General features: G+C 34.2%; 3 protein-coding genes and 1 long non-coding RNA gene across 4 annotated transcripts; 1 reads left to right on the forward strand and 3 right to left on the reverse strand.

Annotated features, from left to right (window-relative positions):
• Positions 1 to 6,406: 6,406 nt before the first annotated feature.
• Positions 6,407 to 8,796, reverse strand: LOC129889322 (uncharacterized). Its single transcript, XR_008766880.1, has 2 exons — positions 8,576 to 8,796; positions 6,407 to 8,165 (listed from the first exon to the last, which is right to left on the reverse strand). It is a non-coding gene; the product is annotated as an uncharacterized LOC129889322 (long non-coding RNA).
• A 5,396-nt stretch (positions 8,797 to 14,192) lies between these two features.
• Positions 14,193 to 26,720, forward strand: LOC129889321 (phospholipase D alpha 1-like). The gene is made up of 4 exons (XM_055964576.1): positions 14,193 to 14,301; positions 14,463 to 14,570; positions 23,948 to 25,842; positions 25,930 to 26,720. Exons 2-4 carry the CDS (start codon positions 14,478 to 14,480, stop codon positions 26,363 to 26,365), a joined length of 2,424 nt encoding a protein of 807 aa, XP_055820551.1. The 5' UTR covers positions 14,193 to 14,301; positions 14,463 to 14,477; the 3' UTR covers positions 26,366 to 26,720.
• Positions 26,721 to 27,189: 469 nt separating this feature from the next.
• On the reverse strand, positions 27,190 to 30,565 carry LOC129889319 (glycosyl hydrolase 5 family protein-like). Its single transcript, XM_055964575.1, has 4 exons — positions 30,127 to 30,565; positions 28,583 to 28,830; positions 27,935 to 28,455; positions 27,190 to 27,739 (listed from the first exon to the last, which is right to left on the reverse strand). The coding sequence occupies exons 1-4, from the start codon at positions 30,538 to 30,540 to the stop codon at positions 27,243 to 27,245; spliced, it is 1,680 nt and encodes a 559-aa protein (XP_055820550.1). The 5' UTR covers positions 30,541 to 30,565; the 3' UTR covers positions 27,190 to 27,242.
• A 1,493-nt stretch (positions 30,566 to 32,058) lies between these two features.
• Positions 32,059 to 42,077, reverse strand: LOC129889323 (probable ethanolamine kinase). Its single transcript, XM_055964578.1, has 11 exons — positions 41,795 to 42,077; positions 40,677 to 40,768; positions 40,368 to 40,474; positions 39,178 to 39,283; positions 35,560 to 35,682; positions 35,295 to 35,386; positions 34,122 to 34,206; positions 33,364 to 33,469; positions 33,176 to 33,242; positions 32,471 to 32,563; positions 32,059 to 32,391 (listed from the first exon to the last, which is right to left on the reverse strand). The coding sequence occupies exons 1-11, from the start codon at positions 41,899 to 41,901 to the stop codon at positions 32,272 to 32,274; spliced, it is 1,098 nt and encodes a 365-aa protein (XP_055820553.1). The 5' UTR covers positions 41,902 to 42,077; the 3' UTR covers positions 32,059 to 32,271.
• Between the last annotated feature and the right edge of the window lie 30,012 nt (positions 42,078 to 72,089).

A 72,089-nucleotide genomic window follows, 5' to 3' on the forward strand; every position in this document is an offset into this window, starting at 1 on the left:
TATTGCCCCATCGAAGAGGGCCCAATATATCTTTTCAGGATATAAAGGCATTATTCTCATGAGAATCGGGTACTCACCTCTAGTCCTCGAGATTGGGTACTCCCCTCTAATCTCCTTGAGATTGGGTACTCGCCTCTAATCTTCTTTAATCCTATGGTGGCACATAGTTATGGGACATGAGAAATCACCACTAATCCACTCGATTCTAAGTACAAATCCCAACGTTATTTCATTTATCATGTAAATATATCATAAGAATAACTCATTCATCATCTTTAACATGAGTGTGTGAGAAACATTCATCAAAACCTTTTAACTTTGCTTATAGCATCTTTGAAACATCATTCATAACTTCTTATGTAAAGCATCTTTGAACATCATTCATAAAGCTTTCATTGAAATAACTTGAAAATCATGATCATAACTCATAAATCATGCTTGAAACTAGCATATAGCTAGGTCTTTGAAATTTATCTTGAAATCATACAATATAATGTGAATTATGCATAATTAGGCTAATAGCATTGAAATATATCATAATTAAGAAGACTTAATGCAGATCATGAAATTAGGACTTTTTAAAAGAAGAAATCATAAGAGATTTGAGAAGAAATCTTTGGAATTCCATGGGTGAAGGGCCCAAGAATGAATTCCCACATACCTTGATAATCAAGGCCTATAACAAGCTCTAGCAATGGAGGCTTGGTCTTGTATCCTTATAACCCTAACTTGTCTTGAAGGTAAAACCATTGGGAGAATGCTCTAGAGAGATAAATATTGCAATTGAGGATTGGAGAGTGAATGAGGTAAATTCAAAGGGTTTGGTAATTATATGTCTTTCAAAAATAGTTCAAAATGACGTAATTTGAGGTTTAATTGGATAGGAAAAAATTAAAATAACCCAAAAAAATAACTGATGAGTCAATTCGGTGAAGTCAGTCGAGTCCGGCAAAACCATTTGGCGGTTCACCAAATGGTACCTTCCATCGCAGATTTTTCCAATCCCTGAGGTCAAGTTCCTGATCTATTCAGTAGTCTCCATCGAGATCGCCGATCGGATCGGTGATCCGTCGAATCGCCCCTCCTTCGCCAAATAGGCATTTAGTCAAAACACAAAATTTCTATAACTTTCGACGGTCACCCTTGAGCTCGCTAAACCTATTCGGTGGTCCGTCGAATCTTCAGTGAACTGCGCTTTTTTTTGACTTGTTTCTATCCTTCCAAATTTCGGGATCTTATAAATTATTAGCTTGTTCATAAACACATGGGGTAATGAAGCCATATATACGAGATTTTTCAAATGATTAAAAGAATATGTAAGTGTGAAAGCTTATATATTGAATCAATAAGTATAATGTATTTATTATTCTAATATGTATATTTTTGAATAACAATATGTAGGTTTATGATGAATACTCAATTGTAAAACATTTGTCTTTAGTGAGAGAAGTTGCACCCGGACCTGAATCTAAAATTTAGACAGTGAATAAGTATTGTGTGAATGATTTTAAATTTCAAACTGAAGAAGTTTATAGGTATAAGAAAATCAATAATAGTGGTGTGTGTATTCCAGGTGATGGCGACTGTAATGGTTAAGCTATTGAATAATATGGTGTGATTCAAGATATTATTGAAGTAAGGTATTAAGGTTGACCTAAAAAAATAATATAGTTTCAGTGTAAGTGGTTTGACCCATCACATAGAGGCACAAGGGTGGACCAACAACATAATATAATTAAAGTTAAGCACACCAAACAATACGGAAGTTATGATCCTTTTATCATTGCCCAAAATATTGAGCAAATGTATTACTCTTCTTATCCATTGCATAGAGATAGTGGGATTTTATAAAGACTAAGCATGTGAGAAGGATTGAATTGAGAATGTGTTAGATATACCAAAATGATGTCGCGGTTGTTCAACAACAAGTTGATGTTGAATTGGAAACCACACTAGAACATCCTCAACACATATTAGAAGAAGTTTCTAATGATGAGTTAATGTCAAGTGTTGAAGAAAAAATAAATTAGAAAAATGAATCATTCGAAGAGGATGAATAGGAGGACGATGAATATGAAACAATTGAGAAAGAAGAACGAGAGGATGATGGAAATGAAACAACTAAAGAGGAAGAATAAGAGAATGATAGAATATAGCTAGTATGTAAGTTAATTTATTTTGCTCACACTAAATTTATTTAATTTATATTTTTTATATATTGTAATGTAAATTTGCATATAGATGTTATTAGGTGGTGATGGTGATAGATCTCATGATAATCTTGGGTTAGGCATTTTGGTAAGACAAAAGAAAAATGCTAGGATGCTTATCGATCCTGAAAATATTTCAAGACATATTTCTTCTGCGCCAGATTAACAGTGTCCTAATGCTACACATATTCATGTTGTTCCATTTGAGACTATGGATCTCTTAGTTTATCATAGTTAGTTTCATCGTCCACGTGGTACTTCTTCTACTTCACAATCCAGATCTTTACCTTGCCACACTTACCTACCAACAGAGGTTTACCCTCGACCACATGCCTTATCATCTGGTACTCTATCTTCCACAGTTTCATCTCCTACAGTCGTATCTTCTCACTTATCTAGACTGAGACTTAGAGATATCAGTATTGAATCGGATGTTATAGTTGGTACTCCTCTATTGACTCAACATTATGTACATCCTGGAGTATCACCATCACCTTCTCATTATGCTACATTCGATGCGGAATAGGATATGCTTGAGTTAGTACCTGGGCAAAAAGACAGGCTTGGTAGAGTCATGATTGAGCCCAATGGATCATTGTAAGTTTGTTTGTTATCTATTAATTTCTTTATTTTATTTATTTCTTCTACATTAATATATTATTTATGAACTAACATGTTTATTATGTGTCTTGCATGTGGAATCCTTCGAAGGATGCTATTAGGGCTACAGGAGAGTGTTAGAAGGCTTTATATGGAGGCCTATTACTCACGGCGCGAGGTTTCAAACAGGATACAGAAGGCAATGTTTAATGAATTTAAGGTGTGTGTGTGAAATAGAACATGAAACTGTAAGCTCTCAAGCAATGGGAGGAGCCAGGGCTCTGACCGCGTACCTGTTGAAGAATGAGTCAGTGACTCATAGGCAGTGGCTTAGTTAAGGGAATCCACCGGAGCCGGAGCGAAAGCGAGTCTTCATAGGGCAATTGTCACTGCTTATGGACCCAAACCTGGGTGATCTATCCATGACCAGGATGAAGCTTGGGTGAAACTAAGTGGAGGTCTAAATCGACTGATATTGAAGAATCAGCGGATGAGTTGTGGTTAGGGGTGAAATGCCACTCGAACCGAGAGCTAGCTGGTTTTCCCCGAAATGCGTTGAGGCGCAGCAGTTGACTGGACATCTAGGGGTAAAGCACTATTTTGGTGCGGGCCGCGAGATATATATATATATATTATTTTTTTAATATGCTTTAATTTATTAATTATCCAACGCTATTCATTTTTTTCCAACTTTGTGTACTTGGAAGCCAAAGTTCAATATGGTTATTGTGACCACTTTTGGGAGGAAAGCGAGCGCGAGACTGTCTAGCTGGCTAAAGAAAGCCCGGGATTCAAGGACACCTAGGATTTGGATGTTACCATATGCCTCTAAGGACTTGTGTTGGTATTGGGATACCTATAAATTCAAGGCTTTATCTGAACAAGCAAAAAAAGCGAGAGGCACTCTTAAGGGTGGCTCGTTGCACACTAGAGGTGCAAAGAGTGTTGGAACAATTACGATGGAGATGATAAATTTCTAAATTTTAACTTTTAATTCATATAAATTATTTGTTGGATAAATATTATTTAATTAATATCATCTAAAATTGTATTCTTATTTTTATGAAAAAGAATTAAGGCACGTCCCTTTTTGTAGTGAGGTTTTCAAGAGGACTCATGTGAAGAAGAAGATTAATAAATCAGATTTGGATGAGTGAGTGGAGGAAAGAGCCAGACGATCTTATGTAAGTTATTTAAGATAAATAGTTTATATATACATATATATATATATATATATATTGATGATAACTTTTATTTTTAATATGTAGAGAGAGTATGATTGCACGTGCGTGAGATGGGCTATTCGGTTCAGCTCATGCTTGAAGAGTCCACTCAAATTTGAACTAAAAAAGTGGTAGGGGGACTCATAAAGACATAAACTATGGGATGGGATTTCAAAATGACGTATGATGACTCAAATCAGGTCTAGAAGGTATTTGATTGTCACGCCAAGCCGAGGCAATTGATGGTGTTCAGATAGCTGCTATGTCGCAACAAATCTCAGAACTTACACATGCATTGGTAGTGTCTGAGACAAGAAGCATTGTTGAACAAAAAAGCATGAACGAAATCACCGAACAAATCAAAGAACAACTGCTCAATTTCGCCCGCCAGCCTAATTATGCGTCCCATTTTTCAAGAGGGTCCACTTCTATCGATGGTACAAAGAATGATGACAATGAAGAATATATAGAGTCCATCCCTTAGCTAGCATCCCTTTAATTACTGATCATTTTGGATTTTTTTTACTAACTTTATAAGTCTTTAAATTATGATTTTTGTGATTTTGAATGTTTAAACCTCGCCCGCCAGCCTAATTATGCGTCCCGTTTTTCAAGAGGGTCCACTTCTACTGATGGCACAAAGAATGATGACAATGAAGAATATATAGAGTCCATCCCTTAGCTAGCATCCCTTTAATTACTGATCATTTTGGAATTTTTTTTACTAACTTTGAAAGACTCTAAATTATAAGTTTTGTGATTTTGAATGTTTAAACCTCACCCGCCAGCCTAATTATGCGTCCCGTTTTTCAAGAGGATCCACTTCTACCGATGGCACAAAGAATGATGACAATGAAGAATATATAGAGTCCACCCCTTAGATAGCAACCCTTTAATTACTGATCATTTTAGATTTTTATTTACTAACTTTGAAAGACTTTATAATGTTTAATTAATTTTTTTATTATATATTTTGTGTATTGTCTTTCTTGTTTGAATGAACTGAATTCAATTGAATTGAATTTGATTAGAAGGTGGGCAGCACAAACTATAGTTTCTGCTGTAAAAAATCTTGTAGAAAAGCGATGGACTGTGTCGCATTGTCTATCGCTTTGCTCTTCATTGTTCTTTAATATGAAGAACAACATGACGGACATCGTCTCTTTTCTGGAAAAAATGAAAATGAAAAAAACGAAGCGTTCGTTGTTTTTGTCAATTTTAGAAAAACGATTAAAAGCAAACGGACTGCGTCGTTTTGGAGCAAAGTCCATCGCTTTTCGAAATGCGTCGAGGAAAAAATGACAGACATGAATGCATTGCTTTTTCGTCTATTTGACAAAAAAAATGATGCAGTCCGTTCCTTTTGGCCATGTTTTTCGACAGTTTTTTAGTAGTAGTAGTAGTATATATATATATATATATATATTATTATTATTATTATTATTATTTTGCTTAGTTAGGTAATTTTCTCTAAATAGGACGTAGTATCACCTATTTCTTCCTATATTCTCTCCATTTTATTTTGGGGATTACATTTAAATTCTTATTATTTGGTTCCTTTATTCTCTTATTCATAAATCATATCAAAAAAAAAAATCATTCAAGAACCTTAATTGTTTTCAAAGATATTAATTGATTGAAATGACATTAACTCAGAAGAAAAATAAATAAAAAGTTTTAAATAAAATAGAAAGCTCAAAGTGAAAGAAAATTGCAAGAAATTCAAAAAAAAAAGGATAAACGGGCTAAAACAAGATGAGTTAAAACTAGTGGGGTTAGTGTTAATTTTTTCATTCCCTCCCTGTCTCGTTTATTATATTTTAATTTTCATGCATAAACTTTTCTATATTTTAATATTTTTTAAAAAAAAATTCTAATTTCGCCGCTGTTATGTTGGAAAAGGACGGTTTAAAATTAATTTTAATTTTATAGAGAAAAAAAATTAATTTTAGAAAAGATGAGTCGTCACTTAATTTTTTAAAGAAATTAAGAAAACTTAATTTAAAAGACTCTAACAGATTTAAGTCTTAAAAATTCAAAGAAAAAGATACGAGATTCTTATTTCTACTTTGAGAAGGTGTTAAGCATTCAAAATGGCCGCTAACGTGCAGTTATCCGATGATTTGAAAAATTATTTGACTAACTTTGAGAAAAAAAAATAATCTTAAGTAAGAAAAAACAATCACGAGTCTAATTTAAAACATTTAAAGTAATTTTGAAAATGAATACAATTTTAGCCAAAATAAACTAAGTATCCTTTAATCCTTTAAAAAGAAAAATAAGGTTGATGTAGTTTAGCTAATTAAGAAAATTGATCAAATAAACAAATGAATAAAAAGTTGATAAAATCATTTAAACAAATAAACCAACATCAAAGAAATTAGTTCTTCTTTTGGAGAAATTAACTAAGTTAAAATAGAATAAAATTAGACAAGTAAATTACAATCAAAGAATATAAAAATAGAGGAAAGAATAAATTTGGGCTCCTGCCCAAGTTCAGATTATTGGGCTAATAGGCCCATTTTTATCCTTCCCAGTTTGCTGTTGTATACACCAACTGTATATCAATGTATATCGCCTGTTTTCCACATTATACTAGGTGTATACAACACTGTATACATCCCATTTTAGACTTCCGAGATCCCTTTTCAGCTTTCAAAATCTGTTCATCAGCTTCCATTGACGAGGTTGACTTGATATTTGGGTTTTTAAATAACCCGAGATGCGCAGGAGAAAAAAGAGAGTCCAACGGACTCAAACCGAGGGAGTCCATGCAAGAAAAAATAATAATAAGGATTAATACTCAATTCATATCATAGGTAATGAGATCAAGCGAAATATTACCATGAATTAAAGGAAACTTAATGCTCCGGATCATTAACAAACACGCATTAACACTAAAATGATGACTTTCAACTAGCACACATCATAACTGATATTTTTCTATATATATGTATATTAAAAAAATGAGTTTAGACTTATCAATTTTTTGTTTAAACATGGATAAATGTGAACTCACACGACAGATAGAGGCCAAAACAAAATTAACACTAAACTATATTCTCACAAATGATATAAATTGAAAGGCAAACCAAAAGAATAAGAAAAATCGTTTAACGAAGGCTTCAAAATGATAGTCATAGAGTGAACCCCATCAAACATCCTACTGGCCTACTATGAAAAAATAGGAATGGGAATGAGTTTATTTTGATGCAACTTTAGCAATGAAAGAGTTGAAACAGGAGCTACAGTACACATAAATTACACATGTATTCAATAGTTAATTTAGAGAAAGATCAAAACCAACACTCACATATATATAATGACAAGAAATCAATTTTTTTGAGATTCATTTTACAACAAAGAAGACCAACGGAAATTTCTAAAATATAGGAGGAGGAACAAGTCATTTTCCTTATACTTCAAATAAGAACAATAACTAAGATTTTAAAATGAGAAAAAGAAAATTTCTAGATAATTACTAATCTAACCCAGTTTATCATGCAAAATTTACCAATACAATACTAGACACACTTAAATAGAAGTCGTATAAATTTAAATTAACTTATATTCAAAAAGAAGATAATTGTTAAGATTCAAATGTGGTACACAACTAAAGCCATAAAGTTTAAAAAAAAAAAAAAAACGACAGAGGCATTCAATTTATTTAACTATTCTACAGATTATGAACATACTTTATACTAAAAAGAGACGTAAGCTGTTACAATCAAATAACTAACATACCCGTTTGAATGGGTTTAAAAAAAATAACTTTTATGTATAAAGTGATTTTAGAACTTTGAAGTGCTGAAAGTTATTTTTATAAATAAGCAATTGAGTGTTTGGATAAAAATGGTTAAATGAGGAAAATGATGTGAATTTTAGAATTAAAAGAATAGTTTGAAAATTTAGTTAAAAGGATAATTTGAGAATTTAGTTAAAATATAAGGAATGTAAAAGTAATTTTCATGTAAACAAAATGACCTTAAGCACGAAAAAAAAGTTAGGAATAAAAAGAAGGCTTTAAGTTTATTTTTAATATTGCCCTTTTTGATTGCAGCGGACTTCGAAGCGACTCCACCACCACCTATAAGCCGAATCCAGTGAAGTAGAACTCCGAATTCGAGAAGAACTGGAAAACTCAAGCTTTTTATGCTTCTAAGTTAAGGTTTCGTAGAGCTATTTGAGAGATTTTCGTTTTGAAATTCTCTTCTTTTAGATCAATTTTCTTAGAATGAACCCTCCTCTTTATGACTACTGAATACTCTATATTTTCAATGGTTCTTTTTTTTTTTTCAATGAAAACAAGCGTTGTATTTATAGCCAAAAATAATTGATTTGAATTTCAAAATGAGCCGCCTAAGACGGAAAAGATCAAATTTTACAAAAGTTAAAGAATATCAAAACATATCCCTGAAACTCTGAAATTGATCTAAACAGCTTCTGATTCGGATTGAATTTCGGACAAGAAAATATGACTCAAAGTCAATAATGAGGGTTCTATGAAATCTCAGAGATGGAGAGAGAATAGAAAGAAATTACCATTTGAGCGGTGAATTTGCGATGTTTGTCCGAAAAATTGAGGGAGAAGACGACGCGTATGTGCGTGTGTACGCGGGTTCACTGGTATAAATTGTATGGTGTATGTGCGTATCTGATAGCATATGCTGAGGTCTTTTGTTGGGAATGAATTAAGTGGGAATTGTGATAATGGGTTACTGTATTGGTGGGCCTTGGAATTATTGGATTTAGAATTGGGGTAATATGAGTGTGTTGGTTGTTGTTGTCGTGGGAATGATAATTGAATAAGCTATGGGGTTTTGTTGTATTACATAAATTGGGTTGGTTCAGATTTTTTACAAATTAAATTAAGTTATTTGTGTTGGGTTATTAAATTTATAAACCAAATCAAATCAAACTAATAAAAGTCGAGTTTTTCGATATCAATTTTTCTCGAGTTTTTCGAGTTTTTTCGGGTGTTTTGGATTTTTTCAGATTTCTCGGATTTTTCATAGTATCTAATAAAAAGCACATAGCAGTGCTTTTTAAAAAGAGTTCTATTACAAAATATCAACATATAAGATGGAGGCAAAACATTGTTTGAAGTTTTAACTTTATAATATAACTTTATAAGATGAGTTTTTTTGTATATTATTTAGATGGGCTTCTCAAGTCCAAAAATATAAGAAAGAAAACAAAAATTATGGAAAAAAAATTAAAAATATTTATAAATTATATTTTAATAATTTTTTTTATGTATAACATAATTTAAAAATAGTATATCTATAATCGGGTCGGTTTGGGTTCGGTTTGACTTTTTTTAGTTAAAACCAAACCAACCCTATAATGGTCGGGGGTTTTTTCCAAACACCAAACCAAACCAAACCACTAGTCGGATTTGTTTTTGGTTTGATTCAATTTATCGATTTAGTGCGTTTTATCGATTTGTTCTGTACAACCCTAATATACGTATAATGGTGGAAAATGGATTATGGTGTAATTGTGCTTTGGTTAGTGTGGTGTGCTGTTGGATTGTAGTATTGTATGGGTGTAGGATTGGTATATATTTGTAGGAAATTGTCTAGTTTAGTGCTATGTATTGATGTGTCGTAGTTTTGTAATTGGGTAGGTTAGGTGTTATTGGGTAGGAAGTTGTTTAGTTGTAGGTATTAATTAGGAAATTCTACTAAAAATTTAATGGGACGAATTAATATTAATTAATTAACGAGCTTCTTAATCTCGACAAAGTAAAATAATTAATTTAATTTTTAAACTAATTAGCCTGAATAAAATCTATTAATTAAGCCAAACTATTTAACAAAATATTTAACTAAAAAAAAATCTTTTTGAGATGAATCGCAAAAGTAGTCATTAAGGATTTGACTATAGATAAATATATATGTTCCAAAATTATAAAAATGACAAAATTAATTAAGAATAACAAAAAAAAAATTGAATTTTTGCAAGCAAATTATTTTAAAATTGTTTAAAATGAAGAAACTCAATTAATAATTTATGTTGTAAAGGGTCAAAATTGGGTGTCAACAGCCGCTATCGTTTATCATCGTAGAATCATATTCACTTCATTCTTATTTTGCTAATATTGAAAGAAAAAAATATCGCCAAAGGAATACCATTCCTCTGGCTAAGTAATACATCTTTCAAAAGGAAACGTTACCTTTAATTTTCCTTACCTTATTTTTTCAAAGTGAGTATTCAAGGCAGATAACGTAAAAAAGTAGGAAGAGAGAAAAATATTATTTCTCTTAAAAGATGAAATACCATAAATAAGAACCTCTTTATTTATGAAGAAAAGCTAAATTAGTTTAACTCTAACTTTTTTCTAAAAATAAATAAATAGACACTATAATATACAAAAATATGTTTATATAACAATTTAGAAATTTGTTGTATTCCCACAAATGATAAGACCTTTATTTTATTAGAAAAAATTCCTATTTTTAGAAAAAGAAGAAACAAATTTGTGTTTTTTGTAATGAAAGCAAGACAGAGGAATTAATGTTGTGGTGTTCAAAAAACATCTACGTCCAAACACCGTTGATTGAAATATGTCATTTACCTAAACACAAAGTGGAGGTCTTTCATTGGTAGGAAAAAGATAAGTAGTACTTAATCAATCCTTCCCATAATATTAAAAGATGAATGTTCCTTGATGTTTCCTACATGTTTGAAGATAAACAGTAATTAGCTATTTCTAGAATCTATTTATTTTGAAAGATAATTTTTAAAAGAAATACTTTGGTGGGAAATAACTTGTATTTGATCAATAAATTTTTAAAACACTTTTTGAGCAATAGTATTTTATAAAAGTGTTTTAGGTGTATTTTATACTTTTAGGGAAAAGTTTTTTTTTTTTAACTTCAATAAAAATCAGTTTGTGTCATTCTCTAAAAACACTAAAATTTTGTCAAAGATCTCATTCTTAAAAAATAAATACTTTTTTTAAAAAAAATAAACACTATTGAAAAAAAAAATAAGCTTGACCAAATATACTACTCCCTTTGTTCCTATTTACTTGTCAAATATTTTTTAATTTGATTTTTCTTTTTACTTGTCATTTTTGACAAATCAAAAAATATAATTTTTTTTCTTCCTATAATACCCTCAATTTATTAATATTGAGTTAATGTCTTTAAAAAATGTTGTGAGTAAATACGTTTAAAACTCTATCAATTAATAGAGGTAAAATAATAAACTCACTATACTAATTATTGTTTTCTTAATAAATGTGTCAAGTCAAAATTTGACAAATAAATAGAAATGAAGGGAGTATTAACTAAGAATTATGATTCATAAAGGAAAAATATTTAAATATATGCTTGAAATATTCGGTTTATTTTATGCCATTTGTTGCGTTTTAATTCAGGAGAGCCCACATCGTTCATATTTCTCCCTTTTCCTAGCAGTCTCAAATTTGGCTTGGACATTTGTCACGATTTATAAGCCATAGACAAACAAAATGCCAATTAATTCCAAACTATCAAATTGCTCCTGGTACACCATGCCATATCAAAAATAATTTTTAGTAATAATTAATTAATAATAATAATTTAATTATTATTAAATTTATATTTTTAGAGGCAATTCACGCTCTTTATAAATGTCCCTAAAATTTATAGCGATATTGAATTTAATGACAATTAACTAGTGTTGATAAAGGTTTTAACACTTTTTGTTAATGTGTATATTTATTACCATTAAAAGTTATTTTTTGTTGTAGTGTCATTTGCAATAATTTAATGCATGTCCTTGAATAATTGAAAAGTTCAAATATATCCCTTATATATTTTAAAATTAAAAGATCAAAATACCCCCTTAGTTATTTTCATTGAATTATTCAACCAAACCACCCCCTTAGTTATTTTCACTGAATTATTCAACCAAACCAATTGTTTCAGGATGTTATGTAAATAGAAAAAAAACTATTAATAAAAGGGATACATTAGAGGTTAAAGATAACGATTGATATTTCTATGCACTGAAAGGTAAATGGAGAACAAATATAAAGCAAATCACAAACATTAAAGTATATTTCAACCTTTTCTCATTCATAAACTATTCATTCAGTAAACAACGAGTCTTAGTTCAAAGTAGAAAATTTTGAATAACTTACGCTTAACCTGATATTTAAATAGAGAAAAGTAAAAAGACTAACGCATTATATTTCGAAGAATGCAATTGGTCCTATAAGCTGATCCCAAATAACAATCTAAGGATTATTATGTGTTAGGATTGCTTGCTTTAATGAATTTTTTTTATCTTTAATTCTTGTTACTCAGGGTATACATTGATTTGGTTTGATTTGGTTTGATTTTTTATTAAAATATAATTAAATTAATTATGTCAATTTATTAAATTTATAAATCAAATCAAACTAACCTAACGTTGATTTTTTTGATTCAATTTTAGTTGGTTCTTTTGATTTTCTCAGTTTTTTTATTTATAATTATATCATGATTGAAAAAAGATCAAATTGAAGAGATTGTTTTCTTGATTGTGCGATTATATTGCTTAATGACATCTCAAACACACATGAAAAAAATAATTAAAAAAAAAAGAAAGTAAGATGTACAATGGCATCTTCAACTTATCAAAAACTCGTGAAAAGACAATTCATGTTAATTTATTTAGTCATATTACAAGCCCAAATATAAAATAATATATGTATAACATTGAAAGTTATAAACTAATTTTTAAAATACTTACAAAGCATATTGTAATAAATATTTTTTTGTGTAAAAAAAATTAAAATTATATATGTACTATGTCTATTTGTTTGGATTCGGTTCAATCTTTTTTTTTTGTTAATACCAAACCAAATCAATAATGATAAATTTATTTTTTTCAACGCCAAATCAACCAAACCAAACTACAAGTAGAGTTTTTTTTTTCAATTTGACTTGATTCATTGGTTCGATTTGACTAACAGTTTGGAATAAATATTTTTAGTAATATGGATAAATAATATAAAACAGAAAAATATAAGAATACTGCGAAGCTTAATGACACAAGCTAATTAAGCATTGTGCTTTTTTTTTTTTTAATTCTAAATTGAGGGTAGGAAAAAAGAATTAAGAAATTTAACTCTTATCATGAAAATTCAGATAATTAATAAACTGGATTATTAAGATTCTTTTAACCATTGTGTTAAGATATGCTGTGATTTGTTTTTTCTGTTAAACAAACCAAACATGAATTTTTGCTTGGATTATTTTATCAACTTACCATATTACCACCGACATGATTTCCTTTACTTTTTTTCTTTAGTCATCATCATAGTTATATGTTGGAGTTCTTTTTTTTAAAAAAAGACTTATCTAGGTCATTTGTTAAAATTTTGACTTATTTATATTATTTTTATTTAAAAAAGGCTCATTCATGTCATTATTTATAAATTAAAAATATTTTTCATTTTGCAAAACTATTTTATATACGTGGTCAATTATGATTCGGCCACATTATTGACTAAATTATTATTTGAAATGGAAAAGATTCAAATATGTCATCAAACTTTGAAAAAATGTTTATTTATGTCATCCGTTAAAAGTTTAGCTCATCTATGATATTTTTGTTAACAAATAATCGTATGAATGAACCTTTTCTCAAACGAAAATGATATAAATAAGCTAAACTTTTAACCAATAGCATAAATAAACCCTTTTAAAAATCAATGACATATTTTAATTATTTTTTTTTATAATATTTATATTAGTGATGATGGATGTCAACATCTAGCATTTAATTATGGACGGAGCGTGAATGGTGGTTAAATGCATACCCTTCAAAATTATGTAGTATAGATAAATTAAATATTACTCTCTTCGTTTTAAAAAAATGATCTCCTTTTTTTAAAAATTGTTTCAAAAATAATGATCCTTTTTTTAGTAAAATTTTTACGTAATATATTTAAGCCATAAGATTAAATGATATTTTAATATATTTGATATAACTTTAATTTAGAATTAAAAAATTAAATTTTATTTTTATTTTTTAAAACTCCGTATTAAGTAAAACTAAGTCATTCTTTTTAAAACGAATGGAGTAATAATTATGAATATATATTTAATTTTATACGTAACACAATTAAAAAAAATCCACAATTTAAATCAAATTTCTACCTTCGCTGCTTCATTTAAATAGTTGATTCTCAAAGATACCTCTCTATATATACATACGGCTTCTATTGGTCTCCTCTCAACTTATTCTTATCTAAAGATTTTGTTTGTCAGCTCAAGTTTTAAAGTAAGGTAATTACTTTGATGAACTCCTCCTCCTCCTTTTCTTATGATGTAACGAATTAATAAAGCTTTGGCTCCTCTCTGAAAAAAGCGGATCAAAGATTTTTAGTTTATAAGTTTTGAATTTTCGTCTTAATTATACGATATGTTGTTTGGTTGACATTTGCCAGTGAAGTGGATTGGAGATGGCACAAATTTTGCTACATGGCACACTTCATGTTACTATATTTGAGGTTGATAAGCTCCCTACTAATTTTGGAAGAAGCATTTTCAATAAGGTGAAAAGTTTTATCCTTCCTTTAATTTCCACACTTCAATTTAGTATCCAAGAAAACATGTGTACTTTATTTTGGAGTGAATTTCTTGTCATATAATTAGTTCCATCAATGTAGCTACTAGCAACTGACAATTTTTCCATTAAATTATAACAAATCAACTGAAAGTATATGTGTGTAGAACACAAATATAGGAATGCAACCTTATTTCTTCTTAATTGGTTTGATTTAAATAATTTTTTCACTGAGTTTTTCTTAGGATTTTGGGAGATGGAATTGGTAAAGAAATAAATTTTGGGTTTAACTCAACCCAAAAAACGCGCTAACTCATCAATTTTTTTTATCTAAATTTATATATAAAGATCATTTATCTCATTAACCATTTCATTAACCATTTGCGTTTTAAGTATTTAGAATTGAAGAGAGAGAAGGGAAGCGTGCTTTATCTGCTTATTTGTGGACGGCAAGTAGGTGAGTTAGCGGTAGGGAATTTGTGGATGGCAAGAATTCAGTTAGTACAAATTTTGGGGTGATGGGGTTGTTGAAATTGAAAGTACACAATCTTTTTTTCTTCTTCTTTTACTTTTGATATTAACTATTAATTTCACAAATTATTTTCTAAGATTTTTTAAAAATACTAATAATCATGAGTATTATAATAAAATATGCACCTTTTTTTTATAAGAAAGCACAAAATTCATTATGAACAAATAAAAATTAATGAATGAGCCTATCGAGATTTTATGAAAACTTTTCTATCTCTATGGGATAGTGATAAAGTCTATGTGCATTTCATATCTTCGGATCGCACTTGTGAAAGTATGTTATTTGTTTTGTGTTAAAATTTTAAAATACTTAAAATAGGTTGGGGGAGTAGGCCTATATTTGATTGGCCCAAATATCTAAGAAAGATAATTTTGAACCTTGTGATTTAATTTTAAACGTTTCATGATGTAGTATATAACAAATAATAGCATACCATTAATATAATATGAATATTTTAAATCTTAATTATTTTAAATTTTATATTTAAACATAGGGTTACTCCAACCATTTTAATTAAAGTATAAAAGACATACATAGGGTTAATATTTAATTATAAAAAACCTCCGAGATGAATGAAAGTGATTGACATGACTCTCTAATTTTAACATTTTATATAATTTGTTTTAAATCATATATTTAAATAATATTTTAATATATTATACACGTTTTTAATTTAAAATTATAAATTTAAATAGAGAAAAGAGTCTCTTAATTATATGTACCAACAATAATCATTATAAAGAACACAAAAGAAACAAGACAAAACAATAGTGTATTTTTGGATGTGGTTGCACATCCACCACAACTTTTTTTTTTACCTGGCCCCAAAAAATGAATGATTTTTGGGTTTAAATTATTAAATCGGATAGAGCTACTTTAAGCTTTGATTTGACGAGGCTGATCTTTTTCCATGGCCCTTTTCCCACCCACCACCTCTTTTCTAATTTTAATAATAGTTGCAACATTTTGGTATATTACACGCTCCATTTCATTTTAGGTAACACATCTTTTTAAGTTCGTTTGAAAAAAAATGACACTTACAATTTGAAAATAATTAAATTTATATTCTTAATTAGAAGTTTCATAATAACACGAATGTTATGACTTGTTTAAGATAATAAGTTTTAAAATTTTTACAGGCACATATATACCATATAATATGTTTTAGATCACAAGCTTAAAAAATAAATTTATTTCTATTTAAAATTATGTGTTGATAAACCTATGTCACATAAATTAAAATGAAGAAAATACTTTTTTTCCAAATTGTTTATTTGAATTTAAGGCGAAATAAACTTTGACCAACATTTTTTAATATTAGTAGTAGTGATTGCAAATTACAGTAGTTTTCTCCTAATAGTCATTTGCCAACATCAGTTTTCCCCACCTTATTGTAAAGAAATAGAGGGGAGAATAACTGCTCACTCTATATGAAAATATTTGATTGCACATAACATTCAAAAAATAAGTAATGTATCTCTTAACAATGGGATAAAAACATGCAAAGTAGAAAAAATAATGTTATTATCAACAATTAAAAGATAGGGATTGCTAATGATATTTTTGTATGTTCGTATTAATTTTTTTAATCTTAAAATCTAGTAGAAGTTAATCTAGCCAAATTATAGGATACGATCAAGTAGAGAAACTCTATACCAACAAAGGTTGTAGTGGAGTGACAAGTAATTTTTCATTCTTAACCAAGAGGTATCGGGTTCAATCCCCCCTTGAATACGGAGTCGCCTTTGTTAGGAAGCGTTTTATCCCTCCACCCCGACTAATGTGGGACTTTATATATGGGTATAATGAATCGCTAATTCATTACTAAATTGCTTTTAGCTAACAATTTTTTTTATAATCCACCATTAATTTGTTGCAAATAAGATTAGTGATGGATTTTATTATTTAGCCACAATTTATCCTTTGCTAATTTCTAATTTAATAATACCAGTGACAAGAATCAGAATTCGAATCTCGTCTCATTGCCAAAGGAACATAAAATAATAGGCTAAAATGTATTTTTCAAAAGAAAAGGGAAACTTGAGGGATTCTTCCCTCCAGGTAAGAAAAATATTGTTTGTTTTCTTGAGAACTTTTTGTATGGTTTAAATAGTCTCCTAGTCATTTATGTAAAAGATTTGATACATTGATGATTCGGAATGCTTTTACTCAAAGTGAATATGATAATTGTTTGTAGCCATAATGTTATCCGTATTAAGATTAGCAAATCAGAAAAAATAAATATGAAAATTAAAAAAAATAGTATTTGAGTTCACAGAATTCATCGTGTGTCCTTAAGAAATTTAATCCCCTCACTGTACCCGAGGTTAAGGATTATTTCCTCCCAAGATAAAACGGATAAACTATTAAAGAAGTAGCGGCACCTCAAAATTCAATAATTTCAGAGAACTCAAAAGCCAGCAACAAAATCACACAAAGACTCAACTTTGTTTGTAAGAAAATATATGCAGAAGAGGGAGAACTCAATGAATTAAAATGAGAGAAAAATCCTCTATTTATAGATAACAAATGTTAGTATGAACATGTGTTTATTGTAGCTTATTGAAAAAGTCACAATCCTTCATAAAAGTCACAATCTTTCACAAAAGTCGCAATTCTTTAAAAAAGTCACAATTTTTTTGGAAAAGTCACAACCTTTTATTTTTCATTTACATTTTTAAAACCCAACAATCCCCCACATGAATGGAAAAATGACTATTGTTAAAACATATGCATAAAAACTGTGTGATTTGTAAGTAAGAATTAATTGCATCTGGATAAGTAGGTTTTTCTTTGAACTTTCCGTAGTGAACATATATCGGATATACTCGGTCAATCGGTAGATTTGATATCTTTGAACCGTCGAGCTTTGGTGTAAACCTAGACAACATAAGTCACACAATTAACCCTTTAACTGTTTTTGGTTCTCATTATTTTGTTCATTTCAGCCATGAACACTTCTTGGTTCATAAGTGCGTAGAGAACTGACCTTATCAGATTCTCCTTAAAGCAGCTTACACTTCACACTTACATAGATAATATCTAAATGTGTTATCCCATAGAAACACCATTTGCTATACCCTGTATCAGACTTAGATATCATTAAAAGGTCCTAATGCCTTATCCTTGCTACTGAACATTGTCGCATTATGAGAATTGATCATAAAAATTATTTTGATAATGTTGAACCGTCATCAATGAATTTGTTTGATCTCCTTGAACCTAGATCTTGGGATCTTCAGTCTTCTAGGTAGAGTTACCGCCACGATGATTTGTCCTTGGTGATAGTCCCATTTCCTTTGATGATCGCTCAACTCCCTCTCTAGTTAGGCCTTTTGTAAGTGGATTCGAGACATTATCTTTTGACTTTACATAGTCAATTGTGATAATTCCACTAGAGAGTAATTTCCTAACGGTATTATGTCTTCGTCGTATGTGACGAGACTTACCGTTATACATAACGCTCCTAGATCTTCCTATTGCAGCTTGACTATCACAATGTATGCATATAAGAGCCATTGGTTTGGGCCAAAATGAAATATCTTCTAAGAAATTCCAGAGCTATTCTGCTTCTTCACCGGCCTTTTCTAAGGCTATAAACTCAGACTTCATTGTAGAGCGAGCTATATATATTTGTTTGGAAGATTTCCAAGATACCGCTCCTTCACCAATGGTAAAAACGTATCCACTAGTGGACTTAGTTTCAGTTGACCCAGTAATTCAATTTGTATCACTATATCCCTCAACAACTGCTGGATACTTATTGTAATATAAAGCAAAGTTTTGAGTATGTTCTAAATACTTCAAAACTCGTTTCATTGCCATCCAATGATTTTAGTTGGGATTACTCATGTATCGACTCAATTTACTTATAGCACAAGCTATGTCTGGCCGTGTACAGTTCATAATGTACATCAAACTTTCCAACACTCTTGCATAATCCAACTGAGCTTGACTTTCACCTTTATTTTTAGCAAGATCAAGGTTCACATCAATTGATGTTTTTATACTTTTGAAGTTTAAGTACTTGTATTTTTCAAGTACCTTTTGGATATAATGAGTTTGAGACAATGCTAGACCTTGAGGAGTTTTGTGAATTTTAATTCCCAATATCAAATCGGCAACTCTTAGATCTTTCATATCAAATTTACTAGAAAGCATATGCTTAGTAGTATTTATGTTTCCAATGTCGTTACTCATTATTAGTATATCATCCACATATAAACAAACAATGACAACTTTGTTTGGAGTGTCTTTAATGTAAACACATTTATCACATTCATTAATCTTAAATCTATTTGTCAACATGATTTGGTCAAACTTCGCGTGCCATTGTTTGGGTGCTTGTTTTAATCCATAAAGTGACTTGACAAGTTTGCAAACTTTATTTTCTTTACCAGGAACCACAAAGCCCTCGGGTTGTTCCATGTAAAGTTCTTCCTCCAATTCTCCATTTAAGAAAGCTATTTTTATATCCATTTGATGAATTTCAAGGCCATATACTGCAACTAGTTCAATTAACATCCGAATGGATGTAATCCTAGTTACAGGTGAGTATGTATCAAAATAATCAAGACCTTCTTTCTGTCTAAATTCTTTGACGACAAGTCTTGCCTTATATTTGTCAATAGTTCCATCAACTTTCATTTTTCTTTTGAAAATCTATTTTGAACCCAAAGGTTTGTTTCCTGAAGGAATATCAACCAATTCTCAAGTATGGTTTCTCAAGATTGAATCAATCTCACTATTGACAGCCTCTTTCCAAAAAGATGAGTCCGCAACGGACATAGCTTCTTTGAATGTTTGAGGCTCATTTTCAAGAAGAAATGTTACAAAACCAGATCCAAATGAAGTAGATGTCCTTTGACGTTTACTTCTCCTTGGATTCTCTTTATTATGTACATTCTCCTTTGGTTCTTCTCGAGGTCATTTAGACCGTTCATTAGATACTTCAAATCTAGTTTTATACGGATAGATATATTCAAAAAATTCATCATTATCTGATTCTATTACCGTATTCTCATGAATATCCTGATGCTCGGACTTATGAATCAAAAATTGACATACTTTACTATTTGTAGCATATCCAATGAAAACACAGTCCACAGTCTTAGGTCCTATTGTGACTCTCTTAGGTTTAGGAACTTGAACTTTGGCTAGACACCCCACACTTTGAAATATTTCAAGTTTGGTTTTCTTTCTTTCCATTTCTCATATGGAATAGATTGTGTTTTGATGTGAGGAACTCTATTGAGTATTTAATTTGCTATAAGGATGGCTTCCCCTACAAGTTTTGTGGTAAACCTGAACTTATAAGTAATGCATTCATCATTTTCTTTAAAGTTCAATTCTTCCTTTCTGCAATTTCATTTGATTGAGGTGAGTAAGGGGCAATAGTTTGATGGATGATTTTATTTTCCAAACATATTTCTACAAAAGGATATTCATACTCTCCACCTCTATCACTTCTTATCATTTTTATTTTTTTATTCAACTGATTTTCAACTTCAGTTTTGTATTGTCCAAATGCTTTTATTGTTTCATCCTTACTATTTAATAAATAGACAAAATAATATCTAGTGCAATCGTCAATAAAAGTTATAAAATACTTTTTTCCACCACAAGTTGGTGTTGACTTCATATCACAAATGTCTGTGTGAATCAATTCTAAGAGACTGAAATTCCTTTCAACAGATTTATAAGGATGCTTAACATACTTAGATTCAACACATACTTGATATTTTGATTTATTGCACTCAAAGTTAGGCAATACATTTAAGTTAATCAGTTTTCGCAAGGTTTTATGATTGACATGTCCTAAACGTGAATGCCACAAATAATTTGACTCAAGTAAGTAAGAAGAAGCTTGAACTTTATTATTATCAACAACCATTACATTTAGTTTGAAAAGACCCTCAGCGAGGTAGCCTTTTCCTAAATACATTTCATTCTTACTGACAACTATTTTGTCTGAAACTAAAACACACTTGAATCCATTTTTGATAAGAAGCCCGACAGAAACCAAGTTCTTTCTCATTTCTGGAACATGACAAACTTTGTTCAGCGTCACCACCTTACCGGATGTTATTTTTAGGAATACTCTACCATATCCTTCAACCTTAGCCATTGCAGAATTTCTCATATAGATAGTCGCATCAGGTACGGTAGGAAAATAAGTAGCGAAGGCTTCTCAGACCGCACAAACATGCGACGTAGCTACTGAATCAAGCCACCATTCTTTGGAATTTCCTACCAGGTTGCATTCAGTCATCATTGCACATAAGTTTTCAACATCCCCATTTGTATCAACCATATTTGCTTGACCTTTCTTCTTTTCCTTCTTGGGAGCACGACATTCCATAGCCTTATATCCAGTTTTTCCACAGTCTCCTTTGAACTTTTTTTTGCTAGGATAGTTCTTTGGTCCAAAAGTTTTTTTCTTCTTCTTTTTTAATTTATTTGGACCATCCTCAACAATGTTTTCTCCCATAATTGTTGAGTTTCCTCTAGCCTTCTTTTCGGCAACCTTGTTGTCTTCCTCGATCCTAAGACGAACAATCAAGTCTTCAAGAGTCATCTCCTTTCGCTTGTGCTTCAAATAATTTTTAAAGTCTTTCCATGAAGGAGGTAGTTTTTCAATAAACGATGCTACTTGAAATGTCCCATTTATGACCATACCTACAATGGATAATTTAAAATCACTACTATATTCAACAATTTTATCAATATAACTATTGAATTTGATCATACCTTCTGTCAGGAGATCATGAATAATGACTTATAATTCTTGGACTTGAGACATCACAGTCTTGCTATCAACCATCCTATAGTCCAAAAAATTTGCAGCCACAAACTTTTTTAAGCCTGCATCTTCAATTTTGTATTTCTTCTCAAGAGCATACCAGAGTTCTTTAGAGGTTTTACAAATACTGAAGACGTTATACAAGCCATCTTCCAATCCATTGAGTATGTAGTTCTTGCAAAGAAAATCAGAATGTGTCTATGCCTCAGTCACAATAAACTTTTCGTTGTCAGGAGTTCCTTCTTCTAACACAGGAACATCTTCATTTATAAATCGTTGTAGACTGAGTGTAGTTAGATAGAAGAACATCTTCTGCTTTCAACGTTTGAAGTCAATACCAGTAAACTTTCTAGGCTTTTCTGCAGTAGCCATTGCTGTAGAAACTGGTGTTCTACTGGTTGAAGGCATTGTGTTTGCTTCAAAACTTGATACATTTGTATCACCCATTCAAAACTTGATATATTTGTATCACCCATTCTGTTTGACAAAACAAAAGTAGTGTTAAACAACAGAATAATCAAATAGGGATTTTTGTTCAACTCGATGAAGTTTTTATATTCTTCAAATCAGTATTAGATTCAAACAGAGTAGAAAATCATAAAACTCGCTAATTATTTCAATCTAATTGAAACCAAACAACAAGAACAAGAATTCTTATTGGATAAAAAGTTTTCTAGGAAAAATATATAAAACTATTGCCATTTTAAGCCCATTCTTGACACCAATAAAAATATTGAACCACCATCAATATTATTATATATATATATATTTTCTTTCTGAAATATGAGCAGTCACGGAGTGCCTTTGTAAATTCTCATTCTTAGCAACAAAGTGCACTTGTTCCAAATTTCTTAAATAATAATTTCAATCCTTTGAAAGATACCAGTGACATTTGAAAAATCACAAAAAAAATTACTAGTAAAATTAAATGACACAATTAGAAAAGTTTTCAGTGGCTTCACCAAACAACTTTGCCACATTAACCATTTTTGTTGTCATTAAGATGCAATTTTCATAATGAGAGATTAACAATGTTGATATTTATTAAATTCCTTAAGATTGTTATCCCTCCTGTATTAAGGTTAGCAAACCAAAAACAATAAATATGAAAATAAAAAAAAAGTATCCGAATCCACAAAATTCACTGTGTGTCCTTAAAAAATTTAATCCCCTCACTGTACCCGAGGTTAAGGATTATTTCCTCTCAAGATAAAATGGATAAACTATTAAAGAAGTAACGATACCTCAAACTTCAATAATTTCAGCGAACTCAAAAGCTAGCAACAAAATCACACAGACTCATCTTTGTTTGTAAGAAAATATATGCAGAAAAGGAAGAAGTCAATAAATTAAAATGAGAGAAAAATCCTTTATTTATAAACAACAAAGGATAGTATAAACAAGTGTTTATTGTGGCTTATCGAAAAAGTAACAATCCTTCACAAAAGTCACATCATTTCACAAAAGTCGCAACTCTTTAAAAAAGTCATAATTTTTTGGAAAAGTCACAACCTTTCGAAAAGGTGACAACCTTTCATTTTTCATTCACACCTTTAAAACCCAACACATAATACATTAATATGTTATTTTAACTTGGCTTCGGTTGATATCAATATCCTTCAATTTTGGGTGTGCACAAGTAGACACTTAAATTTGTATGAAATTGAACAAGTAGACACACACATCCTGCGTAATTATCACGTAGGACGCCTCATAAGATGGATGTGTCTATTTGTATAATTTTATACAAGTTTAAGTGCCTACTTGTGCATACCCAAAATTGAAGGATATAGATATCAGTTGAAGCCAAATTGAAGGCACATGTATGTATTATGGAAGCTTGAGATAATTCTTTTGTGTACATTACTAAAAGAAAGAAGAATTAGTGATAAGACATATTAAAGTTCAATAGTGATAAAAGTTCTAATATTTTAGCAAACAGTTACAATTATACAGTTTGACATGTTAGAAGATAGTAACAACATTGTTTACTTATTAAGAGTTTCATACTAATGTACTTATTTTGTTGTAGGTGGTGGAAGGCATTGAGGGAGCTATTGGCTTGAACACGAAATCGTCAACACTGTATGCAACGATTGATCTTGAAAAAGCCAGAGTTGGCAGAACCAGATTGCTGGATGAACACAAAAATCCACGGTGGTACGAGTCATTCCACATTTACTGCGCTCATATGGCTTCCGACGTCATATTCACTGTCAAAGTTGATAATCCAATTGGAGCTGAACTCATTGGAAGAGCTTACTTGCCAGTTCAACAATTGATAGATGGAGAAGTCGTCGATGAATGGCTTGAAATCCTGAATACAGAAAGAAAACCCGTGCATGGACACTCTAAAATCCATGTGAAGTTGCAGTATTTTGATGTCACGAGGGAGTATAATTGGAATAGAGGGATAATGGTTACAAGATTTCCTGGAGTTCCTTACACATTCTTTAGTCAAAGACAAGGATGCAGGGTCACCCTTTACCAAGATTCTCATGTTCCTGATAACTTTGTCCCGAAAATTCCTCTTGCTGGTGGCAAGTTTTATGAGCCACAACGATGTTGGGAAGACATTTTCGATGCCATCACTAATGCAAAGCATTTGATTTACATAACTGGATGGTCTGTTTATACGGAGATCACTTTGGTAAGGGACACGAGAAGGCCTAAGCCTGGTGGAGACATAACGCTCGGAGAGTTGCTTAAGAAGAAAGCTAATGAAGGTGTGAGAGTTCTAATGCTAGTCTGGGATGACAGAACATCGGTTCCTGTGTTGAAAGAAGATGGGCTAATGGCTACTCATGATCAAGATACTGCTAATTATTTTCAAGGCACTGAAGTAAATTGTGTGTTGTGTCCTCGAAATCCGGATGATGGAAGAAGCATTATTCAAAACATAGAGATTGGGACAATGTTTACTCATCATCAAAAGATTGTAATTGTTGATGGAGAGTTGCCTAATGGATACATGGAGAGGAGGAGAATTGTGAGTTATATTGGTGGTATTGATCTTTGTGACGGTAGATATGATACACAATTTCACCCCCTTTTCAGGACTTTGGACACAGCACATCATGATGATTTTCACCAACCAAATTTCACTGGTGCTTCAATTGAAAAAGGGGGACCAAGAGAGCCTTGGCATGATATTCATTGCCGAATAGAAGGGCCAGCTGCTTGGGATGTGCTCTTCAATTTTGAACAGAGGTGGAGGAAGCAAGGTGGAAAGGACTTGCTTATAAACCTAAGGGATATCGATAATATAATCATACCACCTTCACCTGCTATGTATCCTGATGATCATGACACGTGGAATGTTCAAGTTTTTCGATCAATTGATGGGGGAGCAGCTTTTGGCTTCCCCGATGCTCCTGAGGAGGCAGCCAGGGCTGGTCTTATAAGTGGAAAGGACAACATCATTGATAGAAGCATACAAGATGGATATATTAATGCCATTCGTCGAGCAAAGCATTTCATTTACATTGAAAATCAATACTTCTTAGGAAGCTCCTTTTCATGGTACTCCGATGATATCAAGGATGAAGACATTAATGCTCTACAGTTGATCCCAAAGGAGCTGTCTTTAAAGATAGTGAGCAAAATTGAAGCAGGGGAAAGGTTTACGGTTTATGTTGTGGTTCCAATGTGGCCAGAAGGCCTTCCTGAGAGTGCATCTGTACAAGCAATACTGGATTGGCAAAGGAGGACTATGAAAATGATGTATAGCGATATAATTCAAGCTCTAAAAGCAAAGGGAATTGTGGCAAATCCTAAGGACTACTTGAGTTTCTTTTGCCTTGGCAATAGGGAAACAAAGAAGACAAGAGAATATGAGCCCTCGGAATCACCAGAACCCGATTCAGACTATCAAAAAGCTCAAGAAGCCAGACGTTTCATGATTTACGTACATGCCAAAATGATGATAGGAAAGTTCAATTAGCTAGAAATCATTGCATATGTGATCATATATTTCCAAAATTAACTTCTCAATATTTTTTTTTGTGTGTGCGCAGTGGATGATGAATACATTATCATTGGATCAGCTAACATCAATCAAAGGTCAATGGATGGTGCAAGAGACTCAGAAATTGCAATGGGAGCCTACCAACCATTTCATCTATGTGTGAAGGAGCCAGCTAGGGGTCAGGTTCATGGGTTCCGAATGGCATTGTGGTACGAGCACTTAGGCATGTTAGACAACAGTTTCCTTCAACCAGAGAGCGTAGAATGCATCCGAAAGGTGAACAAAATTGGTGACAAATATTGGGATATGTATTCAAGTGAGAGCCTCATTCATGATTTGCCTGGCCACCTTCTAACTTATCCTATTGGTGTTACTGAAAATGGAGAGGTCACTGAAATACCTGGAGTAGAATTCTTTCCTGACACCAAAGCACCTGTTCTTGGTACCAAGTCTAATTTTCTTCCTCCCATTCTCACAACCTAAACCTCCAACTTTTAATTTGTTCCATTCATTTTCTAGACATATGTTATGATTGTGGAGTATATGTTAATAAGGTTTCTTATTTAAGGAAAGAAAAGTTTACTATCACTGCAGGACGCGGTGGAATGGTAAAGGTTTCTCTACCCTTAATCAGAGGTTTCAGGTTCGATATTAGGGAATGGAACCCCTATCCCTTGGTAGGGTGCACTACAAAACCCCATAGTGGCAGCATTTCTACGGAAGTTTGTGTAGTTATGTTACTGGTTGCCAATTACTTGCCACTACTACTTGTGCTTTCTACAAGTGATGTCTCTGTCAAACAATTTGAATTGTTAGCTTATTGAGAATGACTTCAGTATCCTAAGGTTTTTAAAGAATTGCATTTCATTCAAGTAAAGATTGGTGACCTCAATTTTCATTTCAGTATTTCAAGTTACTTATAAGCAGGTTATAAATTAGTAGCCCAAGCAGCTTCATCGAGCTTGAATGGCATCGTGTTAAGAAGGTTTACAGCATCCTCAAGGTGACATAATTGGCTAAATAGATCAAGCAAGCAAGTGAGCAAATTACTTCAAAATGGTCATCTAACGATAGCAAATTTTCTACCAAAGTCACGTTCGTTAAAATTAGTATCAACAAAGTCACTCAAGTTAGAGTAGTTTATCGAAAAAGTTGCCGCCTTTGCATGTTTGAGGGGATATTAGTTCCACACCAATTGAAGCTGGGAATGCCATGGATGAATAACTTCTATTGCAATGACTAATTTGATTTTATTTCTTTGTCAGACGTACAATTTAATTCCATGAATATGATTTAATGAAGTGTATGAAAATTAATTTTCATTTCTGTGTCTAAATGAACTATCCATCTGAACTATCACTTATAAGATGTGGCTAAGAGTATTTCCTAGAAATTGAATGATTTGCTTGCTCTGGAGAAAGGATTTTGTAGTTTTTTGTTGCCTGGTGCTGTCAATGATTTTGAACCATTGGCTTGTGGGGTCACATGTTTTATCTTGGCTCAAGCATTTGCAAGTGTTTGCGAAAATAACATTTTTGGAATCAACATCTAAGCAAAGAGTAGTGTCATCTTGTAGCTTAGAAGACAAGTGCATCTTGGAGTTTGAAATAGTTTGCCATTTGGAGTTGGAATTGGTGCATATTATGCCAAGTTTTGCTGGCTGCCCAGATTTATCTGCTTGTAGGCAAAAGTAAGTTCCTGTTAATGTCAGTGTTTTGGTTGGAGTATAGTCCCACGCACTGGACTCAGAGCATGGACCTAGCTCCAATGGCTGGAAAAATGAAATTCGTCTAACACAAAGCCCTGTCATTGGATGGAAGATTAATTTATGGGAGCGAGACTCGTTATATCCTGGCCCTGCAAACATTACCAAACGTAAACTCTCACATCTTTGCTTAGTAAATCGATAATTATGTTTACTGAAAAGGGTCAAAATAGCCCTAACATGTTGGAAATGATTTAAATTGCGTCATTCTTCCATCTATTGGACCCAACTACTAACGTTAGGACTATTTTTGACCTTTTTCCGTTATGTCTAATCTAAGTACATACCTTGAAAAGGAGATTGCACGGCGGAGATCCTTTTCAGGAAGCTTGAGTTTCTAATATCACACCAATTCCAGTCCAAAACCCCATAGACCTCATTGAGTCCAACAATCCCTTCTCTCAAATAATAACTTCCAACAAGTGTCCACAATGCCCAATCAAAGTCAAGTTCAGCTGCTAGTCCCAGGAAACAATTGAAATACCTATTGTCATTTACATTGGTGCCTCTTTGATCCGCCCCAAACTCACTCACAAACAATGGATACCCTTGGTCTAATAGGAAACCACCTTTGCTCATTATGTCATTCACTACTTGCCCACAAACTTGATTCGGGTTGCCTGTTTCCCACGATTTTCCATCGGTGAAACTGTATCGATGAATCTCAAATACTAACTTCCCAGAGAAAGTCAAGTTTATTGGTCTCTGACGAAGGAAAGAGAGATCCTTATCGAAATTTAGGCCTGAGAGAATGACTAGAACATCAGGGTTAGCTGCATGCACCGCTTCAGCTCCTTTTTGCATGTACCTAGCTCGATCGAAAGACAACTTTAATTAGTACAACTCCATACGGGTGTTGAACGCTTTCTGCAGTTCAGTACTTGATAATTAGTACCACTACATATGGTTGAAATTATCATAATTTTTGTTTATACCTGTACCAATCGTTAACATTTTGTCTAGGTCCACGAAGTTCGTTTCTTAAGCTCATACCAACGACATTAGTAGCGTTGGTGAAGGTGGTGGCGACCTTGGTAAGGCCCTGAATCCAAAGATCAGGGTTAAAGTATTGATCGCCGAAAAAGCCATTTCCGTCGAAGTTGCTGCAGCACCAACCGGGCTTGCTAACGTGATTGTCTAGTATGACCATCACATTGTTATTTCCCAGGCTAGTTATCACTGCCTGTCAACATCAATCTCACTACATTTTAGTGACAATAATTTTCAAGTACTATTAAATTTTTTACAATTCACTAATTGTGTTATCCCTTTTATCCAGTATTATTTTGATTTAGTTCACAAATCATATGAATATGATACTGTAATTGAGAGTATTTCACAACATGAATTTTCAACTTAGCAAAATATTATTTTATGTTAATTTATATCTGACGTGAAGTCTATTACTGCAGATGGCATATCTGCTTTACTTGACTAACGATAAAGATATTTTTGTACCAAAAAGCAAATAGAGACATAATTGCTCTATTTTTACTATTTCAGAGACATATTTGCTCCGTGATAAAGATATTTTTATGTAAAAAAACAAGTGGACATACAAAATTCAAAAAATAAACGGAGAGCACAAATTAGAGAATAAATTTGAATAAAACTTGTGTAATTAACCTTCAAATTCACAAGCAAAGACATTGATGATAATATCCATCCATTTAGTAGAGTCTTAAGATGGCATAGTACTCTCAAAAGTGAAGAGCAAGGATCAAACAAGAAAAATCACATACTTGAAAGAAAAGCTAAATATACTTGATATTTATATCAACGTAACTTCCAATTAATATATTATATATATTTTTATTATATACTATTAACTATCACATAATTAATCATCAATAATCTTATATAAACTTATATAGGTAAATTTAATTACTACAGAATAGGAGTAAGTTATTTCCTCGAAACTTCTGTGTGCTTGGAATGTAACAAATGCGGACCCATATAATATACATGAGTGACAATTTTATTAGGGTATACGTAATACATTTCCATATATTGGAATGTGACCTCTAACCAATTTTTGTTATTTATCCACAACTAAAATATAGGAATTAGCGATAGACAAATTCTGCAGCTAAAAAATAAAATTCATTGTTAATCTTAATTAACTATGAACAATTTAGCGACTGATTAGCTATGAAAATCATGACTAATTTCCATTTTTTATAATATATATATATACACCCTAACCTTATTTATTTTCCTTCCCCATACCCACAAATTTTATTTTTTGGTAAAAAAAAAATAGTATATTTATCTCAATCTTAATAAACTAAAAGCATATGAGAACAAGTCAATAGGGCAAGGTGGCCATCGTCAAGCAACAAACCATAAACCATCTAACTAACAACAAAAACATAACGATTTCACTTTAATAGACATGTTGATAGTCGTATAATTATATAAATTCATTTATATTGTTAGCGTATATAATAAATTGAAAATACGATGAATACGTATGTACCTGGTAAGCACGGAGAAGAGATAAATCAAGAATGGTTGGATTATTTGTTTGAAGTCCAGCAATGGACTCAACAAGTCCAAGATTATTGAAAGACTGACGCACAGTTAAGGTAGCTAAAGAATCATTAGTAAACAAGAAAAGAGGCCAAGTAAGCCTAACACAATTAAAACCCATGTTAGTAATGGATTCTGAAATAGTGTCTATTGGTTGTTTGCTAAGTCCTTCTGCCACCATCACTTCCAAATGACTCACCCAATTTACACACGATAGTTTTACTCTCTCCCCTCCTTCATTCACTATCCACCTTGAATTTGTGTAAAGTGTTGAATATGAATATTGGGTCATCAACACCAAAATAGTAATAACAATGCATAACAATATGTTATAACATGATAATGATGGTGACTGCCTCATTTTTTTGTTGTCATTTGTGTATGGGGAGATTACTCCTATTTATAGAGTTTGTTCAGGAGGAATAATTAATTAATACTCCCCCCTTTCTAATGGGATGGACAAATTTTACTGCTAAATAATAAACTTTATCGTTAATCATAGTTAATTAGTGACAAATTAGCGATAGATTATCAACAATTTTTTTAGCTATGAGCGATTTAGAGACGAAGTTTGTAGCTAATTTTAATTTATTTTTTTGATAGTGTGTGGCGATGTTTGACCGGACACGAAATTTCAAAAAGGAAAATGATTTTGAAAATTAGTGGTCTAAAACAAGCCGTAGATATTTATGTAGAAATACTTTTACTTGTGATCTAAAATAAACTATAGCGTCATTTGTGTGATTTAAAATTATTTTATTTACGTAAACTAGACAATTTGTAATTAAATTATTTCGAAATAAAAATGCATGTTATTCTTTCTAAAACAAACTAGAAATGATAGTATGATATATAAATTGAGATAAAAGAAAGTAATAAATTGGGACTGAGGAAGTATTTACAAAAATAATAGAAAGAAGGGTAGTTTCATAGGAGAATTTTTTTTGGTTTTCTTATGTCATTACAAATCATGTTCATTTAACTAAGTAAATTTAAATATATGAAAGGAAATAACAAATAAGAAATTTATATATAATAAAGTAATATAACTTTAAGAAATACAAATAGCCTCCATGAATAAAGGGCAGCAAGTAGTGATATGTAGCCGCAAACGCAAAGATACATCTTTCAAAGAATATTTATTCTTCTTAATCAAAGGTAAACAAAAAATTGAACAATATTATTCATTCTCTTAGATTCTTTACATTAATAATATAGGAAATTTTAATTTTTCTTTTATCAATTATATTTTAATATTGTACATATATAATACTTAGTCACAAATTCGTGTTTTTAAAAACCAAACACTTAACACCCTAGTGGCTAGTAGAATGAAAATATTCTTCAAGCTAATATATAATATATTTGTACAGAATTTCCATAGTATAGAATCTCTATATATTTATCATTTTTAAAAACTTGTATTTTTTCTTTAATTCTTATTTTGAAACTTAAACACATCTTAAAAATAATATTTACATTATTTTACTTATTGACATGAAATATAGGTGCAATGTGCCCATGTTCTTGGGGGTCATGTTTCTGGTATTATGTAACCACTACCATGATGTTGGAAACACGCTACGCTATAGTGGAATTAGTAAAACAAAAATGAGCTCCTACACTCCACGTTTTCTTCTCTTTTTTACTTTTGGGGCAAGGGATAATCTTATGTTGGCAGACTTACAAGGCAAATTTACTTGTTTTGTCAATGGATCAACGAAAATAATCCTTTTCAAAATGGGTTGGTATGTTTCAACAGTTTTGTATAGAAAAAGTAATAACCAAAAGGAGAAAAGTTTAAATCCTTGGTTTCAAATATATCTCATATTTGTCAAAATCAAACCCTAGTAAAATGAAAATATCTTTCAAACTAATATTCATGCAGGAAGTGTGTACATTTATTCATGCTGAATTACCAAAGATTAATACAGAGAAAAGTTCCCCTAGTTTTTTGTTACATCGAAGTTGCAGAGGATGAAGTGTATTTCGTTTGTTCAAACTTCAAATTGTGAATTTTATATGCCTTCTGGCAGAATAACAAAAAAAGAAAAAAATTATGTTGCACAGTCCTACTTGGCTACAGCAGCAGCTATTTCTCTTTTGAGAGATATGACTTAGCTAAAGAGAGTTTCTCCTTCTGCTTCTTGTACTCATTATAGCGCAGGAAGAAATAACTGATGTAATCAAAGTCGATTGGTGACATTTTCGCCTAGGAATAACAATAACAAAAAGATTAAAATGTAAGATTATTTTGGGATTGCATCTAAAATATAGCGTAATAATAGTACCTGGATCAAAGCCCAGAGAGCCCAGTATAGGTGTGAAGCTAACATGTAACTACTGGTCTCGACATATAAGGCTTCAAGATCCTTGTCAGATACCTGTCATCAAAATTAACTTGGATATACGTTGCCAAATGCATGCTACATTTGCAATTATTGATGTTAAGTTCAACTGTTTTCTATCGGTAGTAGACACAATACACTACAGTAGCGCTCCAAGTCGTAATCTCATGATTTCTCCCAACAAACCCACAAAAACATGCGTATAGTGGCAAATGTGTTCATGTTCCAGAAAACCAGATTGGCTAGGTACACTTTTAGGACAAGGGCATAAAAGGGTCTATTATTTTCAACACATCAAGTGGAGGCGTGTAGGCACTCTGGTGAAACATCAATAGTGAAACTAAATAAATTAATTCTTCCAAACTTGATGGGAAGAAAGTCTTTCAACTTCTCTCAGGCACTAAATCATGATACTATCTTAAAACCTTAATTTTTGGTCAATTAGATTATGCCTTCTCAGAGATTGTTTCGCACCTACGCTTTCCAAACTTGATGGGAAGAAAGTCTTTCAACTACTCTGTAACGTTGGGGTGTTTCTGATTGTTTTTTTGGGCTAAATAGTTGTTTCAGAAATAATAGCACTACACAAGTTCCATCCTAGCTATACAACATGCATAATTAAGTATAAGAAGTTTTGACATCATTTACCTCATTTGGTTGGTCAGAATCCAAATAGTGCCTGAAGAAATGAAACTGCTCATCCTTACTTGGATATCTACATATAGAACCATTTCTAATATTAGTCTTCATTTTCAACAAAATATCACCATAAATAGAGGGAAAGAAGAGGACTGAGGACGTGGAGAAAGACATGCAGAGAGGGAGACGCAACATACAAGCTGTAATCACAATCATAGCCAGCATATTCATTGAAGTGATTCCCTATGTCAAATCCCCTGTAATTGTAGGATCCATACTCAAAATCAATGATATACAGCTTTTCTGGATTTAGATAAACGTAAATGAGGTTAGTACAAACAGTTAAGTTCAGCATTTAATCGTAAGTAAGAGCAAACTCATCAAGCATTTTTCCAATATGATAACAGACACCAAGATCAAATCTAGAAAATGTCAACCATTTGGACCAAATGTGAAAACCAGATTGAAAATTTTTAAAAATCATTCAGATATATATTCTTAATGGGATAGACTGTTTTATTTGATGATATTAATCATATGGAAAGTTTGTCAAACAAAAACATAAATGAAAGCAGGAGTGACCTGATAAAGTCCATCCAAAGACTTATGTTGAGTCTTTATCACAAGAGAATACGAGTCGCATCAGAGAAAATTAGTTCCCTTACTAAACATAAAAAAACCTTGAGAAAGACGAACAAGCAATAATGACCAACTATATGATCACAAGCATAAAAATCTGCATGATTAATACCAAATAGGATGTCCGTAATGTGCATAACCAATTAAGTGATCTAAATGGTAGGGTTTTCATCTCCAACAGATGAAAAAGCATCTCAAGATTACTGAATTTTATCATGACCGGGGAGGTGCAGGAGAATTCGTAATTGAAATGTCACAACAGAAAAAAGTTCCTCGATCAAGATGTAAATACAACGGAAAGCTAGATCATAAGTACCTTTATCCTCATTAAGCATCAGATTTCCAGAGAGCAAGTCATTGTGGGCAAACACCACTGGGGCATTAAGACGGTCAGTCAATTCCTGTTCCAGAATTGCACATCACTTTTGAAACAAGGAGATATATCCATTTAATACATGAAGCTGTTTTAATACAATGCCATTCTGTCCTAATACCAAATAACTTTCAACATCACCCACTCTATACTCTACAGAGGTAATAGTAGTTAAGCAGATAAATTTATCCTAAAGAAAACTCAAGTTAACTTCCAATATATTTCAGGTTTATAAAGTTCAAAACTAGCCAAGAAAGATGCACCTAAGTTCCCTTAACTTGGAAACCTACAACATTTCATTTGTGCCAACTTTTGGGTCTGCTCAACTACAAGAAAGATGTATAATGGAAATACATATACAAAGTCATCTAATTTGAAGCAGTCTGCACCATAGTATGATGGAAGATGAGTCAACACCTAAAAGTTCTTTGAAGGTTTTCATAGTTGCAATAGGAGATGCCTAGATCTCTCCAGCAAGATAAAAAGAGAAAAACAACAGTTAACTTCGGAAATTGACGTGCTGAACATCTTATAGCTATTGATTTCTCCAAAAGAGGGGGTAAGGGAAAATTGCTAGCATATGGTTTCAAAATAGCATATCTGTAAAAGCAAACTAATGTAATACATATTAAGAAAATGTTAAATGCTTGTAGGGCTGAAATTTGCACTGTTACGGAGAAGATATAGGGAGAATTCCCTCCCCTAAGTTGAACAGCAAATAATAAGTAGAATAATAATCAACTACTAGTCAAGGGAGCAGTGATATCAAAAGCAAAAAATGCAAAAAAAAACTCTAAGGTCCATTGGGGCATTAAGTGCAAAGCGCAAATAAAATGGTCTTTAATGAAAAAAGGCGCAAATAGAAAATACAAATATATATATAGGCATTAATAACAAATATATGGACAAAGAAATTGAATTTGTTTTACCATAAAGTGAAATACCAATTGTTTAGTGTCATGTCTTTCGAAAACGCTTCTTTGCAAAGAAAAAAAATCTTAGAGCCTTAATGACGATACTATGCACATTAAGCGAGTCAAAGCGATCAACATGTTTTGAGCCTCGCTTTAGGGCTTAAGCACGCCTTTGACAACACTGCATGGGAGGTGGGACTACCTTGAGCTCTATGATTTCATTATGAACTTCCTGGAACAAAATTGTCTCATACTTTATCTTCTTCTCACCATCATCAAATTGGAGAGTTGACGCTGTAAAAATGGAAAAACACTTGGGCATGAGAAGAATCTTTCGTCGTAGCAGTTTATCCAAGACAAGCGTTCCAGTCTATGAGACTAGAGGGATCCATACATATCAACCAATTTGGGGAAAATGAAGTTTCATTAATATAATATAACTGGAGAATGTTCAGTAAAGGACACACCTTTTTTGAAGAACTTGAGCACATCATTCCAAACTTGAGGTTCTTTGGAGCCCGGAATTTCCACCTGATGGAACTTTCGGAGTTGCTTTGCAATTTCAGCAGCAAGCTTTGGGTTTTTCATGTCTGTTGAAGAAGTTACAGGAAAATGAAAACTAATTTGCATATAATAATAACACCATGAAGTTGGGGAGAAGTGAAAAATGTAGGTATCCCTGAAAAACAGAGTGCCAGAAAATTATTTCGAGAACCCCAAGATACAATAAACTAACATGTAAATGCAACAGGTCAAACAAGATCTGTTGATGAAAGGACTCAAAGGCAACTGTTGTGTTAAATTCTTGTCCTGTTACAGGAATACAAAGATCTCCTTTCTAACGTACTCTTCTCAACCTAGTTTGTGGATAAGTTCTATAAGATTCAAACCACCGACTTCTTTTATATTAAACTACTTCAGAAGAAGGAGAGGCATACACACAGAAAGATGATAAAATGACTATGATAATTAGGCAAAGAAGATGAATCTTGAATAGTAAAGGTTTATACAAATGAAGATCAATAAGGCCGGTGAAAAATGAAAGGCATAGGATAATAACTATCTCGGAAGATCACATATCTTTTATGCACATTTTGGTTGCTAATTATTAAAGCAATTCCAGCCTATGCAATGAGCATATTTTTATTTCTTCAAAATGGACAAATCAATATTACATTCTTTAAGTGATCTTACGACGACTACAGCTTAAACCATGGAGAAAACATGTCAAGCATATGATACGGGTTATTTATTACCAGATGTAGCCCCTTCCAGACCTTATGTGGATTCCTTTGGAGAGGAACAAGAGAACATTTGAAAAGGTGGAAATGAGTTAGTACATTATAGGGCATGCCTTTTATTTTTGGCCAATATTTGGTGCAACCACATAGTTCTTGTTAGTATAGATGACATGATTAGGTACCATTCGTAGAAAATATTCTTTCTGTGTAGGTTTTTACTTTTTGTTATCAACTAGTTTATGGGGCTTTCCCCACAACATCAACAAATTATTTATGTATCATAAAGGGAACTTTTTAGTTGGCTTAGATGATTGGTCGTGTAAAAGCAGCTACAGAATCTGGAAGTCAAACCTTAAACCTAAGGGAATAAATTTTCTCTTGATGGAGTGACTAAATACATGAAGCTCTCTTAACACAAAATGAAAACCAATGGGGAACCTCACAGCATAGGATGAAGGAGAATTGCAGATTATAAATACAATGTTCATTTTCACTCTTTAACAAATTTAACTACATAGGGACTTCCCGGAATGAATTTTAATTTAGATTAGGGTTTCCAAGAAGCCTATAAATAGTAGGTATTCTGTTTTTCAAGAACCTTTGGATAAATTGGCATAGAGAGTTTGACCTAGTAGGATATAGTGTCCTAGTAAAATGTTGTGTTTTCTCTGTTAATGGAAGATGGTTCAAGGGCTTCAAGGTGAACAGAGGGGAAACAAAATGTACTATCCGTTTGACATCATCTATATGCAAATGATAATCTCATTTTTCCTGAACCAGCAGCATGTCAACTAAAGCACTTCATATTTATCTTGATTGTTTTGAGGCAGTCTCAAGACTTCATGTCAATTGGTCAAAAAAGATTAAATTCAGTCAACTCAGTGAGAGATTTACAAGGTATGACAACTATTCTTGGTTGTCAAGCGGGAAGTCTTCCTATGGTTTAGTTGATCTGCCTTTAGGGGCAAAGCATAAGGCATAACTATATGCCAGGAGGTGGTGAAAAGATGTGAAATGCGTTTATCCAGCTAGAAGAAAAATACCTTTCTCTAGGGGGATGCTTGATTCATATCAATAGTGTGTTGGATTCAATGCCAACATATATTATGTCCTTGTTCCCAATGCCTGCTAAGGTGAAAAGGAGAATTGACTAGTTAAGGAGAAAGTTCTCATGGAAAGGAACTAGAAGGTAATTTCAACCTAGTGAAGTAGAGCATCGTTATGTCCTTGTTCCCAATGCCTGCTAAGGTGAAAAGGAGAATTGACTAGTTAAGGAGAAAGTTCTCATGGAAAGGAACTAGAAGGTAATTTCAACCTAGTGAAGTAGAGCATCGTCACTATAAAGAAGGTTCAGGCAGAAGTGGATCCAGATTTAAGTGTTATAGGTTCGAGTTTGAAAACCTACCGTAGCTTATTTGATTTATTGAATTTAAAATCTATTATTTGTACTATTTACTGAATTTTCTAACACATATACAGGGGGGTCTGAGTTAAGCTATTGGGTTGGATTAACACATATTATATCCGCTCCAGGGGTTGGGCATCAAGAACTTAAGAGTACAAAATAGAAGCCTTACTATGAAATGGCTATGAAGAAATAATGTTGAAATCAATGCTGCAAGGAGGAAGGTTATCACAATGAAGCTTGGTCAAGAGAATATGTGGTGTTCAAACACAGGCGCTCCACCACAAGGAATATGTGTGGGGAGAAATATCGGAGCATTATCGCCACATTTTTCACAGGATATAGGAATCAAGATAGGAAATGGAAGAAAAGTCTCTTTCTGGCGAGATAATTGGCTAGGACACTCTCGTCTTAGAAATCAATTTCTCACTCTTTTTAACCTTGCACAGGACACCAACTCTACACCAGCACAAAGCAGGCAGGGAAACATTTGGAACATCACTTTCAGAAGAAGTCCTAATCCTAATAACTGGGAAATTAGAGTGATTGCAGATTTTCTTCAGCCTTTTATCTAAATTCCAATGCCTTAATAACAATGAAGATCAACTAACTTGGAAGGGCCAGGAAAATGAAATCATTTACAGTTAGTCCATGCTACAGTCAAAAGGAACAACCATATTATTCAGAGACAATGGATTAAGGGTTGGAAAATAACCAAAGAATCATGCTTCACTCATAATAATCTACAAATAAGGGGGATACAATTAGCCAATAGATGTTACATATGTTGAGAAGAATCAGAATCAAACAATCGTTTGTTCCTTCATTGAACTTTCACTTTACATGTTTGGAAGACGTCAATCTTTTGGGACTGAAATGGTTTATGCCAAGAACAGTTCCAACGTTTCTTTTGAGCTGGAACAGGAAAGGACTGACTAAGCACTTAATGAAGACTTGGAACACCGTAACTGCTTGCATTTGGAGGTGCAGTTGAAAAGGAAGGAATATAAGATGCTTCACAGGAAATGGAAACACTATTTCGAAATTTGATCTGGTTGCTTCACATAGCTTTCTGGTGTAATTTAGATATAGTATCAGGGTTTTAGCTTTTTATGATGTTGCTTTAGTTTCTACTTTTTGGATGTAATTGCAGCGCATTCTTAAGTGCTCCTCTTGACATGCACATAATGCTTAATCTCATAAAATATAAATATAGTTTACTTTTTTGATAAGAATAAAGGTTACCTCTTAATTTTGTTCTTCCCAGGTTTTCTGATGCCTAGTCCTAAATAATCTAAATAGGAAAGGGAACCACGTGAAAATTTCTAAATCACAAAGGAAAAAAGAAGTCTGGAAGGTAGCCAAAAGTCATTTACATTAAACCAGGAATAGTCTCTACTACATATAAGCTACAAGTGGAAGTCTGATTAAATGCCTACCTGAGGGTGTTAAAGTGCGCGCATCAATAAATGACTGAACCATGCCATTCCCAAATACTGCAAGCAATTTGGCACCAAACCCAGCCGCTGAGAGGTGTTCAATCGCCTAAACACAGGTACTTAACAATCATGAAGTGTGTATGATTCATGGACATGGACATAGTTACAAGAACTAAATAGAACTTCGAATTTAAAGGAGCGTGGAGGAATCCATCGAAAATACAGACTTCACCAAAGAAGATGTGGAATTATGGGCTAAAGTTGTGCAAGAAATAACATATTAACTGATCACAAAAAGCTTAGACCTATGTAGTCAAAACCTGACAGGAAATATATCTCAAGAACAAAAGTAAACTTGCATAACATCAATCAGAACATCTAGAATCAAACAGCTGACTTCTTGCATAAATTCTGAAGAATGGTAGATATACAACTTCAAACAATAATTATCAAGAAAAATCTTTATAATTGAGCATGGACACAGAGATTTTGTGATATTAATGTGCTCAGATACTAGGACTCCAAAATACCTTCTCCAGAGAACTAATTCAACTAGTTCCCTCCACCTTTTCTTCTCCTACGTTGAACAAAACATAATTTAAAGTAAAGTGTAAAATAAAGGTGAACTCCCTCATCAACTTGGCGAAATACATCATTGCTATCTGGAGAGAGTAACTTTTTCCTTTGCTTACAATTTTTTGAACATTGCATATATATTCTTAAATATAAGTTATTATTTATAGTATTTCTATACAGCTTTTAGATATGGAAACATTAATTTTTTTAATACTGAGGAATCAATGTCTAGACCGAAAGTAAATTTCGTAGTCCGAACACTGTTGTTCATCTTAAGATAGACGGTGTGGATTAAAATGCTTTGGAGGTTGACTGGCTTATTTGCCCAAGTGGATAAGAGTACAAGACTCACATATAAGGTCTACGCATATTCTTCTTGGAAACAATCCTAGCAACAAAAAAGATGACATCCACATAACATCCTTTGTGGGGAGAGGAGGAGGGAGAGAAGATAAATGCACTAGTTTGACAGATCAAATAACATTGTAGTTAAAATGAAAAACAGATAACCCAAGTGCAGTTGACTTAAATTACTCAAAATTCACCTGTTACCACTCCATATGATAGGAATAATGCACGGAACAAATTAATCAACCGAAGCCTCTGAAACTAACCTGCATTTCTCGTTCACGGTTAATGACATATTCAGTATTTGGACCATATAACCTAACTGTCATATTTTCGTGCTTTCCGTCATCTTCTCTTACAGATACTTTTAGCACTGCAAAAATAAATAGAATATTGTTGGGATATACTACAATATGTTTAAGTCTTACAAGTTTTCAGGCAATAAAGATTTTAACAGTAAGAATCATTCTTTTTGTTATAGGAAAGAACATATCATATACACAATTTTAGAATGATAAGTTTGGAATGCGAATGACTGCTTACAAATTGCAAATTCAAACAAAATAAATACGCACATAGATTTGTGATGCCACCAGACACAGTCTCTACAGAGAAATGAGAATCATCTAGATTTGACCATTGGTTGAACAAGTCCTTGCACAGTTCTCTGCACAGTTTCAAACCAAGTTCAGAAATAGAAGAGGAAGAACAAAAATTAGCCTCAATATACAGGTGCATGCATATGCTAAATATAATTTTGAGTGTGGGAAGAAAAAATTTACAATACATCCATTTCACACACAAGCTTCATCAGCCTACTAAACCATGTCCCATTTAGTCTCACATATATTTATTGCATAATAACCAGAGGAAGACCTAAGACCTTTTTTCTTTATAATGACGGTGTCCTGACAAGCATATACACCTCGACTAGTTCACTTGATTCATGTTGCCACCTACTAGTATATATAACGGGTAATGAACATACCGAGGCTTAGAAAAATGGAAAGAATTCACCTAGTGTCTCTTTTAGGGTTCAACCTTGGTTTCCAAGGTTGTCACTCCAACTCTACGTCTGCTAGACCACTCCCTTGGAGGCATAACTAGAAACCTTTAAAAGAGCATAATCTTGTATGTTGATTCTCCTTAAAACTAAAAGTCCATCCCTCAAATGATACGATGTTGCTGTCAAGCTCCGTAAATAGATAAATTTATGTACTCACTACATCTCATAGTACAGTTTATTAACATTCCATTCATATTTGAACGCCAAAATGGTGCACTATGCTCTTGGAGCAAGTGAAATACTTTGAAATGAGCAAATACTAATTCTATACATCCAACAATTGAAATTCTGGTTTTCATAACATAAATGAGGATTGGTACTCAAAGAATCTACTCCTGAAATGATCAAAAATCATTTGAACATGTAGGAACATGAAGCTTTTATATCATGTCTAACAGTATTACGTATCACTAACAAGATGAAAAGAACAATAAATATAGAGCTTAGGTAAAGTAAACCATTTTACTCTTAATTGAACATATTATTTTTAACCAATATATCAACTCAACTCAAATCATACTTTTATTAACATAAAAGAGATTGACAAGTTCGGTGAAACACAGAGGATATAACGTTAAAAGATGCATTTTTGACAGAAAATTAAAGAAGTGTGTGTGGAAAACGTACACGATTTTAGGCTTTAGATGAGTAATAGAGAGAGAATGATCGACGGTGAGAGGGGAATAGGGGATTTTGGCGTTAAGGCTGTGGCGAGCTCCTCCTGTTGCTTCCATGGCGTTCCAGATCTTCGCTGCCCCATGTATTTGGTGCTAATATTTATATTTGTTGCAGCTAATTCAAATGTGTTTTCTTGGATCTCGCAATCTTTGTTCTAATCCACTTTTCACGAGAAAAAGCTCAAAATAGTCTCCATCTTTGCCTTAAAACTCAAATTCATCCTTAAATTTTCATAGGAAGTATTAATAGTTCCTCATGTTTATAATATTAATGTACTTTTTGATCCCCACTCAATTTTTGGTCTATTTTTTAATAATGATTTTGTCCATATTTTATGTATGGACTATTCAATCGTCTTTTTATTTTGTTTAGTAAAAATAATTTCATGTGAGAGAAAGATGAGAAGAAGAACGCTTTACTTTGTTTAGCAAAAATATTATTGCAACTAAAATCGAAAGGTTCATCGCATTGATTTCACGTGCAATAATATAAATTTTTCTTATGTCAAGGTATTCTTAGTTTAGCTGCAATAATATTTCAACAAAACAAAACAAAGTGGTCTTACTTTCACTTTCTTTCACATAAAGTTATTTACTTTTACTAAATATATAAAAAGAAGATCGAGCATTCCATATATAAAATTGTGGATACAATCAATGTTAAAAAATAGGTAAAAGTTTGGGAGTGGACCAAAAATACATCAATATTATAAATATGAGGGACTATCAGTACTATATATCATGATAACTCAGAGATGACTTTGAGTCTTAATCCAAAGATGTAATGACCCGTTAGGTAATTTTGAGGACGTTTCCTCCTCCTTTCATAGAAGACCATTTTCGTAAATTTAAATTGAAAATTTTGGACCTTTCGGTAACTTTGGTTAATTAGTTGAAGGATAATTTTAGAGAATTAATTTAATTGATGGGCTAAAGTGTTAATTTATTTAATACCCTATACCACTTTTCTTGTATTTATTAAAATAGATTAGCAGGGTTTGTAAATTTTAATACATATTTAGTTTGGAAAAGGAAAATAAAAATAATAAAAGAAAAAAAAATTATATATATATATAATCTGATGGCTTAATGCCATCAGATGTAACGAGAAAGAAAGAACAGCGACGACGAACACAAAAACTGGATAAAAAAAATACGGAGGAAGAAAAAAAAAAGGGAAAGAAAAATAAAGGAGAAGAGAAAAATAGGAATTTTCATTCCAAAGCGTCAAGGTAATTATTCTCATCCTTTTCATTAAATTTTCAAGTGATTATGAATATATTTTTAGGGTATATTGGCGGAGAAACAACGCTGAAATAAGAAAATATGACCCTATGGTTCTTCACATAAAATCTTGATTTGGGGGTCGAATAACGATTCGTTTTAGCTGAAATTTGACGTGTGAGTTTATTTTATCATGAGTAAACATAATCGAAAAGAAATTTTCAGATTTGACTTCAATGACTCGGGATAACTTTTTGACCCAATTGTTTTATCCGAAAATAAATATAGCAATATGGGTGTCATTGAATTCGTATTCTTATGAAGATTACGTATTTGAACAGATTTTGATCGTTAGGAAGCGTTACAAAATTCTCAAGTTTAAAGTGATTATTCAATTTAATTGAGGTTTAACCCTAGTTTTGAAATTCAGAAAATATGAGAGTTGACATGTTAAGTAGCATCAAGATTAGGAACGTGTTTATAGATTTGCTTAAATTTTTGGGTCTAGGCTAGACATATGGTAATAAGGGTGTTGTTAGTTTCAAAATTTTATTGTGATTATTTATTTGAATAGATTACGTTGATTTGGAGGCCCAACGAAAAGGGAAGGCTCAAGTCCCGGAGTGATTACTTGATTAATTAAGGCAAGTGAATTTTTAAACCTCAGTTTAAGTTTGTAGATGCTTGTATTTCCGTGTTATGTGTATTGGGGAGTAATGAGAATTGGACTGGGTTATTGACCGTATGATTGACCTTTTAAAAATGGAAATGAGGGATATAAAATGGTGATCTAATGACATATATTGGTGGAATTGATATGTTGTGATTATGGATTTATTTTGGACATATGAAATGACTATGTTGATGTGAGATAGGAAAAATTATTATTGTTGTCATGTTATTATCATGAATTATATGAATATGAATTGATTGCATTGGTTTTGACATATTGTGTTGAAACTGAAAATGATATGAAACAAAAGGGTCGGGCTACACGCTCTTTGGCAAGTATTATGAAATAAAGGAATCGGGCCACATACTCTGTGACAGGTATTATGAAACAAAGGGGTCGGGCCACACACTCCATTGCAGGATATATATATTTAGGGGATGGGCCACACGCTCCGTGGCAGGTTATATGGATAGAAATGTCCCCCATGGGTTTCGGACTGTAATTCAGCGGATGTGTACTAATAGGACAGACATGCATCATCTCATTGCATTGCAGCACATTTTGTTGATAATTATGAATTCGTGTTTACCCCTTTATTGCTCTGTATATGTTGAACTTGACTTGATATGATTCATTGATGAGACTATTGATGAGTATTCGTGGACTGTATTACTGTTATTATTGTACAAGTATAGAGTTGGGTTGGTTTTATGCAGGTTGTAGTTAAGGAGGTTCGGTTGGGAGGACATGAGTACTTGTATCTATTGAGCTTTGCTTAGTTTTAGTTGTCCACTTGCTGAGTATCGTGTTGTTTGGTACTCACCCCTTGCTTCTACACTTGTGTAGGTTATGAACCCTAAACTGCTTGATCTCCTACTATTTTCTACTACATCTGAGACTATCATTCCGAGTGTTGAGGTAGCTATTACATCTATCTAGCGGACACCTCTTACTCTTTTATTATGTTTTAGTCCTATTCTAGAGACAAAGACATTGTGACTGTATTTTCTTTTATACTTCGATAATGTATTAGTGGCTTGTATATGTTATACCCCATTTTAACTCGAGGTCAAATGGTGTACAACATATTGATGATTTCTAAATTATTTAATTTAAAGGAGTCGCCACCTAATTATTTTAAGGTAAATTAGGATACCTAAATAATCAACTAATTTTAATGCTGAAAAATGAACTCCGATTAGTAGTCTACTTAACTTATGAGATTCTAGGTAAGAGTTCTAGTTATCTTAAAGGGAAGGGGTTAGGCATCCTTTAAGATTCGTTAAAAAATGATTACCGGCCAAACTTAGGTTAAATGATTAAAACTATAAAAGGTTGCTCAAAAGTTTTGAAAATTAAGCTTAGTAATTACATGGAAAAAGATTTTTTGAACTTAAAATTATTAGGCGAAGATTGCTTATTGCATGAAATAGGTACATGTTTAAAAATTTGTTACTAGTAGCATAGCCTAAAAATATTGGTCTCTTATATATATATATATATATATATATATATATATATATATATATATATATATATATATATATATATATATATATAAATGGAAGGTTGACATTATAATGACCTATTTTAATTAGAGATACCCAAATCTAATCAATATATATAATGTTAGTTATTGCATTTGAAAGTGAGAACATATTCAAATAATATATATGCAGGTTTAATATGTAATTGTAATAATAGTACTAATAATAGCAGCAGCAGTAGTAATAGAATAATAATAATAACAACAACAATAATAATAACAATAAAAGACTAATAATAATAATGATAATAATGAGAAGAATAGTAATAATAATAGTAATAAGAATAATAATAATAACAATAATAAAAAAGGGCAGCCCGGTGCACTAAGCTCCCGCTATGCGCGGGGTCCGGGGAAGGGCCTGACCACAAGGGTCTATTGTACGCAGCCTTGCCTTGCATTTCTGCCAGAGGCTGTTTCCAAGGCTTGAACCCGTGACCTCCTAGTCACATGGCAGCAACTTTACCAATAATAACAATAATAAGAATAATAATAATAACAACAATAATAATAAAATGATAACAATAAATATAATAACAATAATACGAGTAATAATAAATAAATAACAATTATAGTTATAGACCATAATAATAAATAGATAATAATAACAATAATAATATCAATAGCACTTAATAATAATAAGGATAATAACAATAAGCATAGTAAATGATAACGGTAATAACAAATAATAATAACATATAATTGTCACGACCCAAGCCTAGGGCCTAGACGTGACATGACGAATGAGGAACCCAAAAGTACATCAAACAAGCCTCTTAGCATTCTTTTAGCCTTTCATAGGTAATGATGATAAATAGACAAGCGGAAATCATAATAATAAATCTTCAACTTACATATGTCCAACAATACCTCTAACTATTAGATTTAATGGGGCTAAGACAAGTTCCTAGCTCACCCTCAATCATAATAGAAGAAATGCCATAATAAAATATCTTAACATATCATAAGCTAGAAAGACAAAGGAGTATTGTTCCCGGAACATGGGAACTCACCAAAAGTAGTCTTCAATGGAATATCAACTAGCCACGTGGAGGAGAACGAGGAGGAGCACCGATCCCTACATGGTGATATCATGTAGGCAAAAGAGTATGCGTTAGTACTTTGAATGTACTAAGTATGTAAGGATGCATGAACATTGAGAAAATATTATAACATTTATGTAATATGGAACATAATGTAATACATGCATAATAAATCATATGGATATCCTTTAAAACATTCATTTTGTGGGAAGCTAACCATAACCGACATTTAAGACCATGCGAGCTATTACATGGAATCCAACATAACCCCCTACGTTGGCCGGGGAGACTACTTGCCAGGTAGAACTCCGTCAACTTCATTCATTCTTTAACTTTAACTTTAAGGGCTATTTATGGATCCATTAGCCTAAGCCTACAAGGGCTCCTATGTTGGCACATAGTTAATGAGACAAGGGGTTGCTACTAGGATTCCCTTACCGAATCCCACCTCAATGCCTCATTCGGTGCTAAGTCAATCCCACGGAATAGTTTAATACTTCAAAATATTCATAGCATATAACTTGAGAATTCAAACATCATATTCGGTAGAATAGCTCATTAAAACATTTGATAATTCAAATATGCAAGAATTGTCCTTATTGCATAAAGAATCCATCATTCATATCATTTCATCATTCTTTCATTTAATAAGACTCCATTTTTTATCATGGATATTGCTTTCATAAATATTTATTTGGAGTCAAAGCTTTCAAGTCAAACTTTATTAAAAACATAGTAAAACTAGGTGGGTTCAAATCACTTCAACTTGCAAATATGTATGTAAATAAATATTCATAAATACTTTGAAATCCATTAATTAAAAATCATGATTTAAACAACCCACCATGAATTTCAACAACCTTTAAAAATATCCCACTTACCCCAAATACAGTACTTACCCAAGCTCCATTCACCGAAACTATCCCACTTACCCCAAATACCCCACTCACCCAAACCAACTTGCTTACACAAAAATACCAAGCGACCCAGCACATACCGATGACACATACTGCAACTTATAACATGCAATATGTGCCACAAGTATATGTAGCGGAAGCTCAACCTTTTGTTACTCCAATGCCAACCATGCCAGAAGTCGATCCATATAAGGAGATGGAGAGAGAGGCTAGATAAAAAATAGATGAAAGTGTAGCTAGGGAGATTTGTAATTTGAAAGAAGCATTCAAAAGTATCCAAGTTCACAAAGGGTGTGAAGGGCTTGAGTATGAGGATTTATGTATTCATCTCGATATTGAGTTGCCTGCAGGATATAAGGTACCAAAATTTGATGTGTTTGATGAGAAGTGAAATCCTCGATCCCATTTAAGATCATATTGTGACAAGCTAGTCGGAGTGGGAAAAGATGAGGCTATTAGGATAAAGTTATTTATAAGGAGTTTAACAGGAGAAGACCTGGACTAGTACACAAGTCAGGATCCAAAGAAATGGCGTAGCTAGAGTATCATGGCACAGGAGTTCATGGATAGGTTCAAGTTCAACACTGAGGCTATACAAGATAGGTTCTATTTGATGAAATTAGAAAAAAAGACGATAGAGTCTTTTAGGGAATATGCCATGAGGTAGAGAGCAGACGCTGCAAAAGTTTAACCTCCAATGATAGAAAGCGAGATGACCACTCTTTTCATACAATCTCAAAAAGATGTAACATATTATGAAAAGATGATAAGCGTGGTAGGACAAAAGTTCTTCGAAGTTGTAAAAATAGGAGAATTCATTGAAGAAGGTATTAAAACTGGGAGAATCACTAATTTGGCAGCCTTTCAAGCAACAAGTAGGGCGATTCAGTCAGATTCAATTGGAGGAGCCTTTAAGAAAAAAAAAGGACGGAGTGTCCGCTGTCATGACCATCCAAGAACGTAGGCCAAACCAAATGTTAACATACCAAAACCCCTTACCCCAACCTTCATACTATAGTCAGTATACCCAAGTTTCTCAATCGTATTACTAGCCTTTTGCCGCCCCTTACCCAGTTTACACCACTCAGCCAATATATTATCCACCCAGAGCACCTACTTATCCAAATCTCTCATAATACCAACCTTCATACCCACCTTAATCCCACTATCAATCACAAAATCGCCCATCAAATCCACCCAGACCTCGCCCAAATTTTGAAAAAAGACCAGTCAAAACCTATACACCTTTAGCCGAATCTTTATCCCAACTATATAAAAGATTGAGAACTGTAGGGATACTCCAACCAATCCAAGGACGAATTCCCAATCCCTTTCCAGGATGGTATGATGGAACTAAGCATTGTGCTTATCACTCTAGAACTACTGGACACGACACCGAAAATTGTCTTACTCTCAAAGATAAGATTGAGGCATTGATCAAAGAAGGAGTCATTCAACTCAAAGGTGTTGCCCCAAATGTGAATAACAATCATTTGCCAAACCATGGGAATGTGAACATGATCACCATTGATGAAGAATGTAATTTGAAAGGGACCATTGTGCCAGTCAAAGAAGACAAAAATGTCATGACATCAGCCTTTATTGTTCCCATTATCACAATCCAAGCGCGAGCTCCATTTGAAGTGGAAGTTCTGGTTCCTAAACCTAAGATTACGGTTTTGGTTGCTCAATCAACTCCTTTTGACACTAAAGCAGTTCCCTGGAGTTACTCAACTGACACAAGGGATAAAAGGAAAGGAAAGTTAGTTGTAGAAGTTATTGCTGCTGGAATGATAAGATCTGGGCGATCTTATTCCCCTGAAGATATTGCACGAGCCAGACCAAATAAGGAGAGTAACCAAAAGAGGGTTGTGACAGAAGCTTAAATAGAGGATTTCTGGAGGAAAATGCCAACAAAAGAATATTCTGTTGTTGAACAGTTGAAGAAGACTCTCGCCCAAATTTCCTTGATGTCATTATTGATGAATTCTGTAACTCACAGGAGCACTTTGGTGAAAGTTCTAAGTGAAGCTTATGTTCCAGCAGAGATCACAAGTGAGAATCTTTCAGCCATGGTAGGGCAGATTGTGGAAGCTAACAAAGTCTCTTTTCACAAAGAGAAATTACCATCTGAAGGTGTCACGACCCAAGCCTAGGGCCTAGACGTGACATGACGAATGAGGAACCCAAAAGTACCTCAAACAAGCCTCTTAGCATTCTTTTAGCCTTTCATAGGTAATGATGATAAATAGACAAGCGGAAATCATAATAATAAATCTTCAACTTACATATGTCCAACAATACCTCTAACTATTAGATTTAATGGGGCTAAGACAAGTTCCTAGCTCACCCTCAATCATAATAGAAGAAATGCCATAATAAAATATCTTAACATATCATAAGCTAGAAAGACAAAGGAGTATTGTTCCCAGAACATGGGAACTCACCAAAAGTAGTCTTCAATGGAATATCAACTAGCCACGTGGAGGAGAACGAGGAGGAGCACCGATCCCTACATGGTGATATCATGTAGGCAAAAGAGTATGCGTTAGTACTTTGAATGTACTAAGTATGTAAGGATGCATGAACATTGAGAAAATATTATAACATTTATGTAATATGGAACATAATGTAATACATGCATAATAAATCATATGGATATCCTTTAAAACATTCATTTTGTGGGAAGCTAACCATAACCGACATTTAAGACCATGCGAGCTATTACATGGAATCCAACATAACCCCCTACGTTGGCCGGGGAGACTACTTGCCGGGTAGAACTCCGTCAACTTTATTCGTTTCTTTAACTTTAACTTTAAGGGCTATTTATGGATCCATTAGCCTAAGCCTACAAGGGCTCCTATGTTGGCACATAGTTAATGAGACAAGGGGTTGCTACTAGGATTCCCTTACCGAATCCCACCTCAATGCCTCATTCGGTGCTAAGTCAATCCCACGGAATAGTTTAATACTTCAAAATATTCATAGCATATAACTTGAGAATTCAAACATCATATTCGGTAGAATAGCTCATTAAAACATTTGATAATTCAAATATGCAAGAATTGTCCTTATTGCATAAAGAATCCATGATTCATATCATTTCATCATTCTTTCATTTCATAAGACTCCTTTTTTGATCATAGATATTACTTTCATAAATATTTATTTGGAGTCAAAGCTTTTAAGTTAAACTTTGTTAAAAACATAGTAAAACTAGGTGGGTTCAAATCACTTTAACTTGCAAATATGTATGTAAATAAATATACATAAATACTTTGAAATCCATTAATTAAAAATCATGCTTTAAACAACCCACCATGAATTTCAAGAACCTTTAAATAAAAGAATTAATTGTAAACCATCAATTCATACATATGAAATTATGTTGCATCAAAATAGAGCAATAATTATTAGTTTAACCATGATTCATACTATTAAGTAAAATTAAGAATTAACATAAGAAAATATTACTTAAAATCAAGATATTTAATTGAAAGAGTTTTTGGACTACATGGGTGGAAGAACCAATGGATAAATATCCACATAACTTAGAGTAAAGCTTAAAGAAAATAAACATAATTTATTATATAATCAAAATAATTTAGACATGAGAGTGGAAGGAATACTCTCATTGAAACCTTACATACCTAGAAACCGAATCTTTAGTTGGTACCGGAAGACTTAATGACCACTCTTGAGTCCTAGCTTCTCTCCTTGCCGGAACGTTTTGTGTACTACCCGGAATATATGAATTACCGGAATAGTATTTCTTCACTACTAAGAACTAAAACTATATTTGAGAATGTGTAAAGAAGTGTATAGAGAGAAGATTTGCTTGAGAAAGCTTGATGAATAAAATGAGGAAATAAGGTGGGTATTTATAGGTGGGAAAAAGGACCTAACAATAAATAAAATAATTATAAATAAAAATCTAAAAATTTAGTGGAATATATTGATGTCATGGATGATGTTAAATGGAGGACAATTTATATCATGAGTGATGTCAAATGTATCTAGATCTTTCTATGGTAGGTGAAATGAGTTATCTTTGACAGAATACCTTTTTTGGGAGCTACGTTTGAATAAGATAAATTCCTTATTAGGATTTGGTGTCTTTATAAGAATTGTAGATATGGAAGTCTAGTTTCATATAGTTCAAGAATCAACCAATTTGGATAAACCTACAGTGAGATATGATTTTTCTTCTATAAACACTCATTTCCGTCACAGCATCCTACCTTACAAAGATTAATTTATTTGACCTACTTAACATCCGAATCTTAAAATATGGTCTTCATAAAAGTTGTAGATAATGATCTTGTGGTTACTCAGAAATTTGAATCTCTCAATTTGGATATTCCTATGAAAAGGTATGACCAAAATACAGAGGCTGTATCATGTTTAGGCAAAAATTGAAACATCGTATACAACGTTTTTAGGGGATGTTACATTATCTCCCCCTTGGGAACATTCGTCCTCGAATGAGAAAAGAATTAGCTTGAGTAGAGTAGAGTGTTAACAAACAACCTATCATTAATGCAACAGTGTAATTTAAAATATCGTTTAAAATATATTTCATAATTTTGCAAGCATATGACAAGAAAAGTTGAGATGTAAGGATTTCAAGTAATTGAGCGAGGACAACTTAATACCTTAGGTTTGGGTAGAGGGGAAAAGATGAGGATATCTCTTAATCATATCCGCTTCCGCTTCCCATGTTGCACTTTCTATTTGTTGATTCCTCCAAAGGACTTTAACAGATGCAATTTCTTTGTTCCTCAATCTCTTAACTTGCCGGTCCAAAATTTCCACAGGAACTTCTTCATAGGTCAAGTTTTCTTCAATATTCACTACTCCCATTGGTACAATGGAACTAAGATCACCCACATGTTTTTTCAACATAGACACGTGAAACACCGGATGAACCATGGCCATTTCCAATGGTAATTCCAACTCATATGCAACCTTACCAACACGTCTCACGATTCTATAAGGCCCTACATATCTAGGGCTCAATTTCCCTTTCTTACCAAATCGAACCACACCTTTCATGGGGGAAACCTTCAGATACACCCAATCATCCACATTAAACTCAAGATCCCTTCTTCTAGTGTCAGAATAGGACTTTTGACGACTTTGAGCCGTCTTCAACCTTTCTCTAATGATCTTCACCTTCTCTAAAGCATCAAGTACCAAATCGGGGCCCAACAAGGTCATCTCACCTACTTCGAACCAACCAACCGGTGATCTACATCGTCTCCCATACAAAGCCTCAAACGGTGCCATCTCAATACTTGAGTGGTAACTATTATTATAGGCAAACTCGATGAGAGGTAGATGATCATCCCAATTCCCTTTAAACTCCAACACACAAGCCCTTAACATATCCTCTAGTGTTTGAATCGTCCTTTCGGCTTGCCCATCCGTTTGAGGATGGAATTTGTGCTCAACTTTACCTTAGTACCAAGGCCTTTTTGAAATAATCTCCAGAAGGGAGAAGTGAATTGGGTACCACGATCCGAAATAATGGATAATGGCACACCATGCAACCTCACCAACTCCCGAATATACAACTTGGCATAGTCTTCGGCATTATAGGAAGTTTTAACCGGTAAGAAGTGAGCTGACTTAGTCATTCTATCAACAATTACCCAAATTGAGTCATGACGCTTCCGGGTATGAGGCAAACCCACTACAAAATCCATATTCACATCTTACCACTTCCAAGTTGGGATTTCAATGTCTTGGGCTAGGCCACCCGGCCTTTGATATTCGGCCTTCACTTGTTGGCAATTCGTACATTCGGACACAAACCTTGCTATGTTCTTCTTCATGCCACCCCACCAATACAACTCCTTTAAGTCTCGGTACATTTTCGTTGAACCGGGATGAATGGAGTATGTAGAATTATGAGCCTGCATCATGATCAAACTCCTTAAGCCATCAACATTTGGAACACATATCCGACCTTGATAGTACAGTACCCCATCTCCCCCTTGGGAAAAGACCTCTATCTTCTTTTCCTTTACCAACTTCTTTAACTCGATAAACTTTGGGTCAAGATCTTGCTTGGATTTAACATCCACCACCAAAGAGGATTCAGACCTATTTTGAACAACCATACCCCTATCATTAGTACCACACAACTTCACCCTTAATCTAGCTAATCGGTGAACATCTTTCACCAACTCCCTCTTACTTTCATCCACATGGGCCATACTCCCCATAGACACTCTACTAAGTGCATCAGCAACCACATTAGCTTTACCCGGATGATAGTGCACACTCATGTCATAGTCCTTAAGGAGTTCTAGCCACCTCCTTTGCCTTAGGTTAAGTTCCTTTTGGGTGAACACATACTGAAGACTCTTATGATCAGTATACACATCCACATGCACCCCATAGAGGTAATGCCTCCAAATCTTCAGAGCAAAAACAACGGCCGCCAATTCAAGGTCATGGGTAGGGTAGTTACGCTCATGCACCTTTAATTGCCTAGAAGCATAGGCTATGACCTTGCCGTTTTGCATTAAGACACAACCTAAACCAATCTTTGAAGCATCACAATAAACTACAAACCCCTCTAATCCTTCTGGGAGAGTTAAAATAGGAGCAGAGGTAAGTCGATCTTTTAAGGTCTGGAAACTCTTCTCACACTCATCTGTCCATGTGAATTTGGATTTCTTTTGGGTCAATTTTGTCATAGGAGATGAGATGGAAGAAAAGCCTTTGACGAACCTTCTATAGTACCCGGCTAGACCTAAGAAGCTCCTAATATCTGAAGGAGATAATGGTCTAGGCCAATTTTTGACTGCCTCTATTTTCTTAGGATCAACCTTGATTCCATCACCGGACACTACGTGACCAAGAAATGCTACCTTTTTTAACCAAAATTCACACTTACTAAATTTTGCAAATAATTGTCTATCCCTCAATGTTTGAAGCACAACTCTCAAGTGATTTTTATGTTCTTCCTCACCCCGAGAGTAAATTAAAATATCATCAATAAAGACTACTACAAAGGTATCAAGGTAAGGTTTGAACACCCTATTCATCAAGTCCATAAACACCGCCGGTGCATTCGTCAACCCAAAACTCATCACCACAAACACATAGTGACCATACCTTGTTTGGAAGGCTGTTTTGGGAATGTCACACTCCCTTACTTGTAGTTGGTGATAGCCGGACCGAAGGTCGATCTTGGAGAAGTGACTTGCCCCTTGTAATTGATCAAACAAGTCATCTATTCTAGGGAGTGGGTACTTGTTCTTAATGGTCATCTTATTTAATTGACGGTAGTCTATGCACATTCGAAGTGACCCATCCTTCTTTCTTACAAATAGAACGGGAGCACCCCATGGCGAAATACTTGGTCTTATGAATCCCTTCTCTAACAAGTCCTTTAATTGTTCCTTCAGCTCTTTCAATTCTGCTGGGGCCATGTAGTAAGGAGGAATAGAGATAGGTTGGGTATCGGGGAGGAGATCAATACCAAAATCAACTTCCCTTTCGGGAGGGACACCGGGAAGGTCATCAGGAAAGACATCGGGGAATTCATTGACTATAGAAACTGACTCAAGAGAAGGACTTTTGGAGTTGACATCCCTAACCCTCACAATATGGTAAATACATCCCTTAGAAATCATTTTGCGAGCCTTAAGATAAGAAATAAACTGACCCTTAACCACCGAATCACGACCCTGCCATTCAATAACAGGCTCATTTGGAAATTGGAACTTGACTCGACGATTCCTACAATCTATGGAAGCATAAGATGCATGTAACCAATCCATCTCATGAATGACATCGAAATCTATCATATCAAGCTCAATGAGATCACAAGGAATAACTTTATTTAAGATAGACACAAGGCAACCCCTATAGACCTTTCTAGCAATAACTGACTCACCAATAGAGGTAGACACCAAATAAGGCTCTAATAACATTTCAGGTAAAACATCAAATCTATTAGCAAGGAATGGAGTAACAAAAGATAAATTTGCATCCGGATCTAATAGTGCATACACATCAAAAGAAAAGACCTTTAACATACCGGTAATGACTTTGGGTGCATCCTCAACCTCTTGTCTCCCATGCAAGGCGTAAAAACGGTTGGTGCGTTGGACACCTCCTTGGACTTGTTGACCATGAGCAATTTGTCCTTGAGTCCTACCACCACCATCTCTACAATCCTTAGCATGGTGGCCCAGCTTGCCACACTTAAAGCATGCATTGGAGCCGGCTAAGCATTCCCCTTTGTGAGTCCTTCCACACTTCTTGCAAGTAGGGAAAGATTGAGTAGCAACATTCTCTCTTGGAATCATTGGTTTACCACTCTTATCCTTGTTGAACTTTGGAGGAGGAGTATTGGTGGAACCTTGTCCCACAAATCTTTGCCCACCTTGGCCTTTGCCATTGTTTCCATGATCGGACCTTTGAGGGTTAAACCCTCCACCATCCACTCTAGCCTTTTTGAACCTCCTTGATCTCTCTCTAAGCTTCTCTTCTTCAATTTGTTCTGCGTAAGTCATTAACCGAGAGATGTCCATCTCCTTGATCAACATGGCCGTTTTGCACTCCTTGGACACCAAGCTTGAGACACCGGAAATAAACTTGCTCATTCTAGCTCTTGGCTCGGAGACCATGAAGGGAGCATACTTTGACAACTTAGTAAATTTGAGAGCATACTCCCTCACGCTTATACTTCCTTAACGGAGGTTGATAAACTCTTGGATTTTGGCCTCCCTTAGCTCCAATGGGAAGAAGCGGTCTAGGAAGGCACCTTTGAACTCTTCCCATCCTATCGACCCTATTTCTTCATCCCTCTCAACAACCCATTGTTCGTACCACACTCGAGCCACACCTTTGAGTTGATAGGCCACTAGCTCGGCCTTCTCATTTGGTGGCACACCCATGTAGCCACAATCCGGTACACCTCATTAATGAACTCCATAGGGTCCTCATCTAGTTTAGAACCATCGAACTCGGGTGGATTCATCCTTTGGAAATCCCGAATCCTAGAGGCTGCATATTGCATTTGGGGAGGAGGAACACCTAGATTCCCTTGGTTAGCTACGACTTGGGCTAACAAAGTAATAACACTGCGAAACTCGGCATGGGTTACCCCGTCCTCATGATGTTGGGCATTAGGAATCGGAGGAGTTTGGTCCTCATCGTCAACCCTTGCTCTTCGAGGTGGTCTTCCACGAGTCATTATCTAGAGAACACAAAATGGGTCGTTAGTTAAAGTAAAGCTTAGGACACTCTAAGGCACGACATGAATTTGAAAGAAGTGAAAATTTTCCTAAACGCCTCATAATCTCTTATTCATAATTGTGGCGCACTTCACAACCATGAACAAGAACCTATTCGATGCGGCATGTTGGACTTCCAAGGATCATTCAAAACCTCGGGCTCTGATACCAAGTTTGTCACGACCCAAGCCTAGGGCCTAGACGTGACATGGCGAATGAGGAACCCGAAAGTACCTCAAACAAGCCTCTTAGCATTCTTTTAGCCTTTCATAGGTAATGATGATAAATAAACAAACGGAAATCATAATAGTAAATCTTCAACTTACATATGTCCAACAATACCTCTAACTATTAGATTTAACGGGGCTAAGACAAGTCCCTAGCTCACCCTCAATCATAATAGAAGAAATGTCATAGTAAAATATCTTAACATATCATAAACTAGAAAGATAAAGGAGTATTGTTCCCGGAACATGGGAACTCACCAAAAGTAGTCTTCAATGGAATATCAACTAGCCACGTGGAGGAGAACGAGGAGGAGCACTGATCCCTACATGGTGATATCATGTAGGCAAAAGAGTATGCGTTAGTACTTTGAATGTACTAAGTATGTAAGGATGCATGAACATTGAGAAAATATTATAACATTTATGTAATATGGAACATAATGTAATACATGCATAATAAATCATATGGATATCCTTTAAAACATTCATTTTGTGGGAAGCTAACCATAACCGACATTTAAGACCATGCGAGCTATTACATGGAATCCAACATAACCCCCTACGTTGGCCGGGGAGACTACTTGCCGGGTAGAACTCCGTCAACTTTATTCGTTTCTTTAACTTTAACTTTAAGGGCTATTTATGGATCCATTAGCCTAAGCCTACAAGGGCTCCTATGTTGGCACATAGTTAATGAGACAAGGGGTTGCTACTAGGATTCCCTTACCGAATCCCACCTCAATGCCTCATTCGGTGCTAAGTCAATCCCACGGAATAGTTTAATACTTCAAAATATTCATAGCATATAACTTGAGAATTCAAACATCATATTCGGTAGAATAGCTCATTAAAACATTTGATAATTCAAATATGCAAGAATTGTCCTTATTGCATAAAGAATCCATGATTCATATCATTTCATCATTCTTTCATTTCATAAGACTCCTTTTTTGATCATAGATATTACTTTCATAAATATTTATTTGGAGTCAAAGCTTTTAAGTTAAACTTTGTTAAAAACATAGTAAAACTAGGTGGGTTCAAATCACTTTAACTTGCAAATATGTATGTAAATAAATATACATAAATACTTTGAAATCCATTAATTAAAAATCATGCTTTAAACAACCCACCATGAATTTCAAGAACCTTTAAATAAAAGAATTACTTGTAAACCATCAATTCATACATATGAAATTATGTTGCATCAAAATAGAGCAATAATCATTAGTCTAACCATGATTCATACTATTAAGTAAAATTAAGAATTAACATAAGAAAATATTACTTAAAATCAAGATATTTAATTGAAAGAGTTTTTGGACTACATGGGTGGAAGAACCAATGGATAAATACCCACATAACTTAGAGTAAAGCTTAAAGAAAATAAACATAATTTATTATATAATCAAAATAATTTAGACATGAGAGTGGAAGGAATACTCTCATTGAAACCTTACATACCTAGAAACCGAATCTTTAGTTGGTACCGGAAGACTTAATGACCACTCTTGAGTCCTAGCTTCTCTCCTTGCCGGAACGTTTTGTGTACTACCCGGAATATATGAATTACCGGAATAGTATTTCTTCACTACTAAGAACTAAAACTATATTTGAGAATGTGTAAAGAAGTGTATAGAGAGAAGATTTGCTTGAGAAAGCTTGATGAATAAAATGAGGAAATAAGGTGGGTATTTATAGGTGGGAAAAAGGACCTAACAATAAATAAAATAATTATAAATAAAAATCTAAAAATTTAGTGGAATATATTGATGTCATGGATGATGTTAAATGGAGGACAATTTATATCATGAGTGATGTCAAATGTATCTAGATCTTTCTATGGTAGGTGAAATGAGTTATCTTTGACAGAATACCTTTTTTGGGAGCTACGTTTGAATAAGATAAATTCCTTATTAGAATTTGGTGTCTTTATAAGAATTGTAGATATGGAAGTCTAGTTTCATATAGTTCAGGAATCAACCAATTTGGATAAACCTACAGTGAGATATGATTTTTCTTCTATAAATACTCATTTTCGTCATAGCATCCTACCTTACAAAGATTAATTTATTTGACCTACTTAACATCCGAATATTAAAATATGGTCTTCATAAAAGTTGTAGGTAATGATCTTGTGGTTACTCAGAAATTTGAATCACTCAATTTGGATATTCCTATGAAAAGTTATGACCAAAATACAGAGGCTGTATCATGTTTAGGCAAAAATTGAAACATCGTATACAACATTTTTAGGGGATGTTACAGAAGGCTTGGGGCATAACAAAGCGTTGAACATTACTGTGAGGAGTAGGGACAAGTTTGTTTCTAGAGTTCTGATTGACAATGGTTCAGCTGTTAACATATGTCCTTTTATTACCCTTTGAGCTTTGGGAATTGATATTGGGAAAATTCGTGAAAGTCATGTGAGGGTTAGAGGTGTTGATAGGACACAAAGGGGAGTCATTGGCAAAATTGATTTTCCACTGCAAATTGGACTCGAGGAGTTCGTGGTAGAATTCTAAGTATTGGACATATCTGCTAGTTACAATTTATTGCTTGGGAGGCCTTGGATCCATATGGCTGGTGCGATCCCTTCTACCCTGCACCAAAATTTGAAATTTATTTGGAATCATCATGAAATTGTTATTCATGGAGAAGGTAGTAATTCAATGTATCATGACAATTTAATCCCCATTGTTGAAAGTATGTAAGAACTGGATGGGTCTGTATTCCATACTAAAGAGATTATGTGTGTCAATCAAACCGAAAGGATAAAGTTGCCACGTGTACTTATGATGGTGGCTTCGAAAATGTTGAAGAATGGTTTCATGCCTAGTCGAGGTCTTGGAGTGAACTTGGATGGAATAGTGGAACCAATTCAGTTGCCAGGCTAGAAATACACCTTTGGTTTAGGATACGAGCCTACTCCTGAAAAAGTCTCATTAGCCGATCTCAAAAGGAAAAGTGACATTCTATTGCCCCAGCCCATCCCGCACTTGAATCAGTCATTTTTCTAGACATGTATTATAAAGAAATCAGAGGAAGCTGCTGAAGACACCCTCGTGGAAGGACTTAAAAACTTATTTATTGAAGAAGTGGAATGCAACGTGATCTTGGAGGATTGTACTGAGATTCCGACCATATAGAATGTGGAGCCTGGAGATATTTTGAACAATTGGACTTGTAACCCGTCCCTGTTTCTTCGGGAATCTTGGTAGATGTTTGTATTAGAATTAATGAAATAACATGATTCAAAATTGAGGCCTGAATCATTTTTAAGAATCTTTAAATGTTTGCCTCCACTTTTGAAAGTTTAAATGCCACATCTAAACCATATTTTCTGCTTTAAATTTTGTCATTAATTATTAATTTTATTTTTATTTTTATTTTTACTCCCTTTCAGCGAGCAAATCAATAAATCTGCCAATACCGAGAATATGACATGTAATGAAACAAGCGAACAAATTCCAAATACCGAACAATTTTTTGCGAAATATGAAGAAGAGGTGCAGCCTAAAGAGTTGACTGAAGATTTCGAACATTTTGAGAATAAAATAAAGCCAAATTTGGATGAAACTGAGATGGTAAATTTGGGAGATTCAAAACTAATGAAAGAAATAAGAATTAGCATTCATTTGACTCGGTCTCAAAGAAAGGAACTTATTGATCTTTTAGGACAATATATGGATGTATTTACATGGTTTTATGATAATATGTCGGGTCTAAGCACAGACATTATTGCACATAAGTTGTCGATTGATCCATCTTGTCCCTTAGTCAAGTAAAAGCCAAGGAAGATCAAGCCTAATCCGAGTTTAAAAGTTAAGAAAGAAGTTTCTAAGCAAATCGATCCTAACGTCATCCGAGTCACAAAGTATCCTACATGGTTAGCTAATATAGTGTTAGTGCCAAGAAAGATGGAAAAATCAGAGTATGTGTAAACTATCGAGACCTCAACAAGGCCAGCCCGAAAGATGATTTTCCTCTTTCGAACATTCACATACTTATTGACAATTGTGCAAAGAATGAGTTACAGTCATTTGTTGATTGCTTTGCAGGCTACCATCAGATTCTAATGGATGAAGAAGACGCTGATAAAACAGCATTCATCACACCTTGAGAAGTGTATTGTTATCGAGTAATGCCTTTCGGACTCAAGAATGCAGGAGCAACATACATGAGAGCTATGACTACCATTTTTCATGACATGATCCATAAGGAGATTGAAGTCTATGTATACGATGTCATTATCAAGTCACAAAAGAGCTCAAATCACCTCACAGATTTTAAGAAGTTCTTTGACAGGTTGAGGCAATATAATTTGAAATTAAATCCTGCAAAGTGTGCATTTGGTGTCCCTGCTGGAAAATTATTGGGTTTCATTGTGAGTAGGAAAGGCATAGAATTGGATCCTTCAAAGATAAAGGCTATTCAAGACTTGCCCCCTCCAAAAAGTCGAAAGGATGTAATGAGTTTTCTTGGTCGACTGAATTACATTAGTCGATTCATTGCACAGTCGACTATAATTTGTGAACTAATCTTCAAGTTATTGAGGAAAGATGCTGCTATTAAATGGACTGAAGATTGTCAACCAGCTTTTGACAGAATCAAGGAGTACTTGTCTAGTCCGCCCGTCTTGGTGCCTCTAAAACCGGGGAGACCATTGCTACTATATATGCCGGTATCGTACAATACATTTGGATGTGTGTTGGGACAACATGATGAAAATGGGAGGAAAAATCAGGCTATATACTACTTGAGCAAGAAATTCATGCCTTATGAAGCCCGGTATACTTTATTGGAACACACTTGTTGTGCCTTGACTTGGGTTGCACAAAAGTTAAGACATTACTTATGCTCGTATACCACTTTTATCATCTCAAGGATGGATCCACTCAAATACATATTTCAGAAGCCTATGCCAATGGGGAAGTTGGCAAAATGGCAAATTTTACTAAGTGAATTCGATATTATTTATGTCACTCAGAAGGCCATCAAAGGACAAGCGCTTGCTGATCATCTTGGTGAAAACCCTGTAGATAAAGAGTACGAACCTCTTAAAACTTATTTCCCTGATGAAGAAGTGTTATTTATTGGAGAGAATATTTTAGAAGAATATCCTGGGTGGAAGATGTTCTTTGATGGTGCTGCAAATTCTAAAGGAGTAGGTACCGGGGCTGTGCTCATCTCAGAATCAGGTCAACATTATCCAGTCTCAGCGAAATTTAAGTTTCTATGCACTAACAATATGGCGGAGTATGAGGCTTGTATTTTTGGACTCAGAATGGCTGTTGATATGAATATACAAGAATTGTTGGTTATAGGTGACTCAGACTTATTGATTCACCAGCTACAAGGCGAATGGAGCACCAAGAATGTGAAGATACTCCCCTATTTGTAATGTGTGAAGGAAATATGCAAGAAATTTGTCAAGATAGAGTTTAGGCATATTCCTAGAGCTCAAAATGAGTTTGCAGATGCTTTGGCAACCATGTCTTCTATGATTCAACATCCAGACAAGAATTACATAAATCCAATCAAAATCAATGTGCAGGATCAACCGACCTATTGTTTCCATGTGGATAAAGAAATGGATGGAGAACCATGGTACTATAAAATTGTGAGGTATCTCAAAGAAGGAGATTATCCAGAAGGCATAAGCAATATTCAAAAGAGAACACTGCGGAGGCTTGCAAATCACTTTTTCTTAAGTGGAGAAATCCTTTATAGGAGGACTCCAGATTTAGGTTTATTAAGGTGTGTTGACTCCCAAGAGGCGAGCAAGTTGATTGAAGAAATACATAGGGGTACATGTGGGCCACACATGAATGGTTTTACTTTGGCAAAGAAGATTCTGTTGGCTGGATATTTCTGGATGACTATGGAAACAAATTGCATTCACTTCGTGAGGAAATGTCATCAATGTCAGATTCATGGTGATTTAATCCGAGTTCCACCAAATGAACTCAATGTGATGAGTTCTCCTTGGTCGTTCGTAGCCTGGGGCATGGATGTCATCGGTCCTATTGAGCCCGCCACATCAAATGGACACAGGTTTATTTTGGTAGCTATCGATTACTTCACAAAATGGGTAGAAGCATCCTTACATAAGTCTGTGACAAAGAAGGTGGTGACAGATTTTGTTCGCAATAACATAGTTTGTAGATTTGGCATCCCTCATTCGATTATAACATATAATGGAGCTAATCTCAATAGCGGCTTGATGCATGAGATATGTGATAAGTTCAAAATCATTCATCGCAATTCCACTCCTTATCGACCTCAGATGAATGGAGAAGTTGAGGCTGCCAACAAGAATATCAAAAGAATATAGCGGAAGATGATTGATAATTATAAGCATTGGCATGAGAATTTACCATTTTTCCTCCTCGGCTATCGCACTACGATTAAGACTTCGACTGGGCAATACCTTATCTTTTGGTTTATGGAACAAAAGCAGTATTACCAATGGAGGTTGAGATACCATCCCTGAGGATAATCCAAGAAGCTGAGTTGAGTGATGCCAAATAGATACAAAATCGATATGAATAGTTGATGCTCATTGATGAAAAGAGAATGAATGCAGTTTGTCATAGACAACTCTATCAACACAGGATGGCTAAAGCTTTCAACAAAATGGTAAGACTGAGACAGTTCAAACCGGGCCTATTGGTTTTAAAGCGAATATTCCCACACCAAGATGAAGCTAAAGGGAAATTTGTGCCTAATTGGCATGAGCCTTATGTGGTTCACAGAGTATTGACTGGAGGGGCGTTGATTCTAGCAGAAATAGATGGAAAGATATGGCCGAAAGCTATCAACTCAGATGGGGTTAAGAAATATTATGTCTAGGAGCTTTTATATTATTTTCGTGTAATATTTTAGTATGTATTGAAGAACTACGTTCCAACCTGATTCCCTTGGTGGGATACGTAGGAAATCCACATCGGGTCTGGTCACTTAGTAGAAATTATCAAGAAGATCCCATTGTTATATGCTATGAACTATGCTTGGCCTAATTCCCTTGGTGGGATACGTAAGCGGCCTACATCGGCTTCGGTCACATTATGAGAAAATTTTCAATTCCCCTCTTTTATTTTGCATGTTAGTAATTAAGTATGATTTTATTCATGTTGGATACACGAGTAGCCCGCGGAGGGTTCGATCTTTTTTGTTTTCAAATTCTCAAAGAAAACTATTCACGAATTAGGCTTGATAGAACAATAGGTAGTCTATATACGGTTTGGTCTCATCATAATGGATGTCGATATCCCTCTCCACCAAAACTGGGACAGTTTTGTGGGTTACAAGAAGACATCAAAAGAATTGAGGAATATGCGGCAAATCAAATAATCAAGCAGAAGAAAGACTCCAGAAAATGATGTTTGCTTCGTTTCACGACATGTCACAATCTAAAGCTTTGCAGAAATTCTTTACTATTATATAATTTATATTATTATTTTTAATATGAACCTTTCAATCAAATATTTTCGTGTTATGCATTAGCCAAGATCTAGAAGGAACGGAGATTGGAAGTCCAAACAAAGTTGAAGAAAGAAGAAGCATAAAGAGCTAGAGTTTCAAAGTCAATGCGAATCAACCTCTCCCGAAACTCATAATTTTTCTTTGAATGCAGGCTTGTCAGAATTATCGGCCAACAAAGAGGTCAACAATATTTACAACCTCGAAAGGATCATATGCTGAATGGTTTGAATTACTTATAAATTTATGTTTTAAATCAAGCTTCTCGAAATTTCCAAATATCCTGATACACAAATATTTTTAGTTGCACTACCTATGATACTAAAATGCCCCGCATAAATATTCTCAAATGCACTCCGCGAATACTTTTAAATAATTTTAAATGCAATGCACTATACAAATGCTTTCAGATATATTCAAACACATTGCACAAATGTCTTGAAATATTTTCAAATGCATTACATAAATGTTTTCTTATATATTCAAATGCACCACACAAATGCTTTCTAATATATTCAAATGCACCGCACAAATGCTTTCTTATATATTCAAATGCACCGCACAAATATTTTCCAATATATTCAAATGCACTGCACAAATGCTTTCTTATACATTCAAATGCACTGCACAAATGCTTTCTTATATATTCAAATGCACTGCACAAATGCTTTCTTATATATTCAAATGCACTGCACAAATGCTTTCTTATAGATTCAAATGCACCGGACAAATACTTTCCAATATATTCAAATGCACCACACAAATACTTTCTTATATATTCAAATGCACCGCACAAATGCCTTCCAATATATTCAAATGCACCGTACTAATGTTTTCCAATATATTCAAATGCACTGCACAAATGCTTTCAGATATTATCAAATGCACTGTACAAATGTTTTCTTATATATTCAAATGTACCACACTAATGCTTTCCAATATATTCAAATACACTGCACAAATGCTTTCAGATATTATCAAATGCACTGCACAAATATTTTCTTATATATTCAAATGCACCGCACTAATATTTTCCAATATATTCAAATGCCCTGCACAAATGCTTTCAGATATTATCAAATGCACTGCACAAATGCTTTCTTATATATTCAAATGCGCTGCACAAATGCTTTCTTATATATTCAAATGCACCGCACTAATATTTTCCAATATATTCAAATGCCCTGCACAAATGCTTTCAGATATTATCAAATGCACTGCACTAATGCTTTCCGATATATTTAAATGCACTGCACAAATGCTTTCAAATATTATCAAATGCACTGCATAAATGCTTTAAATACAATTGTACAAAATGCTTGCAAAAGTGCAATATTTGCAGAGATGTCATTTTTCATAAATCATCAACTTGAAAGCCTTATATTTCATAAATCACAGACTTAAAAGTCACATTCTTCACGAATCATTTGGTTTAAAGGTCACATTTCATTAATCATCGCTGAAAGGCACCATTATCATAAATCATCGGCCTTAAAACTTTATTTTTCATATGTTTTGATTTTATTAAATCATTACGGCTTGCAAGACCGCATTTTCATATACTTGCACCCTAGAGGTGTCATTACCATGAGCTTATTACACATTGCTTTATATTTAATATTTACTAATTGTCTTGTCAAGTTTAAGTTTTTGCAGAAACCGCAGCATAACGTGGAACTGTTTCTAAGCAATGAACGGGGGATATTTATTGAAAATTTAAACTCACCAACAACGGTCATGAATTTACTCTCGAACTCTACTCAGTCTATGTTCCACAATTCGGGTATTAAGATCCAGTCTCGTCATAACTCGCTACTGGAACATTGTTTTGGCTAGGCTTTACCTCGTTCTTTTCAATATTCTCACCCCTTATCGAGTCCAGGTTTTTAATTTCACTTTTATCCCTTTATGTTGTCAATATGCACCCTTTTGCTCACTTTATTTTTTTTAATAACTCTTCACTTGTTCAATCTTATTCTTTTCTGTGGTCACCTCTGTCAATATTTTCTCATTCACTAATACTGACACGATTTTATAAATGATGGCGTTTACAATTCGCTCCACCTTTATTCTGACGTAACTTTAGAGCAACATTTGGCTTGATTCTCGAACAACTCGAGATATGTTGGCAACTCAGAAACAAAATTCATCTATAATTTTTCACAATTTTCTTATTCTCGTATTTTCATACACTTCATTTCAACGTTGATGGTCAGGATAAAATTGGCTATTATGTCAACTTCTTTGCCCAAAAACTCTTTCATCGTCTTTGGTCAAAGAGGGCAGCTGTTGACACACAATTTTTACCCTCCACAATGTAATGTTTTTCAAAAAATATACAAATAAAAAATAAAAAATAATAAAAAAAAAATAAAAAAACAATATATATATATATATTATTATTATTATTATTATTTTAAAATAATTTCGGTATATATATATATATTAAATAATTTTTGAATATAATATATTTTTATCATTTATTTTAATATTGTCTCAAAAAGAATTTTTATTTTTTAAATAAATATTTTTTGTCAATTAGTTTGACTTAGTTAACAAACTCATATTTCAAGTTAATTTGTTTAAAATTTAAGCTAATTATTTTACTTTGTCAAAATTAAGAAGCTTGTTAATTAATTGACATTTACCCATTTTATTTTAATTATAGCCTTCTTCAAATAAATTAAAATAATTAGATTTTATAAAAACTTGAAATATTTTTAGTTATTTTAAAATCATCTTTATTTGTTTTAAGATAATGTATATAGTTTGTATAATTATTACCATTTAAGAATATTCAAAATTGATCTAAAAGGGGGATTTTTATTTTGTAAATTATTCCATAAATTAGTAGCTTTTATTTTTAAATGAATTAGTTTATAATTAGGTTAACTATTTTATCTTACTTTTGTTAGAATAAATTTTAGTAGTCATTTTTTATAACCATTTTTAATATATCTAACCACCCCTTATATTATTATATTACCTATCCATACTACTAAATACATCCTCCCCTCAACACCTTGTCTCGAATGAGACATAGCTTTTCATCATCAAACTGCCTTTCCCGAATCTACTCAACTAAGAAAGAGTTGCCTTCAATAGAAGTAATAAATCCTCCACCCTTCTCAGAAACTCGCAATTGAACAAGGTTATTAGCTAACCTCTGAACATCTCTAGCCAAGGACCTCCTATCAACACTAATCACCGTGAGACTCCCCATACTAGTAGCCTTCCTACTCAAAGCGTCGGCCACCATATTGGCCTTCCTTGGGTGGTACAAGATAGTCATGTGATAGTCCTTCAGTAGCTCAAGCCATCTATGCTGCCTCAAATTCAGATCTCTCTGACTGAAGATATACTAAAGACTCCGATGATCAGTGAATACCTCGCAATGCACACCATACAAGTAATGATGCCATAGCTTCATCACAAATATTACCATCGCTAACTCTAGATCATGGATAGGGTAGTTCTTCTCATGAGCCTTTAACTGTCTAGATGTGTAGGCAACTACCTTTCCTTTATGCATCAGAACTTCACCAAAACCAACACCAAAAGCATCACAATACATAGTGAATTCTACACCCTCATTGGGTAAGGTCAAAATAAGGACTGAAGTCAATAAGGCCTTGAGCTTTTGAAAGCTCACCTCACATTCATCGGACCAATGAAAATCTACAAATTTTTGAGTCATTCTGGTCAGCGGGGCTACAATAGTAGAGAATCTTTGTATGAAGCTTCGATAATATCTAGCCAAACCTATGAAACTCCAAAACTCAGTGGGGGAAGTAGGCCTGGTCCAGCCTCTAACTACCTCAATCTTGGACGGATCTACCCTAATATCCTCCTTGGATACCACGTGTCCTAGAAATTCCACGGAATCAAGCCAAAACTCACACTTGGAAAACTTGGCATACATCTTTTGCTACCTCAATTTCTGAAGCACCAACCTCAAGTGACAAGAATGATCCTCCTCTGTCTTGGAGTACACCAAGATATCATCAATGAAACAATCACAAAGGAGTCTAGATACTGCCTAAACACCCCATTCATCAACTCCATGAATGCTTTTGGGGCATTAGTCAGCCTAAATGACAAACCAGAAACTCATAATATCCATAACGAGTTTGGAAAGCTGTTTTAGGAATATCTAATAGTCTAATCCTCCACTGATGATACCCAGACCTCAACTCTATCTTGTAGAATAAGGCCGCTCTCTTAAGCTGATCAAACAAATCGTCAATACGAGGAAAATGATATTTGTTCTTAACTGTCACCTTGTTCAACTGTCTATAATTGATGCTCATCCTCATAGACCCATTCTTCTTTTTCATAAATAAAACTGGTGCACTCTGAGGTGACACACTAGGGTGAATAAACCCCTTACTCAACAAATCCAGCAACTGGTCCTTCAACTCTTTCAACTCTGTCGGAGTCATGCAATAAGGTGGAATAGAGATGGTCTTAGTGCCCTGCTCCAAGTCAATTGCAAAGTCAATATCCCTATCCAAAGGAACTCTCAGAAGATTAGTAAGAAACACATCGGCAAACTACTTAACCACGGGAATAGACTCCATGGGAGGTGACTCTGCACTACTATCTCGAAGAAAGGCAAAATAGGACATACACCCTCTATCAATCAATCTCTGAGCACACATATAGGAGATGACCTTACTAGGATAGGAACCACTAATGCCCTTCCACTCGATCCTCGGAACACCAGTATCACTAAGATCACAGTCTTAGCATAACAATCAAGAATAGCACGATAAGTAGCAAGCCAATCCATGCCTAATATCAAATCAAAGTCTACCATCTCCAGTTAAATCATGTCTACCAAAGTGTCATACTCGGCTAAAGAAACAAGACAAGATCAATACACTTGATCCACCACTAAGGTCTCACCCACAGATGTAGAGACATGTATAAGAACGATATGCAATCATAAGTCAAATCAAATCTAGATGCAAAATACGTAGGTCATAGGGGAATGTAGATCCAGTATCAAATAACACTGATGCAGGTCGATGGAAAACTGGGATGATACTTGTAATAACCACATCAGAAGCCTCAGCCTCGGGTCTTCCCGAAAAAGCATAGCACTAAGCTTCTCTACCATCACTCGCCTGAACTATACCCCTACCTCGCTAAACCACAATATCACCACTCGAGGCTCTACCACCTTTACTATCTGAGCTCTACCCTGACCCTTAGTCGAAGGGGCTGAATCTCTCTCTGAAGTTGTTGAATAAGTGCATTAGGGCCTTGAACGAGTCTGTAGTGGGCACTGGCGCATCAAATGACCTAGATATCCATAACTAAAACACGACCTCAGGATAGAAGACGGATGCGATGACTATGATGGAGTACCATAACCACCTCGACCCGAACTCTGAGACCCTCGGACTATCTGACCACTATCTATTACTGGCATAGAAGTGTGAACAGGTCTCTGGCACTGAAATTGATCGCCACCTCTATGTGACCATCTACCTCCAGATGAGGTACCTAAAAATTAACCACTAGCATGGGCCCTCTTGGGATCCCCAAACTCCTCTCTAACCATCAATTATGTATCCTTGGTGGTGCTTACAATGGACTGGAAGGAAGGCCCCCTCACGGGCTGATTTGAACACATAGGATTGGGTAGAAAAGGTCAAACCCTTCACGAACTTGCAGACCTTCTTTGCATCATCTAAGATCAACGTTGTAGCATGCCTCAGAAACTGGTAGAAATGGGCCTCATACTCAGCAACTGACATGCCCCCTGAGTTAAAATCTCAAATCTCAATCTACTCTCCTCCTGTATGCTCTATGGGATGAAGCGATCCTCAAAAGCACTAGAAAAAACTCCCCACTCAATCGGAGAGAATCCAATTGGCCTGGACCTCATGAATGTCCTCTGCCACTCCCTGGATGACCCATAGAGCTGAAGTACAACAAATCTAATACCCCAAGCATCAACCATGATCAATGCCTCCAACATTTCACGACACAATGCCAAAAACTCATATGCATCCTCACTCTTACCACTCTAGAACTGGGGCAGTTTCATCTTCTGAAACCTCTCATAGAACTGCTGAGTAGCTATAGTCATAACCATGTCTGGGGTAATCTGCTCATCTACAGCTGGTGTGAGAACCAATGTTGGTTGGCCCACTTAAACCTAAGCCACGGGAATGTGACGATGCTCTAGAGTTGGTACACAAACTTTAGTTTGTGAACCCTGTGATGTGCCTGCAGCACCCTAAGAAAAAGTCTCTAAAATACTAGCATCCTTAATAAGGTCTCCTGAAGCAATGGTAGTGCAGGCTCTGGAGGAACTTGGTCCTCAGTAATCTCAACTTGGCTCTAGGAGGCCTCTTTAGCACGACCTCAGGCAGGTGCCGCTCCTCTGGCACGACCCCTACCAGCAACCGCTCCACGACCTCATTCTCTCACTCGGCCCCTACCTATACCCCTAGTTAGGGTCTTAATAGCTGCCTCGGGGACTGCCTCCCATCTACCAATAGAGGTGGATCTGGTCATCGGAATCTTCCAAAACAACACATCACACTCAATACTAGCAATAATGACTTGGCATGATAAGAAAGAATGAATAAAGAAAGTTTTCTAACAGTCTTCATAGCCTCTCAAAGATAAGTACAAACGTCTCTGTACTGATCCTCGAGACTCTACTTAGATTTGGCGTGTACATGTTAGACCTATTAACCTGGAGCTCTGATACTAATTTGTCATAACCCAATTTTAGGTGTGATGATACCTGTCCTTACCCACCAGAAAAGTCGCAACTCTGGCTATCTCCCTTGTTTTTGTATAGGGGGATCATGATGCTCGACCTCCATTCTACGGGCATCGTTGCCGTCGTAAAGATGATATTAAATAACCTAGTTAGCCATTCCAAACCTACTGAGCCCGCACTCTTCCAAAATTCTCCAGGGATCTCATCAGGTCCGATCGCTCTTCTCCATCGCATCCTACGAACGGCACCTTTAACCTCATCAATCATAATACTCCTACAATCCCTAATATCGTGACTACTTCCTATATGTTCCAAATCTCCCAACACAATTTCTCTGTCCCCTTTTTCATTCAAAGGTTTATGGAAGTATGACTGCCATCTTTGTTTGATAAGGGTCTCCTCTACCAATACTTTTCCGTGCTCGTCTTTAATCCACTTCACTTGGTCCACATCGCGTTCCCTTCTCTCCCAGGCCCTAGCTAGCCTGAATAATTTTCTGTCCCCGCCTTTCTCTTCTATTTCAGCATAAAGGCGTTCAAAAGCTCCCATTTTTGCCGTTGCAACCGCCGACTTCGCTTCCTTCCTCGCTATCTTATACAGTTCCCCATTCGTCCACTTCTCCACCTCATCCTTTCTCTCCATCAACTTAGCATACGCCACCTTCTTTGCTTCCACTTTCCCTTGTACTTTTCCATTCTACCACCAGTCCCCTCGATGTCGACTATGACAACCTGTCGATACTCCTAACACTTCCCTTGCTACAACCCTAATATAACTAGTTGTCCTATCCCACATACCGTTCGCATCCCCACTACTATCCTAGTCCCCCATATCCTTTAATTTCTCTCCCATCTCTAGGGCACTAACCGTTGTCAAACTCCCCCATCTGATCCTAGGTCGTTCTTCCCCGACCCTCCTCGTCCTCGTCATCTTAATCCCTAAATCCATCACTAATAGCTTATGTCAGGTTGTAAGGTCATCGGTCGGGATGACTTTACAGTCTTTGCACAAACCTTTATCATCTTTCCTAAGGAGTAAAAAATCTATCTGAGTTTTAGCCACCGAACTACGGAAGGTTACCAAGTGGTCCTCCTTCTTTGGGAAACTCAAGTTGGCTATCACCAA

Source organism: Solanum dulcamara, chromosome 5 (genome assembly GCF_947179165.1).
Source record: "Solanum dulcamara chromosome 5, daSolDulc1.2, whole genome shotgun sequence".
Lineage (NCBI taxonomy): Eukaryota > Viridiplantae > Streptophyta > Magnoliopsida > Solanales > Solanaceae > Solanum > Solanum dulcamara.

Bases quoted from the DNA above. Each gene is read 5' to 3' on its own strand.
- LOC129889321 (XM_055964576.1), top strand. From the start codon at position 14,478: ATGGCACAAATTTTGCTACATGGCACACTTCATGTTACTATATTTGAG. The intron at 14,571-23,947 runs GTGAAAAGTTTT...ATTTTGTTGTAG, and splicing joins GAAGAAGCATTTTCAATAAG to GTGGTGGAAGGCATTGAGGG. The intron at 25,843-25,929 runs AGGAAAGTTCAA...TTGTGTGTGCGC, and splicing joins GTACATGCCAAAATGATGAT to AGTGGATGATGAATACATTA.
- LOC129889319 (XM_055964575.1), bottom strand. From the start codon at position 30,540: ATGAGGCAGTCACCATCATTATCATGTTATAACATATTGTTATGCATT. The intron at 28,456-28,582 runs GTATAAACAAAA...CGATCGAGCTAG, and splicing joins AATGTTAACGATTGGTACAG to GTACATGCAAAAAGGAGCTG. The intron at 27,740-27,934 runs GTATGTACTTAG...TAATGTTTGCAG, and splicing joins CGTGCAATCTCCTTTTCAAG to GGCCAGGATATAACGAGTCT.
- LOC129889323 (XM_055964578.1), bottom strand. From the start codon at position 41,901: ATGGAAGCAACAGGAGGAGCTCGCCACAGCCTTAACGCCAAAATCCCC. The intron at 40,475-40,676 runs GTGCGTATTTAT...TTATTTTTGCAG, and splicing joins TGGTGGCATCACAAATCTAT to TGCTAAAAGTATCTGTAAGA. The intron at 32,564-33,175 runs GTAAATGATGTC...TTTTGATGACAG, and splicing joins ATTCTGACCAACCAAATGAG to GTATCTGACAAGGATCTTGA.